The sequence below is a fragment of the Polyodon spathula genome, chromosome 16 (genome assembly GCF_017654505.1).
Source record: "Polyodon spathula isolate WHYD16114869_AA chromosome 16, ASM1765450v1, whole genome shotgun sequence".
NCBI classification, from domain to species: Eukaryota; Metazoa; Chordata; class Actinopteri; order Acipenseriformes; family Polyodontidae; genus Polyodon; species Polyodon spathula.
The window spans coordinates 18,525,930-18,598,018 of NC_054549.1; the positions used below are offsets into that span (position 1 = coordinate 18,525,930).

Here is a 72,089-nt window from a genome sequence, read left to right on the forward strand (position 1 = left end):
CACATGTGGATCTTTTTAATAGACTGTTTAGGATATTCTTGCAGCTCACCGCCACATCGAACATCTGCAGGCTGTCTGCGATGGAGATGACTTTGGTAAAGTTGTGCTTGCCAGGGGGCAGCTTGCCTGTGTAGATCATCTCTAGCAGGTTAGCAAACTCATCTGAGGTGGCAACAGAAGGATCTATGGAAATCGTCTCCGAGTTCTCAAGTAGTGATTTGAAGAGTAAGCTGGAGGCAGCCAGGACTAGCTTGTGGGCTCTGTAGGGGGTGACTCCTAGGAGAATGGTGCAGTCACAGAACTGGCCTTCCTTCCTTAAAGTGTAAAGCTGCTGCATCAGCTGCCTGCTGTAGTTGGGAAGCTCCATGAGTTCCTATAAGAAAAAAAATACAATTTAGTACAAAGACATGAAACAATAGCAACAGTGAAAAGGAGGCTAGGAGTGAATGAAAGGTGAAAACTGGTGCAGTTGTCATGTTCACAGATGGACCGAAGGACATGATCAGTACAAATGTTTCAGAACAAAAGAATAACATTAGCTGGTTTTTACTACACTGCACTGGAGTATGTATCCTGTGGGGTCCATTGTTTTTAAGTGCAAAATGGTTCTTCACTTATGTAAACACCTGCTGTTTACTTTTCTATTATAAAAATCATCAAAGATTAATCTTAAATGTCACATATAGGCAGACAACTTCAATATCCCCCATATTCAGATAGCATCAGTAGCAAGTTTCATCATAATTGGATAAGTGGTTCTCTAAATATAAATATGTAAGTGTGACAAACAACCAGTCGAACTATCAGACAGGCAACTCCCATACCCACCCACCCAGATTATGATCCCCCAAATAACGTTCATTATAACAGACAGATAGACAGACTGTACATGCAGATCCTGAAAATGTGTAGCGAGGCACTTCCACAGTACGTACTCCCGAATCCACAATGTATACCCAGCGGTGAGGGATAACAAGCACATCTGTTGATGTCAAATTATTTTCCTATTTTAAAAAAAAATCTTTACTCGCAATATCATCTCTCACAAGAATGTCATGAATGTAATTCCAATCTAATTTTCATGAAATAACAGTTGGAAATCGGAATTCACGACACACTCTCTAGCCTATATGGCAATACAATGCGACCATCAGTGAAGTAAAACATTCCTGTTTTTTAAAATGAAAATGTAAAATCAAGTAATGTGGAGGGAAAGTTGATCTCAATATTATTGCCCTGTGTTATGAAGGTCCATTTTGATTATGAATAAACACTGCTGTGACTTAACTATTGGCCATATGTTACCTCAACATTAATCGTGACAATTTCTTCATGAACGGTCATTTTTATGTATAAAAAAATACAAACGTCTTTTCTTCTTGTGAATATGTAACAGCAAGTTGGAAGTGTTGTGTTTAAACCTGGGTGACTAATACAATGTATAGACTATACATACACCGGTAATTGCTATTGTTGGACTACACTGTTCTCTAGGAAAATAATAAAACGAAATGCAAATATTGTTGTCAAAAGCATAACGCATATTTCAATAATCATATGCGCTATGATTCCGACCGCAATGGAAAAACAGAAAGATGTTGTATTTTGCACTGCACAAATCTAAACTACACAAACACCAGCTCAAAGAACTACTGCTTTGACAAATTAATATCGGTTATTTTACCTGACTCTGATTCAAATACTCCAGCGCTTTATTTAAATTGAGTACACGAACAAAATTAAACAGGAACAATAAAGATATTTTTCAAAATGCAACTTAAGCAAACGCAACAAATCCGCCATCTTAAACCCCGCGACACACGACCACCCTCTGTCACGTGACACGGGAGCCTCAGAGACATGACGGGCAATGGAACTGCCCTCGTCACATGATGAGGGAGCGAGCAGTGTTGCTGCAGTACTTGGGTGTTTTGGGTGATTACTTGCTCGAGACATGTTGTGATACTGCTTTGAATGAAGACTTTTCTGTGTGAAGCTTGACTGAAGTTGTCAGCCGTTGAACGCGTTTCTACAGCACTAGTACTCCACATTAACAATCATTGCTGATGGGAAAACTGAACTGTAAATCATTGAGCCCTTTGAACCTCTGGTTAGCAAAAAGATTCACTGATCCGAATCACATGCTCTTTAGTGCCATCTAATGGTAGATCTGCACACGCCAATGAGTCAAGACAAGGTAGTAATTAAATGTAAAATTGATATACCTATACATTATAAAAAGAGTGTTTTTTTTTTATTATTATTATTATTTTTTGACACACATCAACGGTTTTGAAGCGGCGATAAAAAAAAAAAAAGAAAGACAGCCCACCACCTTGCAGCACTGTACAACAATCCAAAAAACGTATATCATTCTTGAACTTTTACTGCTTGAACCCAGAGTGAACGACCATGTCCATCTCCAGAAATTTTTATCAGGCTCTAACTTTATAAGTTACCATATAGAACACCACTCAGAAATATTTGCCTTTTGTTTACCTAAGGAATTGTATTTAAAATATGATATTTATTTTGGGACACAATGTGAAAGCCTTTTTCTACAAAGAAACTGTTATATATCCAGCAGCACACTTAACAAGGCTGGACTGTGGTACTGGATCTGTAGTTATACATTGTGTAGGGGCTTCTATTATTAAGGAAAAAAAGGATCACTTTCTTCGCAATTGTATACACAATAATCAGTCGGATGGCAGCTGGTTAATTTTGAGTCAAGTTTGCGCTAACATGCAATGCGCTACCACGTTTCCTTATTTCATAATTTAGTGTAAATATTAAAATATTACAAAAACTGTTCTTTCCAGCTTGCCTGTAACCATGCACTGTGCTAGAAATTTGAATGCAAGTAGAATAAGTACATTTTGTTACCATCAATGATTCCTAAAGGAAGACTCACAGGTCATGTGTAACGGTTCTCCATGACGGTTCATCTCATTTGGTTCATGTAGCTTTATGTAACACTGGTGTATAAATAGGGTGATTATGGGTGTCAGTGGATGATTGTTAAAGTAAATGTTGGTGACGGTGAAGCTGTGTGTTCTGTGTTCTGTGCTGTGCTGTATTTACGTCGGTGTCCGTGTTTGTTTAAGTTGGTATGTTTTGTTAAACCTGTTTATTTTGGCCACTGTGCCTTTTGTTTTGTTCCAGTGCTTGTGTAGTGTTATTTGTATTTATTATTAAATTTGCACATTAGTGTGTTTAAACCGCTTCCTTGTCTTGTTTCCTTCCTGGTAATGACATCCTTGCCAGTGTATAAAACACAGGCTCCCTTGAGAAAGATATGTACAACATATCGAAACGTTGGGCAGCTGGCTCATTGAGCTAAAATATATTATTGTGTTTTATACATAATATTATCCTACAAAGGAAATGAATGGAGGAAGTGAGAGGTGGACTGGAGTATTACACCAATCCAGGAGGGCAAGACAAGCGGATAACAAACTTAAGAGACTAACGGCACAGAGAGCTAAGTATAGCTCTCATCAAAACGTTATAGATAATTGTATAGTGCATTCAATAGTTCCAACTGGTTTTAAGATAAAACTAAGCGTAAACATGAAGACTAATGAAGCAGAAAGATTAAGTGTAAGTCAGATATTGAAAGAGACTTCGTTTAAGGTAATACAGGAAGCTAAATTGACAGCGAGAAGACGCATAAGACAAATAAATAATGAAATAGAGATAGTCATAAATGATATAAATAGCATGGTTCCTCCATCACAAATTAGACAGTTACTTTGTAAAGTAGAAAACCTTGAGAACAAAAAACTAGAACATTTGAACAACAAAAAGTTAATGAAATTACACAAATTAATAAGGAAAACACTGCTGAAACACTTTCGATTAGATTGCTTGAGCAATGTGAGTATAATAGTTACAACGGTTACAGCATAGTTCAAATAGAGAAGGATGGAAACTGTTTCTTTAGATGTTTAGGTGTGGTTTTATATGGTTCATAAAATGATCATTGAACAATTAGACATAATGTAATAGGACTAATGGAAAACAATATAAAACAATATGAAATGTACATCGACTCAGTGACCCATATTGAAAAAATGAAATTAAGTGACGGCAGTATAGATTCTTGGGCTACAGAGGCAGAAGTTCTGGCAGCTGCAGACCTACTAAATAGGCCCATACACATATACACAGCCTTAAAGAATAAGGATTGTTTTAAATATAAAGGCACAATAGAAACTATAAAAAATAAGAACGATCCAATTAATCTTTTATACAACAATAACCATTTCTCAGTTACTGTATTTAAAGACACTGAAACCAGAGGAACGTCTGAAAACTGTGCCATCATTAAGAAAGACAATCAAAATACATCTAAAACAGTACAAATAAGCCAGTTTAAAGTAAACAATAAGATGCAAAATAGAGAATTAAACAGGACTAGGACAGAGAATTTAAAAACAGAAAGATAGGAGACCCAGAAATGGAAATGGTAACAAATACACTAAAGATAAGACAGAAGACACAGTATTTAATTTATCAAGGAAAACTTTAACCACATCCCAGAAAGCAGTATTGAGTAAAGGACTTAAGTTTACACCGACTAAAAAAAACATTGATAAAGATAAACTGTCCACCGAATTAAAGGAGTGGGAGAGACGCAAGAGATTAGCAGAATATTTTTTCAATGAAGAGATCTCCAATTCAGAGGGTAATTATGAGCATGGGATTAAGCTTAATAGTACAAGCACGTGGACTCCTCCATATGGAAAAGACAAGTGGTTAGACATGTATATTGAAGTAGTTAAACAAGAAATTATAGTAGGACTAAAGAAAAAATGTAAACTTAATTTAACCAATATTGAAGAACAAGCTTTGACTGAGTTGTTAAATGATGATGATATAAGTATAAGATAAAGGATCGGGAATAGTGATAATGAACACAGAGAACTATATGAAAGGTGTAGAATGTGAATTAAAGAATACGTATACATATGAAGACGTTAAAAGCAATAGGATCAATAAATCGGTAAAAGAGGTTAAGGACATTGCAGAGAGATTATACAATAAAGGCATTATATCAAAAGAATTTAAAAAAATACATGCAGCCACATAATGCAAGAATAGGCCTAGCAAGAGGAAATCCTAAAATGCACAAAGAAAATCACCCTATGCGAATGATAGTCAGCACGATTGTAATCCAACACACGTAATAGCTGAAATAGCAGAAAAACAACTTGTCACACGTTGAGAAATTACCAAACTATGTTAAGGATACAACACAATTTTTAAAAAGACTTGAATCACTAAAGCACAACCTTCCAGATAATACAATTTTATTTTGCATGGATGTAAAATCCTTGTATCCAAGTGTCCCTCATAAATATAATAATATAGATAAAAGACTAGATAAATCAATACCCACAGCAGAGGTGCTGAACACAATCAATGTGGTTTTAGAAAACAGTTATTTTACATTTGTTGATAAAAAATTACAAACAAAAGAACATAAGAACATAAGAAAGTTTACAAACGAGAGGAAGCCATTCGGCCCATCTTGCTCGTTTGGTTGTTAGCAGCTTATTGATCCCAGAATCTCACCAAGCAGCTTCTTGAAGGATCCCAGGGTGTCAGCTTCAACAACATTACTGGGGAGTTGATTCCAGACCCTCACAATTCTCTGTGTAAAAAAGTGCCTCCTATTTTCTGTTCTGAATGCCCCTTTGTCTAATCTCCATTTGTGACCTCTGGTCCTTGTTTCTTTTTCAGGACAAAAAAGTCCCTTGGGTCGACATTGTCAATACCTTTTAGAATTTTGAATGCTTGAATTAGGTCGCCACGTAGTCTTCTTTGTTCAAGACTGAATAGATTCAATTCTTTTAGCCTGTCTGCATATGACATGCCTTTTAAGCCCGGAATAATTCTGGTCGCTCTTCTTTGCACTCTTTCTAGAGCAGCAATATCTTTTTTATAGCGAGGTGACCAGAACTGAACACAATATTCAAGATGAGGTCTTACTAGTGCATTGTACAGTTTTAACATTACTTCCCTTGATTTAAATTCAACACTTTTCACAATGTATCCGAGCATCTTTTTTATAGCTTCCCCACATTGTCTAGATGAAGACATTTCTGAGTCAACAAAAACTCCTAGGTCTTTTTCATAGATTCCTTCTCCAATTTCAGTATCTCCCATATGATATTTATAATGTACATTTTTATTTCCTGCGTGCAGTACCTTACACTTTTCTCTATTAAATGTCATTTGCCATGTGTCTGCCCAGTTCTGAATCTTGTCTAGATCATTTTGAATGACCTTTGCTGCTGCAACAGTGTTTGCCACTCCTCCTACTTTTGTGTCGTCTGCAAATTTAACAAGTTTGCTTACTATACCAGAATCTAAATCATTAATGTAGATTAGGAATAGCAGAGGACCTAATACTGATCCCTGTGGTACACCGCTGGTTACCACACTCCATTCTGAGGTTTTTCCTCTAATCAGTACTTTCTGTTTTCTACATGTTAACCACTCCCTAATCCATGTACATGTGTTTCCTTGAATCCCAACTGCGTTCAGTTTGAGAATTAATCTTTTGTGCGGGACTTTGTCAAAAGCTTTCTGGAAATCTAAATAAACCATGTCATATGCTTTGCAATTATCCATTATCGATGTTGCATCCTCAAAAAAATCAAGCAAGTTAGTTAGACACGATCTCCCTTTCCTAAAACCATGTTGACTGTCTCCCAGGACCCTGTTACCATATAGGTAATTTTCCATTTTGGATCTTATTATAGTTTCCATAAGTTTGCATATAATAGAAGTCAGGCTTACTGGTCTGTAGTTACCTGGTTCAGTTTTGTTTCCCTTTTTGTGGATCGGTATTACGTTTGCAATTTTCCAGTCTGTCGGTACCACCCCTGTGTCAAGAGACTGCTGCATGATCTTGGTTAGCGGTTTGTAAATTACTTCTTTCATTTCTTTGAGTACTATTGGGAGGATCTCATCCGGCCCAGGGGATTTGTTTATTTTAAGAGCTCCTAGTCCCTTTAACACTTCTGCCTCGGTTATGCTAAAGTTATTTAAAACTGGATAGGAACTGGATGACATGTGGGGCATGTTGTCAGTATCTTCCTTTGTAAAAACTTGTGAAAAGTAATCATTTAATATATTTGCTATTTTTTTCTTCATCTACGATTTTGCTATTTGTATCTCTTAAACATTTAATCTCCTCTTTGAATGTTCTCTTGCTGTTGTAATATTGGAAAAAAAATTTGGAATTAGTTTTAGCCCCCTTAGCAATGTTCATTTCTATTTCTCCTTGGCCTTTCTAACTTCCTTTTTGACTTGCGTTTGCAGTTCCGAGTACTCTTTCTGTGTACTTTCTTTTTGGTCCTTTTTAATGCTCTGTAAAGTGTCTTTTTTCGCTGAATATTTTTTTAATTGATCTATTAAACCATTTTGGCAATTTAGTTTTACATTTAGATTTGTCTACTTTAGGGATGTAATTGTTTTGCGCCTCTAGTACTACATTTTTGAAGAAAAACCATCCTTTTTCTGTGGGTGTTTTCTCTATTTTACTCCAATCTACTTCTGTTAGTCTCTGTTTCATACCTTCATAGTTTGCTTTTCTAAAATTGTAAACCTTAGCTTTAGTCTTTACTTTTGGGGTTTTAAAAAACACTTCAAATGAGACCATGTTGTGGTCTGAGTTTGCTAGTGGGTCTCTGACCTCTGTTTTAGTTATTCTGTCTTCGTTATTTGAAAAGACTAAATCAAGGCATGCCTCCCCTCTAGTCGGTGCCTTGACAAATTGTGTTAGGAAGCAGTCATTTGTCATTTCCACCATTTCTAATAGATTTTGCAGGTATATTTTCAGCACTGTACATCACCTTATTAAGTAGCTCCCCAATATTACTGACTTGCACAGAACAGTAAAATTATATGGAAATCACGTTCCCTATTCACAGCAAAATGAGTTACTTTTCATAATCAGGAAACAATTCACACTTCTGTATGCTTTTTCTCAAATAAAACATTCTTTAAATAACTGATCATTTTGTGAATAGGGCTCTGTAACAGGGAGAGATCTGTGCTGACTCTGCTGGCGTGTTCACGGGCCGCAGGAAGAGGGCGGCAGTCGTCTAATAACCGCCTGTGAGTCATGGCAGTGACATGGGGAGGTGGGAAAGTGGGTGTGTGGACTTTCGCCCTCTCTGAATGGCTGAAAGGCGTGTCTTGGGAGATTGTTAGCCCTATAAATTAACGCTCTGTTGTTTCCTCAGATCTGCCCTGTTAAACGCGCTGAGAGTGCGGAAGCGCTGGTCAACGACCGAGAACCAGTGGGAGAGAAAGAAACGGAGGTTCAGAGTGAGACGTTGAGGGCGGGGAACCCTTGGGCAGACCCCTGATTAGTATATCAGAGCAGGCTAGTGAGCCGGCAGTGTAGGACAGTTATCGACGGGATGTCGTTGCAAAGTGCAGGACCTTTTCTTTGTAGTTTTTGTTACTGTTTTATTTTCCCTGTTTCTTTGTGTCTTCTGTTTTGAATTATTGTTTCGAAGCACCTGTAAGGGCGCCGGTATTGTGTACCATCGCTTGGTATGCCCGTGGTTCTGTTTACCATCGTTGGTAAATCAGACCACGGACCCACACCGCCATCTGGGGGATTAAAGAAAAGACAGCACCCTGAAATAAAACTGGCCACCTGTGCGGTGTTGCCAAATTCACCTGTCTGTCTCCTGTGTCAGTGAATTACCCACCACCCTTCCACAGGCTCTTTAAGAGGAAGTTAGCCTTTGAAATCTATTATATATTGTTAATAATCAACTCCAGTCTTTCGAAAGTAAACTGCATCTCTTTAGCAATTATCTTTGTTTGATATGATATACTGGGCAATAAAGCAGGTTCCCAAACATTATTGTCTGTATTTTAGAGGATATAACCTTGATTGATCTCACTTGAATTGCAGCTACTACCTTTAGTATTCTGATTAACCACATTCTCTGTTAGCTTTGCATTTGTGTATTATGTATTGGCACCCATTGAGAGATATCAAAAAAAGAAACAGTTGAAACACCACCCGACTCATCTGTCTTTGGAGGGGCTGATGCAGTGACAATGATGCAGAACTTTATATGTAAACCAGTATTATGCAAAATAGAGATTTATTGAAGAAAAATATAAAAATGCAAAAAGCATCTCTCTTACAGTGTGGTTTGTTTTTATTCATACAGTAATTGAAAACGATGGAGATTTGACAGTTCTGTTTTTGAAACTTGTTATAAAATCATTAAATGCAACTGCAGTAAAACACTGTCTAAATTAGCCCAATCATGTTTGAGAACCGACTTCGAAACTGGGGTACCTGAAACCATGTTTGAGAACTGACTTCAAAACCAGGGTACATGAAACCAGAATATTGGCAAAAAATTAGCTGACCAAAGGAGATTCTATGTCCTTGGAATGAGACTTTCTGGTCAATAGAAACAACATCTTGCTTTTCTCATTAATTTTAGGACTTGATTTTCTCAACTGGACTGGAACGCTAATCAATCTGGAGGATTACACATATGGAATGAGGCAAGAAGAAGGATTGCATTTTTTTCCTTTTCTCAAACAGGGGCCAAGAGAATTCACATGGCTGCTACATCAGCCAACTATACCAACCAATCCATTTGGTCAGCTTTGCATGGCAATTACAAATCCAGTGGTTAAAATTCCTAGTAGTCCAGTGGGGGGACGGGGATGGGGGGACATCATTGACACTGCGGAAAATCCAGAATCGTCCATGCTGCTTAATTCCTGGCCCACAGTTTGTGGTTCCAGTCTGTGGAAAACCAAGGTAATTGAATACAGGATACATACCTGTGATGAAATAGCAGTTCGAAGCAAGGCTCAAAAAATCACTCATTAAGCAACATTTAAAACAAAAGACTGCAGATGGAATTGTTGAGCCATCCTATTCAGCTTCAGTGGTTCTAACTAAGAAGTCAGACAGATCCTATCACTTTTGCATAGATTATCGAGGGATTCATGCCAAAACACAACTCGATGGTATTCGATGCCCCATGTTCATGACATCTTGGAATCACTGCAGGGAGCCAGCATTTTCAGCACACTTGATCTAAATTTGGCAGGAGCCATGGACATTTTTTTTTAGAAAACTACATTCAGCACACCATTTGGATTATTTCAGTTTAAAGTAATGTCTTTGGTCTTAAAAATGCAGCAGCCACTTTTCAGAGAATAATGCAAAGGTTTTGGCTGAACTGAGAGGGGTAAAGTGTTTTATCTTCATAGATGATATTATCTTATATTCTCCTAATAAGAGAACACGTCTCCAAGATCTAAAAGACATCTTCAAAAAACTCTCAGAGGCACACCTGACTCAACCTCAAGAAATGTCAATTATTCAAAAGCAATTTAAAGTTCCAAAGTCGTCTTATCTCTGGCAGATGGGTGGAGATTGATCCTGACAAGGCTAAGGCCAAGTAATGAAAGCTGTATGTCAGATGTGGGGGTAATACAAAAATTAACCACTAGCTATCATCCCCAGACCAATCTAATGGAGAGAGTAAAAAGGACGTTAAAGACCATGATCGCTTTGTTTGTAGGAATGAGTCACCGGCTATGGGATCGGTGGTTACCTGAGTTCTGATTTGCCATCAAAACTGCCCAGCAGGAAACCACATAGTTTAGTCTGGCAGAACTGGCAGAGTAGCCCAAACCAGAAAAGTGAAATATTATTATGCCCACCGGAGAAATGCACAGTTCCTGGTGGGAGATTTGGTCTAGGTGCGAGCTCAACCAATTTCTGATGACTTAATCAATTTCACAGCCAAGCTAGCATCGGACAGGTCCTGCAATTGTCCTAAAAAAGTTAAGACCTGTTAATTACCTTGTGCAGTGGGTGAATCAACCAGACAAGGTTGATACCGTCCATGTAGTGAATTTGAAGCCCTATTTCAGTTCTAAAACCTCAGTACCTCCAGTGGGGGTGGTTAGTATATGTAGCACAATTTTAATTCTATTCAGGTGTTTCATTAATTACCTTTTCAAATCAGTATGATTATTGCAGTAAGGTACCTTAATTATTTTTTCTTTAAATAAGAGGTGGTTTTTGAAGGGGAAGTTTGCTTGACTGAAGGGAGAATTAATTCAAGCATTAAACCTTTGGTTTGTTAGAAAAATAACTACTCTAATCTGCCATTCGCCACCATTAATGTATCCGGTTAGCTTACTACATTCCAGGAACAAACTACAAATTACAATTACCTGTTATCCTGAGAGCGGCATCAAGGGCAAGGCCAGTTGTTTACAAAAACTTCACCTCTGTTTTTCTCTCTGGCTGGAAAATTCAAGAAGCGGCAGGTCCAAGGATGAGCTGGGTGAGATTCCCCAATTGGTTGATATTTTTTATTTTCGCTGGATTGATTGGTCTGTCACTGACTTTGTTTAGGATTATTATTACTATTTTTTACCGGGGTTAAACGAGCACCCCATACAAAAGTCTCAGGGGGTTTCTTTTTGTTGTTGCTGATGGGGTGCATATGTGTAATCTGCAATACTAATTGTGTGAATCTCTGCAGTATTAAATGCTTTAACTTCTGTAAGATTACAGACTTTAAACTCTGCTTATACTGATTGTACTATTCATTGCAGATACATTTCCTTCTGCTGTGTGAATTCTTGTGTTGGTATTTGATTTGATTTCCTTTATATTTGAGCTAAACGAACCTGATTTATTCAGCAATTTTCTTGGATCTCTCGTACAATCCTACTGCCTTGTGTATTTGTATTTGCCAGGATTGTGATTGCTACAAGGTATTGTTGTGTGTTTATTATGTTATCGTTTTGCAGCATGGATGGGGTTAAAATCCACCATCCAGCTAAAACTCGTGCGTGACATGGCCATCTCCCAAATGTTAAGTAATTACGAATTGGGAGATGTCCATGTATATAAAAGCAAACCAGCTACTCAGAGATTGGTTGATAATGGAATGGAGGAAATTGAGAGTAAGAAAGAGATCTAAAAAGAAATAACAGTTGCTACAAATACTGGAGTTGAACTAGCACAGTATTTGTTTTATTTTACTGTGTTCAATTTTGTTTTTTTTGCCACTGTGCCATTTTGTTTTGTCGAGAATTTCTGTGTTTCATGATTGTTTTGATTAAATCTTTATAATTTTGTTATTTAATAAAGAATTAAGAGTGCAGTGGCAACTCACCCTTAGTACCGTGCCTGCCTGTGGTTACTTCCTGGTCTGTGACACCCCCTCTTCAGGTGGACTCAGTTCGTTTCGTAACAAACTGTACTGAGTCCGGAGCCAAACCCCTAAGGGACTAAGTGAACACAGCCCTAGTCCTGCCCCATTGAATCATGTCAAGGCTGTTTGGTGTGCTTTGAAATGTAAAATAAGCAATTGATCAGCATTTTATTACCCACTTTTGGACATACCATTCATCACCATCATGCAGGTAAGAATGTCTTGATAAGTGTGTGATAACATTGTATTACATGTACATGTAAAAATAGTCTCTGTGAATAGTCTCTCTGTGAATAGTCTCTGTGAACATACCTGACAAGAGGAAGTTGATAAAAACACACTATTCATAATGTTATAATCTAGCACAGCACCTACAGCAAATGTAATACTTTTAAATAGCTTTTGAGTGGTTTTGAAGATATTTGTTAACCTGATGTATTGAATAAATATGGATAATCTCCTTCTGTAGACCCAACACTGGTTTCCATTGACCTTAAATGTTCCTTTTTTCTACCTATAATATTTAATTCCCAGTATAGTATTTTGTTAGCTGAAGTGTACAGATCCAAATGAGAAGCAACTGCTAGTCTGTGGAATACAGAAACTGGCAGGGCTGCATTTCCAGCCACTCTGTCCCTGGAAACACTTCACATCATTGATAGAGATTCACTTTGATAATCGTGATACCAGAGCCAACCTACATGAAAAGAGACACATTAGCTGCTGTCAGGGAAGTGTGGGAAACATGGGTAGAAATTATGCCTTTGCTCTACAACCCAGGACAAATGTTACAGTGGATGAACATCTTGTCCCTTTCAGAAGACTGTCCTTTTAGGCTAAGCATGGAATCAAAATAGGGGCAACCTGCAATGCTAAATCCAGCTATGCATGGAATATGGGAAACTGCCTGGAGAAGCACCTGGAAGAAATCAAGGGATGTGAGTAGTGTTGGGAATGACAAGGACTCCAAGGTCATAATGTCACAAGTGTCAACTTCCCATCCTACAGATTCGGTGCTGAGCTACTCAAAATTAAGTTGACCATGCCTGGAACAATGAGAACAAGCCTGAGCTTCCAAATGAGACTGTAAACATGTAGAACCAAATTGTGCACTCTTCAGAATTTCCTTTTATGAAAGCACAGCATTTGTTTCATACTGTACGAAAAAAGCCAGAATGTTATTGTGATGAGCAGCACGCATGTGGATGCAACAGTGTACACCAGGGATGACAAGTAGCCAGAGAGGATATTGGACTACAATTCCAGGTAAACTGACAGTAACCTACATCTGTCAATACATGACCGCCCGCTGACAACTGGTCATCTTCTACCATATAATTGATGATTTTGTCTTTTGGAATGCTGTCAAGCTGTATCAATGCAGAATTATCCTGGAAATGTTATGCAAGCCGCAAGTGACACTGCTCTTATACACAATGTTCAGGCAGAAGGAGCTGATGCCTGTCAGCCTGCAGCAACTGGCTTTTGCAAAAAACAGAAAAAGAAAAAGAAAGTATCTGTGCAAACATCGTATGTCTACCGTCTGTCCGGCACGTGCAATGTGATCTCACAATTCTGTCCTGCATTTACAAAGGAACCTGACCGTACATATTGTGCATCCTGGACAGAAATTATGTTTTGTTTTTTCAATATCTACAACCCTTGATGTCCTACTTTTGTATAAATCCACATTTATTGGGACACTGGCAGGGCAAAATCCCTGCATATAAATAATGTGTTGTATTTAAACAAAGATTAATTATTTAGAATTTAAGCTTGGCTCTGGAGATGGTGGCAGCTCCTCCCCCTTTGGCACTGGAGACGGCAATGACTCCTCCCCTTTGGCTCTGGATATGACAGTGGCTCCTCCTCCTTTGGCTTTGGAGATGGTAGTGGCTCCTTTCTATAGAGTGTTTTGACATAGAAAAACCTCCCACACAGGGGAAATCCCTCACTATGTCAGAAACAAGTCTCAGAATCAAGTAGTGGCAAAATTTATATACAAAGATATTAGATATTCCAGAATCTAACTTGATGTTACTTCAGCAATGTAGACTGGACTTCCTCTGATGTGTGTTATACTAGTACAGTATATATTACCAGATAGGGCAGTGCCAAATAGCTTAACTTGGGGCAGCGGTGCTGTTAAAACCATTGGTGTGAACACCAAACTTCTGAGGTATAAAGCCTCTGCTGATGACTGAATCTTCACAGGCACCATAAAGCACCTTACTCTCCCTCACGAGTGCTGCTTATTGCTGATCATTTATGTAACTATTTACATACCGAGGCATCTATTCATACCTGTGATTATTAAAATATGTTATTTACATCAACATTATTTCCATTTCTATAATACATCAGTATGTATATTGGTTGAAAGGAAGAAAACTTTTTACCTATAATTTAACTTTTTTTATATACATAAAGATGATATTATATGACAGCAAACTATTAGACTATCAAAAATGAACAGTTTGTTTTATATTGGTATTTTCTGTTTTCAATAATAAACGTCACATCAATAAAAACACAATTTGCAAATTATATCTTTAAATAACCTCTTCAATTTTGTGAAGATTATAACACCATAATTTATTGAAGGGCTGCAGAAGGTGTCAAGTGTAACCCTACTGTATTGTCTTTTCCTCTTCTATATAAATTCCAGTGTCTTGTTTAGTGGTGGATTGCATTGTGATCAATGCCCAAGAGCTTGTTTAGTGGTGTGCATTGTGATCAATGCCCAAGTGCTTGTTTAGTGGTGTGCATTGTGAGCAATGTCCTAGTGCTTGTTTAGTGGTGTGCATTGTGAGCAATGTCCTAGTGCTTGTTTAGTGGTGTGCATTGTGATCATGTCCTAGTGCTTGTTTAGTGGTGTGCATTGTGATCAATGTCCTAGTGCTTGTTTAGTGGTGTGCATTGTGATCAATGTCCTAGTGCTTGTTTAGTGGTGTGCATTGTGATCAATGTCCTAGTGCTTGTTTAGTGGTGTGCATTGTGATCAATGTCCTAGTGCTTGTTTAGTGGTGGTTTGCATTGTGAGTCAGTGGTGTGCCAATGTCCTAGTGCTTGTTTAGTGGTGTGCATTGTGATCAATGTCCTAGTGCTTGTTTAGTGGTGTGCATTGTGGTCAATGTCTAAGTGCTTGTTCATAGTAAGACCCAGCAGAGATGCAGAGCCTGAGTGCCCAGGCAGGAGCTCACTACTGAGCTACCTGCATTCATACTAAGATAGCTTTCCCTCCCTCCTACACTTGCTTAGTTTCACATCATCACACTTCCTAAATGGTCCTCTCAATACAAAACCCATATGCCATGCTGACTGTGTAATTCAGGGCTTACTGAAATTGCACACTGTAGGGAAAGTGGGGTGTCATCCATAACTGTTTCTGCCAGCTGTAGCATTAGGAAACGAACAAAGACTCCATAAAATAACTTGTATGTATCCCTAGCGTGACCCTTTGTTTGGGTGGGGCAATATGGACACTTGAAAGCAGGCATCTGAGCTTCATTATAAACTGGATTTCTGAATTTCGGTTTTAATTGATAAACAATGATAAAATGCTCTCCCATTTATTCCATAAACATTCAAAGAACCTCATACAGTTACTTATTACTAACACCTTAGATCAGTAGATTTCAACCTTTTTTTCAGACTGTACCCCTTCTGTCTGGAGGCTTCAGCTCAAGTACCCCTTTACAATTTTCGCTCTACTGAATGGTACCACAGTTACAATAAAAAGCAGAATAATCTGATTAACAACATGTTTTATTTAATATATAATGTATGTCACAACAGTTTGGGTCTGGCAAACTGCTGGTTTAGGACAGAGTAGCAAACACTAGGCTTAACCTATAAAACTTAATTGAGAGTCTTTGGATGCATAGAATCAAAAGACAATATTTGGGAATCTTTTCGGAAGCACACATTTGCTTTCTATTGGGCAAAGTTATAAATAATCCAAAATAATCTGCACTGTAAATGTTTATCACGTTACCATTTATTTTCCATATCAGTAAAATTATGTGCCATTTAAAATGTTTTACAATATTTTAAAACATTAACCTCAAAACTATAATAACTAAGAATGATCGACTTTTTATTAAAGTCAACAACATAAAAATGATCCAAAGGGACTCAGTATAACTTTCTGTCGCTTTGCACTTTCTGTAGATGTGTTATCACACCATTAAAGTAAGAGTATTGTGATTATTACATTATGTATGTTTAACGGATCATTTATACTTCTGAAAAATACAGAAAGAGTTGAAAACAGCAAAGTTCATGAGCAGCACAGAGCGCTCTCCATAGGCAGAATCACCAGACATCTGCTTCACCCACTCTAATAATATATATCAGAGTGGAAATCCACTCAATCAAAATCACGCATGCGTACAGCTGGATGAATTTGAAACTATACTATACTAAACAAAAATGAAACACTTACGCACAGTAGTTTAGAGATTATATAATACCATTAAAAAAATCCATTCAATTTCTTTTTTTTGACTTAATTTTTATTTTTGCTTTTCTGAGCATGGCTTTTTGACCATTTACAAATAAAACCTAACATTTCTAAAAGTAACTCCTAAACTGGGATCAAATTATAAACACCAAAAAACAGAAACCATTTTTATAATGTTAACATGATAGAGTTCACAGCAGTAGCTGTATCTAAAAAAACAATGTTGGGTGTCCAAAGATATCCTCTACATTTAATAGCATCCAAATACATTGTCCCTATTGGCAGTATCATGGATAATGGAGCACCTGAGTGTGCAAAATCTGTAGTCTAAACCAGGGTCCACTGAGGAGTGATTTCACTAGTTTATAGTGTGAGGCTGGATCATGCGGCTGTCAGTAGCTATGTTTCCATCAAACTGTTTTTATGAGCTAAAAATCATGCGTGTATAAAAAAAAAAAAAAAAAGCTCAGCAAATGTGATGGAAACAGGAGAACAACAACAATAAATTCAATAGGGCTAGATAAAAAAAAGGACCATGAATGATAATGATGCGCACAAATGCAATGGAAATACTTTCTGAACAAATTTTATGAGTTAGCGCATACTTTTTTTTTTTTTTTTTATTCATAGGGTGTTATTTATGTTGTCAACGCAGCACATCTCTACCCAGACAGGGCACTTAATTCAAACTTAATGACACATATCACATGTTAATCAAATCTACAGCTATGGCCAAAAGTTTTACATCACCTAGAATTTTAGAATTGAGACACAATTGAAAAAAAAAAGAAACTTCATGAACAGAATTTAGATATTTTATTTAACACCATTTAATCAAAGAAACTGCAATTTGTTTTTTATATATATATAGTTTTTTGTTAAGTATATGGAAAACTACAAAGCGGTATGTAATTCAATATGTTAACGTAACACTATTCAGCAGGTTTCATTCGACATTGTCAAGCAAAACTGGTTAATTCTGAAGGGTGCTGCAAAATTTTTTCCACAGCTGTAATTGACCCCCATGATTATCAAAAAGATTCTTTAATCTGTGTTTTTTTGTAACATCAAAAAAACTTGCTTGGGGAGCACCGGACAAAGCAGTTACAGTAATTCAACTTAAATAACACATCATTGCAGGGATCATGACACAAGACAGACACCTTACAAAATACTAACCTCACTAACGGACATGATCATATAAAATGTACCAGCTTCATGATGCTGGGCTAGCATTACCTAAACACTGTCCAATTTAAACCCCACCACTTTCTTGACTGGATAATTATTTTGTTAATTTTCCAAACAACTGAATATGGCTGCACTTACGATTTTCTGCATTACAGCATCCAGGTATTTCAGTTCAAAAACTCAGAGCGAACCTGCTTCAACATTTACAAAACGATGCAACATTTCAACATTTACACCATTTCTCTGCTGACCTCTGGCCACTGTAGATTTTAATTCCTTCATTACATTGCACCGTTTAAAAATAAAATACTCACTTTCCCAAGCAGGATTATACTGTCATCTTTTAAGTTTTGGTACAGCTATCTCCGGAGGGTATCTCATACGGGGCTGCCATATGTCTGCTTTATTATTATTATTATTATTATTATTATTATTATTATTATTATTATTATTATTATTATTACAACAACGATTACTTAAAATTACATATGAGGGAAACAGTACAGCTTCAAAACTACTTTTAAATTTAGAGGCTATATTAGCGTCTATCTGTGTGTATATATAAAATCAACGTTTGTCCAATTTCAGTCAATTCTTGAAAATACATTGTTCCTTCTTGGTCCATTTTCAGCAACACGTTATATAACCAGAATGCTCAGCAAGGCTGGTTATTCACTTGAGTTTACACACTAGTCTAGCAAGTGAATAGGAAAAAAATGGATGGCAATGCAAACTTTTTTTTTTGTTCAGATCAAAAACATTTATGGAGTAACCAACTTGTGATGTCATTACGTACAGCTGTCTGTTCGCTAGAATCCAGTTTTTGTACGATAAGATTTGCATATATTGTGTGAAATTGTGCAAGTTTGCTAGAAATGTGTTTGTCTTGTTGATGAAAACATAGCTACCGAGACGATTTCTAGTCTCTATAGTGGAGTTGAACTTTAGCCGATCATGTTACGTCTCCCAGTAGTCCCAATACAGGTACACCTTCCTAAATCTCATTCACAGTGGGCACAGCCTATACATTATATCACATAATTATACATTTTAACAAAGCCTTCAACTGTTTAAAAAAAATATACATATCTTACATATCGGGGAAAAATTATCTTCTGTCCTGCTTCTGCAACGACAGTGAAAAACAGCACAGCCCCTTATCAAGAACAAATGCACAGAGATACACAGATGAGAAGCAGCACTTTCTGGACAGACACCTGAATGTGCCTCCTCATACCGGGGGGCAGTGACTGGCTTTGGAAAGTTTGCATGCTGTGGACATGCCTGATAATGACATATTCAGGGCTCTGCTGATACACAAGGACACACGTTGTCAATACAATGTAAAAAAGGTTCCAGTTTTCCCATGCTTTTCACATGTTTTGTTTTTTAATCCTTTCCCATGTTTTTTTGCTATTTGTGATTATGCTTTTATGGTAAAGTTGTACAAGGGTCACCATAGGTATTTAAGCAGCTGCTATACATTTGTATGTTCAGTTTATTACAAAATAATGAAAAAGTCCAAGTATGAAGGCTGCATCCCATTGTTACATACTATTAAAAGGCCTCTGCCACTAAGGCCGGTGTGAGGGGTGTCAGATTAGTAAACTGTGACCATCTCTCCAACTTCTCAGCTGTAGCTCAGCAAATCACCAACTGCCTTAAATATCCAACCAATTATATCAATTATACCTCCTTCAAGAATCCACAAGCAATATACAATCCGTTTAACACAAAGAAGACTTTTAAAAATGCAGTTTTGTATGGATACATATTCCATTAGACCACCAAATTAACATACATATACAATCGTTTATACAGAAGAGTTTTTAAAACACCAAAATTCTAAAATCAGCACTTCAATAAAAAGAGACTGAGGATGCAGCCTATTCAGGTCGAAGGTTAATGTGTCTTTAGTTGTCATGGTGACATGCTGCCTCATGATGCAGTCTATCCAACACTGGTTCAGCTTCCTTAGCCAAAGCTTTTGCTGGAAAGGTTAGAATGAGGAGGAGCCTAGCTGGGGTTTGTGTTACACTTTACAACTCCAGAGAGCTGCTGGGAAGAGAATGTAGGAGACTGACCATATTAGGTAGTAAACACAAGCAGAGGGAAATGAAGAACACAGCACCATGACAACGCCTGCAAGAAAAGAGAAACCAGAGAAACCCTGGATTAGTATCAGCTTTAAGGGACAGGCACAGCGACCACATACCGATATATTCATTCTACCAGTTTGAGCCTTTTTTTACAAAAATGCAAACCACTGTGTGGCTTATTTTTTAATGTTAGTAACATTACATTTGTGGGATTTACTTCTCATGAAAATATGTTGCAGTAGGGATGCAATGTACTGGTGTTAAAGTGATTCAGGACAGCAAGTGGTATCGAATTGGTATATGGTATATTCTAAGCCACAGTTTAACAGGGTTTGTTGATGAAAGGCTTGTACAAAAGCAGTACAAAGTGTCAAGCTAAAAAACAAGCGAAAGGGATGCTGTGGACACATATCTGGAAGCTTCTTTAAATTAGACGCTGCTGTGAGCAGGGCAGGCTATTATAAATTAAAGGAGCTTCATTTACTGTGCAAGTATTGACATGAGTTTGTTGCTGTAATCTATTGGTATAGTGATCACATTCAAGTGCATGGGCCTTATCCATAGTCATATGTATTATAGTAACCGGCTATAATAAATAGCACAGTATTATATATATATATATATATATATATATATATATATATATATATATATATATATATATATATATAAAAAATAAAGTTTTTTGCTGACATCAATCTAGGTCACATTTTTAATTAGAAGTGTCTCCTCATCAGAAGCTATTTTAAAAGACTGCCAGGCTTCTCTGTCACTTTGAAGCCAGCATGTTGATTAAATAATTGCAATTTCAAAAACCATGAGCTGCAGTTCCACTTATAACCGGCTACAGCAACAACAGGGTCTCCAGGTTAAAGGAACTCTCTCTTGATACATTATTTTATTCTTTCTACACTGTGTCTTATTCTAAAGACATTGGCATGAGTGAGAAAACACAGTTAAAACAACATGTATAATAATGACATGCCCTGTTCCCTTGGCAGCACAAATGTAGTTTAGTTTTTTGGTTTTAAACTTTCGGTTTCGGTTTTAAAAATAGCTGAAAGAGTTGATAAAAAACTGAACCAATACCAACTGATTTGCATCTCTATATTGTGTGTATCTGAAGAGACTATTTTTTTCAGAAACACCAAAATATTTATTAGTGCTGGGACAAATATTCAAATATTTGAATGAACATTTCCTGGCATGTATTCATGTAATGCACGTAAGGCAAAAATCCATGTCTGTTTTAGCTTTATGCCTTATGTACTGTTTTTGCCTGAAATACAAAAACAAACATGAATTAGTAGTTCAACTCAGTAGTTCAAAGTAGTCAGATAAAGTAAAGCCTTGAAAAACTATTCTTACTAATGAAATATTTTTCTGTTATTAATACAGTGTTACATATAAAGGCTTTGATTACGTTTTGCAAATGAATGCATATTGAAATACTTGTCTGAATTTTGAACGGAAGTACCATGTGTATCCCAGCACTAATATTTAGTAAGAGCTCTGATGTAGGCCCATGGTATACAGCTCACCCCATAGTGGGTTCAAGTTATGCAAAAAGGCATATTTTGCTGTATCATGCGTGTACAATCCAGGCAATGGTTTGAAACTCACCACCTGCATAGACAATCTTCTTCCAGGCCTGGGACTCCAGCACCTTGTCGTGGGGGTAGAATCCATGGTCCACCATGAAGAGGATCATCAGCACCGCAGTGATGCGCAGCACCAGCACATTGGCTCCTGTCAGCAGGCTGGTGCAGGCCAGGATAGCGGAGGCATAGGGGCAGGGCAGCCCTCGGTACATGAAGGGGATGCCTGAGGAAGGCAGTCTGTGATGAGTGAACCGCCTCCCTTACAGAAATAACTACTATAGGAATAGCATGCTTATATATTACAATGACCAGGAGGAAACCACACCAGAAAGAACAGATAATACCATTACCAGTAATGGCAAGACAAAGGACTTGGAACAATTATTGAAAACTTGTATGTTAACCAGTGTGTATTATCCGTGTAAATTCGAGTGCTCCTGGTGTTCTCTAGAATATCTAATTACACTGCAGCTACAGCAATCACCAAAAGCACTCAGGAGAACTACACACTGATCAAAACACCCAGGAGCTCTGGAAGACAAAGGTCAGCCCTGCAGCTGTCTGCATGAGCTCACTGGGTGCTTAGCCAGTAGGGTCCTCTGTTGCACAATGAGGAGAAACAGTCCCTGACAATTTTGCCTCCCTAACCCGTGCTTTTACCAGGCGAGCCACTCAGGAATTCATACGACAGCCGTATTTACAAGTGAAGGTGAAAGGTAACATTCCATTTCTCAGGACAGCTAAAACACATTTTTGGTGGGTCACTTGGAATGCAAGCAGCAGGAACACTTTGAATTTAAAACCTTTTGAGCAGAGACTGAAGAGCATCCTCCGATTCCATGATCAAGCCAAATGCCTCTTTACACCCAAGAGCTCTGCAGTGCATGTCTGCGAGCTACAGGACTCTTGAGAACAACAGGCAGTCCTGAAGGTGTCTGATTTGAACTCACTGGAGACCTGGCCAGTCAGGTCCACTGTAGCATAGTGAACAGTAAGTCAGTGTTACCTGCATAACCCTTAAGAACACCAGAGGCAATGCAGCGCTTCCTGTGAAATCACCAGCAAAGACTGGCGACTTCGCACAGCCAGGCTGGCTGTATAACTCCAGTGTCCTGAAGAAGCGTAGCGTTTGTCTACTTGTCTAAGTGTGTTATACTTTAACTTAGAATTTGGATTGAGCCTTCTGAAGTAGTGATGTTTAATATGTTTCAAATATTAAGATTTTAGTCATTAAAACGTCATTACAAAACAAGTAGGACAATTACAACTCTCTGTTTAGCTAGTGAGCATTCTAAGAAGTCTGGGTGTCTCAGCAAAGATCTTCTGCTTTTTTTCTTACCACTAGAGTAAAAGCAGAGACGAGTGAAAACAGCCAGAACGTAGAAGATCACCAGAACCCCATCCAGTAAACCATGTGCCTGCAGCAGCAGCGCCGTGGCGATGCCAAACGTGGTGAAATCTGCAAAATCATCCAGTTGAGCTCCTGCAAAAACAGAAGTCACACCATTAACACTGGCGTTTCACAGTGAACTGCACTGTACCCAACATGAGGTGGGTTGTTTTCTGCTTGTTTTCAGCATTTCAAGCAATTGTAGCTAACAAAGTAATTCCATAACCCTCCTTAGCCATTTTGCAATTCCATTAGCTGCTGAGGTCTCAAGTGTGCACTTGTAAAAGAAACGCATGTTACAGCACTTTAATTTAAAAACATATCTGGTACAACTTTAGTTTAAAGGAAGTTCTCACTTTATATGGTTTGTTCTTGGGTTATCTGTTCACACTTGAACGAGCTGCAAGCGAGATAAAGCAGGGTTTGGAATACCAGAAAACAGAGCAATAATCAATCCTAGATGACACAAAGTCATGAACGTCTTTCAGCATCGGGTACATAAGGTAAGGATAGATATATAGATAAGGTCTGAGTTTTTCAATATTTCTCAGATGAGAAAAATATTTAGTAATGTTGAGTGTCAAAGGAATGACAAGGGTCAAATATTTCTCGTTTCTAGTTTTAATTCTGAAGGGAGACCGGTAATGCACAGTGATCAGCATTGTTTAGATGGTTCTGTAAGCCCAGTAGCATAACGTCAGTTTTATCTGAATCCAGCATTATGAAATTGGGAATGTACTCCATATCTGCGTATAATATCTCCCAAAGGAAACATTATATGGAAAATAAAGGGCCTAAAACAGCCGTGGGACATCACAGACTCCTTCAGACAATGGGGATTTCTCCTCTCCATTTGAGACAAACTTTCCCTGTTAGAAAGATAAGGCCTGAACCAAGATAAAACAACTCCAAACAATCCTAGCGTACTTTGGAGGCGATTCAGTAAAACAGAGTGCTCCAAAGACAGCAAATACAATAGAATTAAAACTGACGGACAGCCAGAGTCAGAGCTAATCAACAAATCCTTTCATACTTTGACAAGGACTGTCTCAGTGCTGTGTGCACAGCGAAATCCAGGCTGAAATTATTCAGAAATACTGTTCAGTGCTAGAAATTTGCAACTGATTAGCCACATATCTTTCTAGGACCTTAGCTAGAAATGGAACATTGGAAATTGGCCTATAGTTATTAAGGACAGCTGGGTCCAAGTTAATTTTCTTAAGCAGTGGCTTTACCACAACTACCTTAAAGACTAAGTAGAGGGGTTTCGAAAAACATAGTGTTATACATCCCCATGTGTTGCTACAACAAAATAACGTACCTGTAGCTTTAATTTAATTGTTAACATCCAGACAACTTTTTACACTTATAACTTTAAACTGCTTCAAAACGCTTTTCAAAATGGCCACTCTAGTGCACTGGGGTTTGAGATATGTCCTTTAAATCACTGGTCACGAACCCAAAATGTGACGAGCCAAAAGGTGCACAGTCAAAAGTATTCTAACATAACTGAACAAAAAAAATTATTCAACAATTATTCAACAGTAACAGCACTTTATTTAAACAGATTTGCACATTATGAAAAACAAAACATTTCCAGTGTCTGGGAAATGAAGTACTGGAAAACACGTTCTGTGCGATCAATGCGAAATCTGAGAGTCCATATTCTGCACCAGGAGCTGGAAACAGGGGTTCAGCAAGTTGCTCCCTGCACAGTTCAGATGTACTTATATGGTTACCTCTGTAAGCCTGCTCCTAAACTTTGATTTGAGTTGAAAATGTGACTTCGCAGAGGTAAGTTGGCACAAACATAGACAACAGCCTGGCGCCAACAGATTTGACTTCAGCATAATCCTCAATGGGTCTGTATCTGATTAGACTGTTGCTAGACTTGTGTTCTAAAAATGTGTAAATGGTAGAATAATTTCCCTACATACTCCTTTCATAAAGGCAACTTTTGAAGCAACTAGCTATAGATTACATTTTCAAGCAATTTTCCCATATAAGAGTTAAGCAATAATCTTAAAACAGCCTTCATTCAAGCAATGTGGTGAAGACTATTTAAAAACATCACAATCAGCTGGTTGCTTCAGCTGTTGCCAGATAAAGTTGCTTGGTTATCATTAACTAATGAATTAGTCATTTAGCAGACACTTTTATCAAAAGTGACTTACAGAGACTAGTGGGTGAACTATGCATCACACGTGCTGCTGCAGAGTCACTTCCAATAGGACCTTGTTTGTTTAATGTCTCATCTGAAGGACAGAGCACAAGGAGGTTAAGTGACTTGCTCAGAGTCACACACAGTGAGTCAGTACCTGCTAGGATTGAACTAGGAACCTGCTGGTAACATGCCCCTTACTTTAACCACTGGACCTGCAAGCCTCCTATCATGAGGTTTAAATATGGAGACCCTGGTTAGCTCTAATCTTGGGACTACATTAACTAAAGTAACAGACACCAGTGGATAAGGAAGGACACACATTCTTGCTTAGCCCTAATTATCTATACTAGGTCTATTTGTAAATGCTACGTTTTGGGCTTCTCAGGCAAGATCCATGGTGAGTCACATAGTAAAAAGTACAATTGTACTTTCTGAATGATTTTAGTCTCTCCGGTGAACTAGCTTGCCTTCAGAAAGCAGTTTTCCTTTTCTCTCTGCAGAATCACCAGCAGAGGCAGTGAACGCACTAGGGTTAGCAGGGCTGCATGGTGCGTGCTACCTTTCTGGTAAACAGCACTCCCCCTGCTGTATACAACTGGCCAGCTTATAGCAGTTTCCTGTTGGGGAGGAGGGGATGAATTCATTATACTGCTATGGGTCAAAGATTTAAGCAATTTCAGATATGCTGAACACTGTAAGCACCAGTATTACTCGCACAATCAGAGTAATCCCACTGGATTTACTGTGGTTAGTTTAAAAGTGATTGTGCAATTGACAAAAAACACAAATTAAGCCACGCATCAAATGACATTTATGCACAATAGCTGTGAAATGTGGAGCTGGTGAGAGTTTTGGAAAAAAATAACTTTCAATATACTCTGAAAGAAACACATCAAGAAAGCCACTATATTTACTTATTTTTTCATTTTAATATTAATACACTGCACCTATCCGATACAAGAAAATACTATAGTACTGTCCAAAAACAGCAGTTTGCTATAGCACGCACTGTAGCATACTAGTGCAAACTATAATGTTTTTGGATGGTACTGTAGTATTGCTATATGGGCTTAAGCCACAAACACTGTGCAGTAACCAACAACAAATTCTTTAAAATGAGTTATACCTAGGGCTTCTGTTTTTCGGTTTTTATTTTTTTTTTTTTTTTTTTTTTTTATGTTTTTTGTGGCTTTTGCTTTTTACATACTGTATGAAATTATTGTTTGCTAACTTTCCAAAATGCAGTTTTCTTTCTGTCACAATTGTAGTAACTCGACATTATTTGCACATTTAGTTGTAACTTTTCCTTTGCTGTCTTCCACAACAAAATCCTTATGGTCATGGGTTTTTGTTGTGGGTCTAGGCATTTTTTTACAAGCCTTCTACTGTAACTGTAATCTCGTTTGAAATCTCGTAACTGAAGTCTCCAATAGAAATGTAGAGTTTGCTGCCTCTCATTAGTTGGGGCGGGTTTAAAGTATTCAGAACAAATCAATGATAGTTACGTGTCAGGAAGGCGGGACATTGCCCAGCTGCTTGGAAGGGTAGCTTGTTTTTGTTTTTTCTTTAATGGGAAAGCGGTGAAGTCAGCATAAATTGAGTCACCATTTCCAGTGTTTTTCAGGTGTTCTCCTGTGTTTGTTCACTATACAACGATTACATTTTTGTATTGGGGGTGTTTTATCGGTTTTTATCAGTTAAAGCTGAAAATCAGAAGCCCTAGTTATACCTCAAACTCCTCTGCACAAACATACATTAATGAGGCTATTTACTAGCCTTTGCTAAAGGAGTAACAACACTTAAAACTAGACAAAAATCATTACACAACAACAATTATGGAAAGCAAATCCTGCTAAAACACTATACAATCTAGGCTCTTAAAACATTCGCAGATGCACTGCCAGGCAGCAAGCAGATTAAAGTCTACTGAGGGTTGAGCTTTCAATGCATTGCAGAGACAGCTCAAGGGACGCATGTTTGGGCATGTACTTTGGGCTCAGAGAACATTACTAAGAAAACAGTAACATTGACATTACACTTAAAGAAATAGTGATAATGTTTGTACAACTTCCAAACATCAGTTTTGCATTATTATTCATAATGGCAGTCAGATCTTGCAGTTGGCATCCCTGTGCAATGTTAAAAGTTTTTGAAATATCACAAAATGGTCAAGTTGTATTGGACAACACTCAACAATGACGGAGAAAACCATGGGACTTGACTGATCGAATATACCATAGAATGCATCTGTGAAAATGTGAAGGTGTTGAGCCATGCTCACAGAACAGTATTCACACCAGTGGTGGAGGACTAGCAGGGGCAGCCAGTGCAAATGCACAGGGGCCCACACATTCAGAGGGCACAGGAGGAGCCTGTTTGGGAAAAAATATTTAACATTGATAATACCCTTCACATTTAGATTTGCATATGTTACAACCTTCATGTTTGTATCATTCTAGGTACCAGTGCCATTAATTTGCTTATCCTCCCTTGTTCCAACACTGCTATTCTCTTTACTAAAAAAAAAAGACTGATTGGAGATTTCCTTTAACATAATTGGTCAATACGAAGACTTAAATCTCTGACACAGGAGCTCGAATGTCATCTTTCAAACTATGTTTAATCACTGTTCCAAATCAATCCGCCCAAACATATGTAAATACAGTGTTTGTGTATTTTCTCTGCTTGTCCTCTGAATGTTGTCCATCAGTGTAGACTATTCTGCTTCCTCACTAACCACAATACTATAGCAACTAGTCTCTGGATTGAATGATGAGTTGAAAAAAAAAAAAAAAAACGCACGCAGTCCGATTACTTTCAGCAACTTTAAGTACAGTGCCGAGAAAAAGTCTGTGAACCTCTTAGGATTTTCACATATTTAAAACCTAAAATGTTATTAGAGCTTAATCTAAACAATTGACAAAAACATAATACTTTTTCAACATTTATATATCCACAAATGATTTAACATTCAATATCCATGTGTGAAAAAGTATGTGAACCTTTAGCTCCAGTAACTGGTGGCACCCCCTTGAGCATCCTTGACTTCAATTAAGCGTTTCCTGTAACTGTTGGTCAGTCTCCCACATTGGTTTTGAGGAATTTTGGCCCATTCCTCCTTACAGAACTGCTTCAACTCTGTGACAACTGAGGGCTTACTTGCATGGACAGCTCACTACAGGTCCTGCCACAACATTTCAATAGGGTTTAGGTCCGGACTTTGACTAAGCCATTCTAAAACGCAGAATTTCTTCTTCTGCTGCCATTCTTTTGTAGATCTGCTTGTATGTTCAGGATCATTGTCTTGCTACATGACCAACTTTCGGTTCAGCTTCAGCTCACGGACGGCCTGACATTCTCCACTAGAATCCTGATATAATGCGGCATTCATGGTTGTGTCAATGATGGCAAGCCATCCAGGTCCTGATGCACCAAAGCAGCCCCAAACCATCACACTCCCATCACCATGCTTGATGGTTGGGATGAGGTTCTTCTGTTCAAACACAGTGTTTGGTTTTCGCCAAACATAACGTTTCTCATTGAGACCAAAAAGTTCTACCTTTGACTCGTCTGTCCAGAGAACATGGTTCCAGAAGTCTTGTGGATCATCTATGTGCTCTTTGGCGAACTTCAGATGGGCAGCAATGTTCTTTTTCTGATGATTGAGTCACGAACACACACAGCCAAGACAAGAGTGGCCTGCAGATCCTTGGATGTTACTTTTGGTTTCTTTTTGACTTCCTTGATGATTTTCCGGTTTGTTCTTGTATAGATTTTGGTAGGAAGACCGTTCCTGGGTAGAGGGACTGTGGTCTTGAAATTTCTCTATTTGTAGACTGTCTGACAGTGGATTGGTGGAGCCCCAAATCCTCAGAAATGGTTTTGTAACCCTTTCTAGACTGATGAGCATTAATAACTGTTTTTCTGAGGTCCTCAGTGATTTCTTTTGATCGTGGCATGAGGTGTTTCCACACACCTGTATAGTGAAGACCAAACTCACAAAGTTTCTGATCTTTATATAGGGTGGGTCCTCCCAAACTCACCCCTGAAGAGCGACCTAATTATTTAAACACCTGATTCTAATTATCCCCTTAATTGAGCTGATAAAACCAGGGATTCACTTACTTTTTCACATACTCTGAATCTTAATTACTCAGTGTTTGTCTAATTCATACATCTCTTTGTTTCAAAAGACATGGAATTGGTTAATATAAACCCTATTGGGTATTTAAGAAAAGGTTTTGATTCAAGAAGGCTATCATGGTAAAACTATGGAATTTCCATAATTATCATTGGGGTTCACAAACTTTTTCTCGGCACTGTATATCACAGGCACGTCACATCTCTTCTCTAAAGCTAGGAGAAGGAGGCTTCGACTTTATGAACACACACTGTGAACAAGTTACTGAACAAACAGCATGATCAGGACGAACACATACTGCAGATAACTACATATTTTAATTACTAAAACCTTTTATTTTATTTATTTAGCTAATAAATGTTAGGACCTAAAGGTAACTTAAATACTGAAATTCACACAAATACACAAACCTGCACTCAAATCCAAAAATAATAAGCTAGCTGTACTTTTGTTCTTTACATGTTTTACAAACAGTTCACAGACCAGGTTTGCTTTTCTGCAGGAGGTACTTGAACTGAAGAACAGGTCCATGTAAGCTGAAGATTTTTTTTAAATTATCTGGCAACCGGAAATACCCACCAAGCCCAAGTGAAGGCTATGAGACCTCAGATGGAATTCTGAGCATACCGCATTACTCACAGAATTATAAGAAAAATCGTTAGCAACAAAAACCTGTACTGCATAAAATCACAAAAACAATTAACAGAAAAACTGTAAAAAGTATTTTTTTTTTAAACATATCAATTTTCTAACAGCAACAGAACCCTCATAAGAGGGCTTTACCATATGGTAAGCCCCTTCTCGTTATGTTACATGCCTGCGCTCTCCTTCAGCTCAGGGCATTTAAACGGCCTTACCAGACGATAAAGCCCTCTTCTTTGGGTTCTACTGCTTAATTGAATTGAAACGAGTTTCCTTGAAGGGACTGGTGATTACACTTGTTAGCTTGCGATTAAAAACAATGTAGTGTTGGGTATAAAATACACGCAAAATACAATGCAAGTAGATGACCTCTCCTATTACATGTAGGCCTATACTGTGTCATGCATGCTGACATTCTGAGAATTCAATATTGTTACATGCTGAACACGTGACTTGGCATGTTGTTTTATGATTTTTTAAGGTCCTGCACCGGGGCCTGTCTTTCTCTTCCTCTGCCACTGATTCACACCACCATTAACACTGCAGTCGAATAAATGACCTACAAAAAAATCATTTCCCCAAAAAACTGCTTCTCGCTTTTACAGTTACTGTTAAAAAACTATAAACTCTAATCATCAATAAAAACATATTGTAATGTTCTTGAAGTAGCACCACACCTGGAACAGTAATCATACCTCATTGTTAATTAGTTTGTTATATATACCTGTATAGATACAAGCAGTGCCTGGGAAACGACACAGATGGTACACCATGGATTAAGCATGGCTTCCATGCCTCGTACCGTCAGCCCTTAACATTGAGAAAATGTTTTGTAGGGAAGAAAAAGAAAAATCAACCCCTTCAGCAAAGGAGATGGAGCTCGCGTTATAACACAAGCCTCTCTGGTCTGCATATTCATTTATCAGGTTCAGTAGCAGGCACTGACACAACACATAAATCTTAACTTGTAGTGACTGGCCAATGTGTTGTGTCATGATTACTGAGAACAGTGTCTCGGGTCTGATGCTGAAACAACATTTAACTAGGATTGGGAGTTTCTGTGATCACAAACAAAGGGCCCCTGGGGAATATCATGTCAGATTGATTGGTTTGCAAGCGTCACAGCAATTCCAGTCAGTCTAAAACTGTAAAAAATGGTAACATAATAGGTTACATACACTGTTAGCGAAGGTTTGTTCATGGTTAAACTGGTTGATTTAGCATAAAACTAGAGAAACATGACTGTTTAACTAGAGAAACGTTACTAACTAGAGAAACGTTACTAACTAGAGAAACATGACTGTTTAACGAGAAACGTTACTGTTTAACTACAGAAACGTTACCAACTAGAGAAACATGACTGTTTAACTAGAGAAACGTTACTGTCTAACTAAGGAAACGTCACTGTTTAACTAGAGAAACGTTACTGTCTAACTAAGGAAACGTCACTGTTTAACTAGAGAAACGTCACTGTTTAACTAGAGAAACGTTACTAACTAGAGAAATATGACTGCTTAACTAGAGAAATGTTACTAACTAGAGAAACATGACTGTTTTAGAAAAAACATTACTGTATAATTAGAGAAATGATACTGTATAACTAGAGAAATGTTACTGTTTAACTAGAGAAATGTTACTAACTAGAGAAACATGATTGTTTAACTAGAGAAACATTATTAAACTAAAGAAAAGTTACTGTTTAACTATTGATACGTTACTGTTTAACTAGAGAAACATTGCTGTTTAGAGAAATGCTACTGTTTATCTAGAGAAACGTCATGTTAAATTTTGTGTCAAAAAGGTAGGCTTCATTCCAGTTCCTTTTCGTTCATCTAGTAGGCTTGCAGGTTGGCTGAGGTCATAAGTACACTGGAAAAAATTCTTGTTAGTTGTGTGTTGAGTGCAGCCTTTTTGGTTAAAAGTGAAAGTAAGGTTTTACTGTAAGGATATGGACAGTCTGAACAATCTGTTGTGTCATGATTACTAAGAGCAACATCTCAGGTCTGATGCTGAAACAACGTTTAACTCACCAAGAGCTGAACAGGCATTGAGTTGCCTAGCAACGGCTCCATCAGCCAAGTCCAGGAGGTATCCCACCAGAAGTAGCCAGCATGCAGCGTAATGATGCCTGCAGACAGTGAACACACTTGTAAACATGAGAGCAACACATAGATAACATGTTACAATTAGTGCCAGTGCATATGAATAAGAGCAGGAATCATGCGGATTGCCTGAATATTAACATTGTGGTTAACATTTATTACGTTTTATTTCTGACAAATGTTTATATTAGGCTGAAAAAAACACCCACTTAAACTGCCTTCAATGAAGCACTTGCTGTGTATTTTATATATATATATATATATATATATATATATATATATATATATATATATATATATATATATATATATATATATATATATAACATTTGTATTTTTCTCTTTTTTTAAATAAACAAAATTGTAATTTAAGTTTAAAAGTTTAAACACTGGTCTGGAAATAATATCCTTAAGAAATCAGAAACCTAGGTACAAAACAAAGAGCTCCGAGGAATGTCACGTGAGATTAAATGGTTTGTAAGCGTCACAGCGTTTCCAGTCAGTCTGCATTTCCATATTGATAGCCTAATAGGTTAAATGCACTGTTAACTAGATTAACTAGAGAAACATTACTGTGTAACTAGATAAATCTTACTGTATAACTGAGAAACGTCAGTTCAACTAGTGACCTGATCTTCTGCGTGTGACACCTGCTGGTGAAACATTGTATTTCAGTAGTTATCTGTGACAAACCAGTTACTAGTCAGCTACTGCCCTACAGCGTGCAGAAGATGCAGGTCAGGTTAACTAAACTGCATATCGCATTGACCACAGTTTTATCGCGCTGCTTACTGCAACATACTTTGACATGTGTATAGCTGGCTATTGCTGCCACTCTTAGGGAGGGAAGTGATTCTACCATTTACTGTCTCACAATATCCGAGAGCACTCAGATACTCACCCATTTAAAAGTCAAGTCTAACAGTCTAATCAGATACCCACCCATTGAGGCTGCAGAGGATAGAGCACAGTCCCATCACCATGTTTGCCATTGAAAGTGCATTGGCCACATTTTTTCGCGCAAACTCCTGGAGCTGGCCTGCTTGCTCACTCAGAAACAATTTTTTGGCATGCTGGAAGACACCTGAGACCAACAGGAGAGTTATTTAGAGGGATGGCTGTGGGTGGTGAAAGCCTGTCTGACAAGCAGGCTGCTAGGAGGAACAACGAGAGCCCGGTGCACAGCAGCAAGCTGCTTTATTAAATCAGGGGTTCTCAAACTGGGGTCCACACAAAAGTCTCATAAAACAACATGTATATTTAACATACATGTGTTTTCAATCTCTGCGATCACCGTTTCCCTCAGTTTTCATTTGGTCCCTAATCAAAATATTTTTCACATAGGGGATTCCCCAACACAAAGTCTGAGAACCTCTGAATTAAACATAGGGGTTCCTGACCAGGTTTAAGTAAAATCAAATTTAAAAAAAAAAATAATAAAACAATGGCATCAGGACTAGTTGACAGGTCTGAATGAAACATTACCACCAGTTGTTTGTGTTCAATTGATTCATGAAGGTTTTCCAGTTGACACTGGATGACTGGCTCTCAACAAGTAAATGTCTGTGAATCCCGCAGGGGTCACTGTATATGATGTCTTGGTTTATATATAATGGCTGTCTACAGTGCATTTAACGCCAATGAAATGTGAAGTACCTACCATGGCCATTTTTACTATGTGTTTCTGAGTAAACAGGGCTATGAGGCCAATTTAAAGCAGCCTATTTATATTATCTACATTTTGTTTCTTTATTTCTCCACAATGCAATGGCTTAATTCAAAGCCAGCATTTCTCAAAATATGGAATATATAACAAAACAAGGATTAGTTGTACAAGACAATTCACTTATGTGGCAGCTAACCAATCTCGTTTTCTGTTAGGACCTGCATCCATAATGTGTACTACTAATGCACATACCAATGTCTGTTTAGTTTAAAAAAAAAAATGAACAGTGCTGTGTTGAGGCATAGCACATACTTGGCAAAGTGACAGAGTGCATGTTAAAAAAAGCAGGTCACCTCTTCGTATGTCTGAAAGCAAAAAAGAAAAACTTTTGATGGCCATAATGCGTCACCATAAATGAGTAAATGATTGAAGAAGTGTCTCTAGCAATTTGAATGCATTTCTCAAGATGATGACACCTGGGCTGTGAGATGTGCAGTCATGGGAGGTCTGTGCCCTGCTCTGAGCCCTGATGCTGATTGTAGACTCCTGAGATGGAACCTGGGCTGTGAGGCGTGCAGTCATGGGAGGTCTGTGCCCTGCTGCTCACTGTAAAGAATACTGCTTGTAACTGAACCGCCCCCCTTGCTGGTAACGTGCCTGTCTGGCCACTTGGCATTGAGGTACTCATAGGAAAGGTTGGGCATCATGCTTTAAATGTGTGAATAAAGTGTGCAGAAAACAGCAGAGTCCCATCCAGTAATACAATGCCCTCTACCATTTCCAAGCTTAAAGCCATGGGAAATTACAGTAAGTCAGTATTGTGGTTAATAGTGGTTATGGTTTGCTATAACAGATGTATAGGAGATCTATTAGGAGGATTTTCTTGATCAATCAAAATCAATCGCATGCATACTTTAAAAACCAATACGTTGATACCCCTTAACAAGATGTATTAACACAACCAACATATACAGTTTACTGCAAATACAAGGTTTCCAGGTGGCAATAAAGCACGTTGTGCCGTTGTGCTACTGGTTTTATTTTATATGTAGTGACATTAGGTTAAGAGGTCCTGTTCCCCCCTCTGTCTAATTCATATAGGTGTAAAATACAACTATAGGCTGATTAGTTCTTTATTTCTATCAGCATTGATATTAGTGTATATAAAACAAAACATGATGCCCAATTGATTATATTGTATGTTTGTAGGTGTTCGGTGGCTACCTCTAATCAAGTATTTCTCACACACTCTTTGCTGTATCAAGCCTATCATACAAAGAATGCAAGAGAAGATACTGTACACGCAACTTGAATAGACATCTTAAGGCATCTGGTTTCACAGGCCCCGATTAGCTGTAATCTTGGATTACTTTACCTAAATTAAGATTGAGTTGTCCGAGATTAGTGCTAATCAGAGTTAGTGAAACCAGCCTTTAAACATATTACAAGTCATTCAATCTAAATAAAATACAGGTGAAACACTGATATTAACTATAGTTTATGTGGTTTAAACATTTAGAATGCTTGGTCACTGACATTCTGAGTGTGAGATCTATGAAATTCTAAGTGTATTTGGCATTGTAATTTATGATAAAATACTTTAAGTACATGTAAAAAAATGTTTTAGCTTTATGCAGTGTGTTATAATAACAATATTACACGGCAAACATTAATAATAATGAAAATTAATAATAATAATAATAATAATATATAATAATAATAATAATAATAATAATAATAATAATACATTTTCTCAATAACCATGCATTACATTTCTGTAAGGGGCATGTTAATGGGAGCTAGAAGACCCAGGTCCACTGTGATCAAAGTAAGATAGGTGGAGTTTCAGTGTATGTTTTATGCTTTGTTTCCGTAAGAGAAAAACCATGAAAATGGAGACTTACAAGAGTATATTTCAAAAGAAAGCAGGATTAAAAGGGTTGATAACCATGGCTTTAGAAACAGCTATTTCTTTAGCAGAACAAATTTCTGTCAAAGCCCTCATCATTCTGCTGTACGCTGGTAAAGCCAGTTTACTGCTACTCAGTGCTTGTATTTATTCTTTAATCTGCTCAATTATTTGACCCCTGTTTCTCCCTAACTTAGAACGCCCAATCATGTTCTCACACAGCTCAGCAGAACTGAAGGTCAGTGGAGGCCCTCCCATCCCACAACCAAGCCAATTGCCTCTTTACAGCAGATGTCAGAGAACTACTGGCCATGAAGTCCAGCCTCTGCTTTGAGCACATTGGATACCTAGCTAGTAGGGTCTGTTGTACCACAGCGAGGAGAAGCAGTCATTTTGCTTCCTGTAGGAGCACCAAAACTAATGCAATGCTTTTTGTGGTATCTTCAGTGAAGACTTCTCACAGTGAGGAACATGCACTCCCCTGACTGTATGAACGACCCTACACACCACGTAACTATGCCTTTGTCAGGTAAGCCAATCAGGGAACCGAAGAGCCTGGCTTTTTAATGTAGCGGTTAAAACTGCCCATGCATGGTCGCCAGTTCATGCCTAGACTCCGCATGTCTCCGTGCATCCACAGTATGTAGATATAAAAACAAGTGAACACGTGTTTATGATGATCATTTAATAATCTGGAAACCTTGTATTTGCAGAATTAAATCCAATCAACCACATGCTCCTGCATGTGTACATACAGTTTTGCTGGGGTATCATAAAAGACTGATCTGTCTAGTTGCTCTGTCACAATAGTACAGAACTGTACTTTTTCTCTTGCATTCTTGTTCTGAATGCAAAGAGGGTAAAACATTTTCTTCAACTTCTTCAAGTCACCTCTCTAAATGAATACTGTAAAATTCCCATCCCCATATCTAACAACCAAACCACATGCTTAGCTGTTCCCCAGACTAGGTCAAGGATCTGACGTATCTAACAGCTCTGCTGTAAGAAGGGTTAAGTTCAAGTTCCTACTATTTTGTTTTGCACCCTGAACTTCACGTGTTTCCAAAGCCAGCCGAGTTCAAGAGACTCTTCATCTGAAAGAAAACAGCAGGTCAGATCACAGACAAGCCAACAGTTTTCAAAACGATCTCGTCTTGGTTTCTTAAATATGAGAACGCAAAACTAATTTCAAATGTTACAAAATATTTGTCAACAGCAAGAACCTTGTTGCTCAAACATTTAATTTTGTAAGGGATTGTATATATTTAGATTTAAGTAAAAGCTGAGTTTTTATGGCTTTTAGTAAAGTTTAGTAGTGGTCTTGTGGTCCTTCGTGCCAATGTGCTGGTTCTGAAAGCTGCTTGTTAACTGTCTGTCAATCTCAAAGGGTGGCAATATTCCAACATGAATGCTTCCATGCTTCTCAAGTGAAAGCACGCACAGCCAACATGTCACGGGAGACTGTGCCAGACGTCTGTGTCACTTCAGCAGGTCAAATACCAGAGAAAGTCACACATTGACACGTTTGTGCCATAATAAAGTATAACAGATGTGAGAGGAATGCATCTGATTCAAAACACATCATCATGATAAAGGATGGGTTGAATTAGACAACTAGTGTAGAACACAACCCAACTCGTACAGTAACTGATTCATGAATTCCATTTTCTCATAAGATGAAGTTGAAAGTGCCAAATCAGGTTTACTTAAATCTAAACTCTGCCCCTATGAAAGGCAAACACAAGTTCTTTAAAACAAACCTTTTTTCCACTAAGGGACCCACAACATCCCTGGAGGTTTGGTTAAAGGAATAAAAGCTAATTCAGTAAACCTACCTCGAAATGCATTGCTGTCCGCTATGCTTGATCAAAGCTTTTAGATTTTTCAAAGTAAACTGTATTTATATTTTAAGAGGAGTATTTGAACATCTTAGGTACCCGTGTTGTTTCTATTATACAGAAACCTAAAAAAAAAGTCACATGACCTCAAGGAAACCATTTTTGTACAGAGGTCAATGTTACAGTTGCTGACTTATTATTCTTTGCCTCAAAGTCACTACCTAAAGAGTCACTGGAATAAGAATACTATTTGTGGTGGCAGCTTTATAAAATTACTGCCAAAGGGTTAATCCACAGAATCCTAGAACAAAAGATGTGTACCAAATATGAAGCCAATATCTCAAAGAGTTTAGACTATCATCTGGAAAACAAAATGCCACATGACCATAATGTGCTCTTGTTAATATATAATGATTGAAATGTTAACCAACATACATTTTAAAACATAAATGAAGCATTCAGACGAAGAACCATTCACAGTGTGTGCACTCCAAGCACTTGAGATATTCAATCTATTCATATCTCAAGTGCTTGATCTCTTCTGAGGGAGTAACAGCAGCCAATATCTACCATACTGGTGACAGACAGAAGGAGCTCTCTGACAACCACATTCACGGCTTAACAAGATCTCTGCTAAAACTGCACATGGTTTTCTGTGGAATAAATCGCCCTTTAAAAATATATTAGAGCAAACCACAGGTTTACCTTGAAGTGTAGTTGTTACTTAACCAAAACTTTGTGACAAGCATATTGGATAGTACTGCATTTCAGTGTAAGATTTACTACAATGAATTATAGTTTTTAGTCATTTAAGAAAGAAGAAGTGTTTGAACTATTAAATGGACACTTAACAGGTAAATCTGTTCTCTCCTCTCAATCTCTGTGTCATTTTTCAGAGCATCCCTGAAATAAGTAATTCAAATTATTTTATTTTTTGCAATGGAGTCTCTGGTCTGAGTTGCATCAATCTCAAAAAGACATCAGCATTTGGTGTTCAATTATATGACCTCCTTTTTTCGAACCAATTTCAAAATGTCACCTCACTGTTGTAACCCACTTACCGATTCAGGAAGACCGTGAGTTTTGACATGCTGAATTTCAAGCCCTCAAAAACACAAAGGATAGAGTCTCAAAGCTATTTAAGTTTAAAGTATAATAAATCAATAAAACTTACATTTTATGCACTATTACCCATGGTTTGGGATCATATTTTTGTTTTGAATAACTGGGAAACAATACAAGAAGCCTATATTGAGACCCTAAAAGTCACATTCTGTACTTGTTGATGTACCAAAATAAATTATGAGAAACCAATACTATATATATTTAGAGAGCAACATGAGCAGTCTTTTTTTTCTAATTTATTGTACAGATGGCTGCAAACTAAAAATACTTGAATTCCTATACTAAGAACAGCAGCACACCTTTCCAGGGGCAGGGTGGGGTTCACATACCTGAACACCACAACACCTTTCCAGCACAGCATCAGAGACAAAGTGACATTCACATACCTGATCACCACAACCTTTCTAGCACAGCATCAGAGACAGAGGGTGGAGTTCAAATACCTGAACACCACAACACCTTTCCAGCACAGCATCAGAGAGACAGGGCGCGAGTCACATACCTTATCACCATAACACCTTTCCAGGATACTTTGACCTTCAGGATATACTTTTTGGGTTTTCCTGTCCACTTCTCATAATATATTTTGGTATATCAGCACATCTAAAATGTAACTTTCAGGACCTAAAAACAGACTTCTTGTATCGTTTCCACATTCTTCTAAATCAAACCATGCATAATAACGTATAAAAGGTATGCTTTATTGATTTATTTCAATGTCTTTAAAACCCTCAAGGATATTTCTTGCTTAAGAGATGCTTGGCATTCCCCACTCCCCGGTCCCAATGCCTGAAAAGGAAGACAGCTGCGTTGGCCAATTAACACACACATTTCCTGAGGTGAACCCCTGACATTACTTGAGAGTTTACGGCAGTAGCAGGAACAACATGACATGGAAGTCCAAGTGCAAAACAATATATTTGAAAGTCAGACCGACCTGGTTAAGTTGAATTTCAAAATATTTTAGACAACTTCCAACTTTATATCTTTAAATATATCTACCCCTTGACCAACCATCCTGCAGTTTGTTGGTACAAGTATGTGTAACCCAGTACCGTTATTCATTATTGCTACACATGAGCACTGCAAAAATACCCCAGAAGCACCTTGTTATTGTAACTGGATCTCAACTGTCCTGAAAACATGAACAAACAATTTCAAGCACAGTTTAGTGCACACTCGGGATACACCTCTCCTCTGCGCAGACGATCCTGCATCATCGCATTCTCTTGGGCTACACTGGCTAGGGTTCTAGGATTCCATTCATAAAACAAACAAGCCAGAGATGTTTTCAAACCCATGTTTGAACATGACAACACAAACTAGGGTAGAAGACATTCAATTAAAGCCTTCAACAACATATTACATTCAAGTCATTTTTTTTTTTTTAATAAAGACTAGTTCCTCCAGGCAAAAATATGTTAATTCAGCATGTCATGGAAGACTGCTACTCATCATTTGCAGAAGACAATTATCATGAAAAAAAACTCTTGGATGGTTTCACAGCCCCCCGATTTGCATTAAGCTTGTATAATCCAAGTTCAGTATGTGAAACTATGTGAAATGTGAAACCAGCCTGTTTGTTGTTTCCTTTTAATTGATTAATCTGAGCATGTAGTAAATCATAATAAGTCTATCCCCCAAAATATTGCAAAATAAGAACTTCATAGTTCATAGTGTATTTGTAATAAAGAATGACCTTACCAGCTGTAATCAGTTCTCTAAATATTAAGCATTTTAGTGTGGCTTACATACATAAGCACAGATAGTCAATAAGACAGGAGCCTCTATATATACTCTGATACTCTCAATATCCATAACAAGTTTCACCACAAGTAGATAAGCAGGGGATGACTCGAGCTCAACCCATAACAGGGTTTCCATGGCTACAAACATCCTGCAGCAAAAAGACAGAGAGAGTGATTAGTTCCGATGTTAGGTCACTGACAATTTCCTGAACACTACCGGAGCAACTGAGAATCTGTTTTCATGGGAATACTTGTGTACCCTAAATTAAGAGCATTATACAATTACAATGGACATGCGTTATAATTTCTGTAAAAAAATAAACATTTTAAATTACTAGAAAATCATTTTCTGGCACACACAATTAAAACTGGCCTAGCTTGTATGAGGTGAAACATGGATAACCCTAACCCTAGCCCTGCTGTATCTGACAACACTTTAGGTAGAATATACTGACGGTTGCACAAACAAACAGACCACCGGTCACAACACAGTCAATGGGTTACTAGGGGCAACCAGGGCAGCTCTAATTTAACACAACGAATCACCTGGGTGTTAAAATTGTTCTGAATGATAACAGCCTTTAGTTAGGGAGGAAATCTGTAGCAAACTATATTCTCCACCCTAAAATGATTTACTAATGTGTGCAGTTTTGGAAATTATAGCATGTCTTCAAATGTGTGTTAGATGTGTTGGCTTGCCCACCTTCAATAAAGCGAAGTCTTTTCTATACGTATATTTGGGCCCGTTCATACCTAGTTGGTTGGGAGGGGATCATTCGCACTGGAGTTCACTCAACACCCAAGTTCAGTTCGTTTTGGCAGTTGTGAAACGTCAAAAATATTTGTTAGCATCACAGTGCACACCAGATGTGGGTTCTAGGATTCACCTGAAAAGGTGATCTTCACTCGATTGAGGGGGAACTCTAATTCCCCCCCTCAAAGTCAGGCAGTGTGACTTTGCAAGGGATTCAAATCACTTATCCACTAGTTTGCAAGAGATTCGAATCACTTATCCACTAGTTTGCAAGTGATTCAAATCACTTATCCACTAATTTGCAAGGGATTCGAATCACTTATCCACTAGTTTGCAAGTGATTCGAGTCATGGTTTACTTGCAAACAAAATTAGTTTGCTTCGGTTCGTTTCACACCATAAACATTAAAGCGAACTTGAGCTTCTTTTAGAATGAATTCAAATGTGTTTGTTTGGTTCACTTGCAGCTTCAGCCAAACCACAGTTCTACTGGTTTCACATTGCACTTTTCCAAACGCACTGTTCTCTTGCTGATTACTATAATGGAAGTTCTCTCTGGAGACTTTTTCCATCGTGCCCACCATGGAAAATAACTTACATGCTGTGGCCGTGATGTTGTCCATGTCCTTTTGGTTTATTTGGTGCTTACAACATCAAATCATAGTCGAAGAAATGGAACATGCTGAAAGAGCGTCCAGTATTTATCGGGAAAACACTGTTCTTTTGGAGGAAATGTGTGAACGACATCTGGTGTTTAGAAGCAAAAGCAAATATTACTGCGGCGTGCCTTTCATCATCGTTATTATTATTATTATTATAGCTTGTTGTGAATGTTATAAGGGAGATAGTTTATTGAACTCAGGTGGAGCAGCGCAAATGCAGCACGAATATCTGTAGTGCTTTGCCTTGTGGAGTGTATATGGCACAATTATAATGAAACCAGATGCAGTACATGTGCTAAAATCATTATTCAACTGTCATTTCATATTCTTCCTAGGACATTTCTTTGCCTTGTGATAGTTTTGCTATTATGCTTAAAGAACGCGCATGCTGCAATAGTAAATCTCAAACACTGGTATTAGTGTCATTTCATTGAGTAGCCCAGGTTGCGGGTTAGAAAATCAGCCCCATAATGTTTCTGTGATGTGCTGTTGTGTACATGTGACATTACTGTGTTCTTGTCTGGTGTATGTGCGTGTTTTTTTACAAGCGGTGTTGTGTGTGAGACAAAAGACACTTTCCTTGGTGCTTGAAGTACGGCACTTCCACGAGTTGCTTCACTGTCTGGAGCAGTTCATTTCCAAGTGAACTGGAATACGTTTTGTTTCACATTGCAAAAAGTTGAAATGCACAAAAGTGGCAAACATACCGAGTCCCCTTCCAAGCGAACTGAGACCATCATGTCTCAAGTGATCTCGCTTCACTTGGTTTGATGCACATTCTGGTGCGATTACGTGCTTCTCAGAGGTTTCACAGGTGATGCGAACTGAACCGCACTTTAACAGGTGCAAATGTGTCCTTAGAATCCACAATGCAGCAGAAACCGAACCAACTGGTGGTGTTTTAACGCATAACGCGCAGTCCACAGGAGCCAAGCCGTTAAAGGAAAGCAGGCTTCAATTTACCTTTCCTCATCTGAGGAGCAGTTTCAGACAAGTGTGTCAATGCAGAGCCAAGTGATGCACAACAGACCAAAGCCATTTCTATACGTAACATCTAAAAAATAATCATAAAATATGTAGACAGACTGTACACATATAAAGCCTTAACAGTTTTACTGAGACAGGAATTAAAATAATTTCATATGCATGTTGATTTTTTGCTATATAAATAGGGCATGTAGTTTTCAGGTTTTATTTTTGAACATGTGACGCCCCTTTAAACTTACTTTGAGCTGATTCTGCTTCTTAATTAAACTCCTGAAGCAAAGTGGCAACATTTTACTTAGTTTTTAGGTGAATTCTAATTTGGATCTTTATAAACAAACTAGGTATGAAAGGGCCCTTTAAGGGTTAACCGAGGATGATTCCAAGTGAAGCAGCACCAAGACCAGGTCACAGAACACTTCAGATCAAGCTGCAATACGAGAATATTTTGGGGACATTGTGCCTTTACAACAGGAATGTACAGAAATATATTTGCAAGTAGCAACCTCCTCCCACTGCTACCATGACAACCCATGACCTACAGCTTTTATCATTACTTTTTACTTGTTTAACAGGTAATATTTTCAATTCTTCACTTTTTAATTTGTCATTGTGTAGTGTGTTGTGCATAAATACATCACTACAGAATTAAGCAGCCCTGTATTACCTTTCTAGTATGCCTGTGACTACTGTAAAACTTATGACAAATAAAATGACGTTATGAAGAAAAAGTGTTTTATAGTTGGCAAGACTACATGCTCTCCCTATCTCTATTTCATCTTTTAACAAAATATCGCATTGCGACCTGCGTGTTAGCTTATGGTGACATTAGTGTATCGTTACACCCTGAATTTTGAAATAAGTTGAAAATAAAGAAAACTTACCTTTACATCGCTCTGACCCATGAATTATTAGCAAGTTTGATTATTCTAGATCTATTCAACCCTCTGTTTTTGTTTATTTGTTTAGGCTGTGCTGTGCTGGGTTCTAACAGCACGTATCAATTTCTCAGAGGGTACATCAATGTAATATTTATAGAAGTGGGGCATTTATATTCTCTGTTGCATATTACAGAATCCATTAAAAAAATGAATCAGTCATGTGATGAACGGCCCATTTGCACCACAGTGTTGGCCAGTGGCGACAAAATCGCTAAGTTGGCAACAATGCAACTCGCTCGCAACACAGGGCCAATCGTATTATGCGTTGCGTGGTCGCCCATAGCAACCTGAGTCAGCGCAGTGGGAGTGATTTTTGACTGTGAAGGAAAATGTTAACGCAAATAAACAAACACACACACACAAAACTGTGCTGTACTAAAACTTATACATGTAAAGAACAGAAGGGAGCGCCTATCAGTGGATCAGGACCTAAGCGTTGCCCTATCTTCAGTTCCACCCCAGATCAAGCAACTCTGCTCACTCAAGCAGGCCCAGCTTTCATACTTATGGTGATTTGTCACACATTATTACTCTCTTGTGTTTTGCTCTGCCGTCTCTGCTTTTACAAGCAAATCCTCAAAATGAACCTTACTGTTTTCGCCAGTTAACTTTTTTTTAATGAATACTGAACTTTTGGCAGTTTTTACTTCCCTTCTTTTTTACTTAATGAATAACAAACAGCTGAAACTTTAAAATGGCAATAATACCAACTTCTACACTTAGAAATGCAAGACTTACCCAATTAGCTTTTTTGCGGTCTGCAATTTAATTCAAAAACTGAAAGGCTGGGCCTTTGGATTTCCAAACATTTACAATCTTGCATGTGGGATAAATCTAAAAATTTCATTATATGGGTATCTATGCAAATTATTACCTGTTTCTCTGACTCGTAGCCTGTGTCACTGAACGGCTTTCACTGTAAATGGCTTAAAAACTGATAAGACAGTATTTTGAGGGTGGCTTGAATTGTTTTTAGGAGGTTTAAACGAGGCTTTTATTAGAGGGTGAGTTCAGTTGGAGAACATAGGGTGCTGTGCCTCAGAAAATGATATCAAGGTGTGCTGCAGCAGAGAGGTGGTTGGGAAGCACTGGTGCAGGCTACACTATTATTGTCAGTTTCTGTCCACCTCCTTTAGTGCAGTCCAAGATGATCTTTTCCAAATATTTTTTTACAAGAAGTGTTTAAAAAAGTTACAGAACCCCCTGTAGTGTTTACAAGAAACACATGACTTCACTTCTGCTGTATCCTGTGTTCTCCACATCGCAGCCTAGATCAACTAGGTAATTACGTTTGATCGGAAACATTTGGCAGAAGAATTTCTCTTCTACACATGGCAGTGTATCCAGTTCATTCTCCTCCTGCAACAATGCTGGTGCTGTTATTGAAATACGTGCTGTATTGTGGTAACAGGAAACCAGCATTGTTGCAGGAGGGATTGTGACCTGGATACAATGCAATCCTTAAGATTTTGTTTTTTCTTCTCCTGGCAAATGCTCCTGAATAAATGTTGAGTAATGCATTGTCCAGTTGACTTATGACCCATGATGTGCGAAACGTCAAAAAATGTGTAATATGTACAGCAATATGTATAAAACACTGCGACATGGACAACACTGGACACAGCAAATATACAGCAATGCGTTTCTTGTAACACTGCAGGGGATTCTGCAGCATTTTTATATTCTGTGGGAAACACCAATGATGTTAACTCTGTACAATACCATTCAACAGTTTGGATCATTCAAGATGCAGAACCCTTTTGTAGGCTGTTGTTTGAAGGGGAAATCTCATAAAAACCGTATGTCTCTTACCTCAGTTCTGCACTCTTGTTCTCAGTGTTCCCCTCACACTGTGTGAAAGCAAGTGCACAGCCCCTTCAGGGTCCTTGCTCACTGTCATGAGTAAGAGACACCTGTTTCTCCTTTCAAGAATCCTCTAAATATGTGCATCACACAACCTGTACCCAAGCCAGGACCACGCACTGGCCGACACCGGGGGATGGACACAAAACAACACAGCCTGTTTGAGATCTGTCTCAGAGCCCCTGCAGTTGCGAGATGTCAAAATAGAGGCTCGCCCTATAGGCTGGACACCTGCTGAACTCGTGAGAACGGAACTACATTAGACGAAACAAGCTGGTTTGGTCATAGTTCAAGTGTCCATACGGGTTTTAGGAATTCAATCAAAAATCTTGCTGCTGACAGTTTTTATCGCACTGCAGCGTGACAGCACTCAGCTGCAGTAAGGCAGTTAGATGATGTGGATCGACGTGACGAGTAAAGGGAAGCAGGCATTTCAGATTTTACTTGTGACTGCAATTGGGTATGTTGTACATTTATAATGAATCTGACAAATTTCCAATGCGCCTTCCCTTTTAAGAAGCTACAACAGTGGAAGTTTCATGAATAGCAATCATAATATAATACAAATATCACATCGTTAATTATGGTTCAGTTAAGTAGAATGCATTTGAGGCCAAATATTTAGTTATTCATGTTATTGCTTAACCATTTTCTGAATTTGATTTTCAAATCCTCTTTGTACTGTGCCACCTGTTGCAACATTGATGGTCGAGTCACACAGTACCAGACTTGCATTCAGTTAATCTCTCAAGCAAAGCCAAGGCTTCAAAACACATTGCATCAGCCCTGGCAGATTCCCATGTCACTGTAAGGCAATGAAATCAAGGTTAAACAAAAACATGGATTGAAATTGTAACTATGGGGCATGCAAGCATTAATAGAGTGTATGCAATGCTGTCTGTGGGGGTGCAGTGGTCAGGCTGTGTCAGGAAGCACTCCACAACGGCAGGGTATTAAAGCTCTTGTGAGCACTTTTATTACAAAAAAGTAAGAAAGCAAACACTTTCCAACAAGAAAATAGAACAAAAGCCTAGCTGCCACTGACTAACACAAAAACATCTACTGTGTCACAGTCATATGGATACTGGTGACTGTCTCTCCCAGCTGACACCCCCTCTCCTGCCTGTCCACACTGACTGCCTGGCTTCTCTAGCCAGGTACTTTAATAGCTTGTGACCCAGTTAACTGCTCACCAGTGAAACAATGAACTCGGCCACCGGTCTCTTAACAGGATGCCCATTTTCGGCTTCCTATGTTGGTCAGATGTTGGAACCTTCTGGTTTGTTAGAGCGCCCCTCTGGCCAACACAGGTATGACACTGCAGTATATAGACTAAGGCTTCTGTTTTTCAGTGTTTATTAATATCATTTTCCTGTGGATTTTTTTTTTTTTTTTTTAAAACAGTTTTATGTAGATACCCCAAAATTGAGTTTTTTGTTTTGTTTTTTCATGGATTAGCTTTTTATATACTCTATGAAATTAGTCCCCCCCCCCCCCCCCCCCTTCTAATATGTATATAACTTGACAGACTTCATTCTTTTGCTGTCTTCTATAACCAAATAATTATGGTCATGGGCATATTATTCAGTTTTTTTGTTAGTTTTTAAGCTTTTTTTTTTTTTTTTTTTTTTTTTTTTTTTTTTTTAAATTGTCAAAATTTGCAATTCTATTTTAAATTCCACGAGCGTGTATATCCTCCCTATCGAACTGCAATATAGCTTAAAATCCCACGGGCAAGAACAATCCTCCGTTTCTAATTGTAATCTTACAAGTGTGTACAATCCAATAGAAATGTAGGAATTTGCTGCCACTCAGTAACTGGGATAGGTTTAAAGTATTCAGAACGAATCAATGCAGATACAAGTCAGGAAGGCAGGACACTGCCCAATTACACTGGAAAAGTTTTTTGGTTTTTCATAGGTTATTTTATTTTATTTTTTCACTAGGAATGGGGTAAAGCCAATATGAATTGAGTAACCATTTCCAGTGTTTTTCCTGTTTATTGGATATGCACCATTTTATTTATTTATTTATTGTAGCGGGAGTGTTTTATTACTGTTAAAACTGAAAATCAGAAGCACCAACTATATTTCAAGTCCAGTGTTTTCGCAGTGCCACACTGTCACAGCTTCAGTGACAGCTTGTACTGTTACAAGGGGAGTGGGTCTGTGTTAACAAAGCCAATGTTAAAAGTAACCATTTCCCATTGTATCCCACTCTGCAGTTAGTGAAACTGATCAGAACACTGAAATATGTAAGAGGTCACATTCACTGAAAATTTTCTCCAGTGTAGCAATAAAAAATAAATATAAAAAAGTGAACACTTGACTGTAGTGTGTTAATTTATGACATTTTACAAATGTACAGTAATTGTATCAGTTCTGTAGCAATACTGGTGCTAGCTTACAATATTGTAATGTGCCAATAAAATTGCAAACTGACAAACAGCTTAAATAAGCATAATTTACGGTACTATTATTTTACATGCAACAAAATACTTTTTTGTAATAAGATAGCTGTTAGCAAATGAAAACTTTCATAACACTTGGATAACAAATGTCTAACACATCAGTTTTTTTTTTTTTGAAGGTTGATGCAGTATACTGTTTGTATAACCTGCAGACTCTCCCAAGTTCTGTCGCAGCCTCCAAGCTGCCACATGATTAAAGAAACCTCATCTCTTTTAGCTTTACTTTTCCTAAAAAAAAGCAAGAGAACATGACCACAAACAAACCAGCAACGAAACCTGGCGGGTGCATTTGCTGTCTACTGGCAAGATTCCATCGTACTCCTTCCTTCATTTCTACATCAATATCCTGTACATTCACATAACATCTATCTTTTATCGGCTGGTACATTTAAAGAACAGCTTAAGACCTAAACAATCAGGCCTTATAGAGATGATTCAAGTATTCATTTATTTTAAAATCTACACACTTCTTCCTGTTTCTGCTCCAATCACAGCCCATGAGAAATATTTTGCAGGTTATTTCAGATGTTGCTGTTTATCTGAAAGGACACCTTTGTTTCAGTAGGGTCTTTGATTAAAAAAATCAAAATGAAGGAATAAACATCCTTGCAAATGAGCTCTGCTATGAAAGTAATGCCTCGTTTCCATCTGGTACTGGTTCCAGTGAATTCCCGGTTTCCATAAGCCTCTCAGAAGTGCCAACTTAGGGTTGAGTTGGATCCGTTTCAATGTCATAGTACTTGTGCTACATTTATATACTATATTGTCAATTTTAAATGACTTTGTCAAACCCCCCCCAAATTTAAACAAATATGAGAAAACAAGCATGCCAGTGACATTACCATAATCAGCTTTCTCGTGCAAAACATTAGTTTATTAGAAGGACATATGTTACATTAAATATCCAGAGACTCAGCCTCAGTAACGTTTGCTAAAACTTGTTGTGGACATTGTTTATTACAGCTAAATAAGCACTTCTCTAGCAGAATCGTAAGCATGTATTGTAATAGAACGTCCAAATTGAATACTGGGGGGCACAATCTAGACAGGTCATTCCAAAAACATGCAAGTGTGAAACCTGGACAGACAGAAAGGTTGGACACCTCCCTCAGACTCCTTCACAAGTAGGCAAGGGGCCTCCAGATGAACCATGCAACCCCATATTATGAGAAATGTAATAGCGTGCGATAAAAGGTCCTTCTAAAACTGGGATTTACAGATGGAAATGAGGTATTTTTTTGCATTCTCCACAGATCTCCTGGGTTTCTAGTACTAGTCTACAGCAGTGCTAAATATAACCAAGTAACAATCTGAATTTGTAGTCCAGCTTCCAGTCTAGAATGTTTTGAAAGCTACTGTCCAGGATTACTCACCAGTAGGGGGCGTCAGCATGAACATCGTGGCTGGAGTTTGTAGAAGCTCAACACTGCTGATAGAAACAAGCAGGAATACTGGGTTAGCTGCTGGTGTACTTTACTGTGGCTTCTTACTAATGTTTAAAACTGGGCAAAACATCTTGTTTTGAGTAAAGAGCTCGGACATGTAAACAAGTGCAATTCCCTTTGACATTTCTTTTTTTTTCTGTAAACAAGGGTAACGTCATATCAGAACATAAGGTTCGTAAACATCAAGTACAAGGGATATGTGAAAAACATCAATATTGTTAATAGCGGTAATTTCCAGAGGTTAAAACAGTGTGGCAGGGAGTGGCAGTTTCCACTGGACACCACCTGTAACTTTACTGAGATATTTCAAGAATACAGTGTGCGTCTTTTAGAGTAATGCCTATATTAAAGTCAGTAGAAGGCCTGGATTGGTAACATGTTAAAACAGTCAGCTCTCATTAATATGAATTTCAAATTTGTCTTACCAGAAAGCTTATCAGGAGTCTATGCCAACTGCATACTGTCAGTTTTTATTGGTTAGAGTAACACTGAAATTACTTAATTACAGTACAATGAAAATTATTTAAAAAAGTGCCATGCATTTTATCAATAATACAGTTGTAAGTGACCTTTTAAAAAGCGTTCACTGCAAATGAACTGCACTTGAAATCTGCATGTCCCATTCTGATCACGGGCAGCCAGGTTTTTCACAATGATTGTTTGCAGGAATGTTGAAATCTCTCTTGTAAGGTTGTGCATTACCCACAGCTTTCAATAAGTTTCCTGCACTGCTCCATGGAAGTGGCACTGATGCATTAAACAGTTCACTTGATTTCTTTTTCAATATATGGCCATTTTATTTCATAATAAAAATTATTTCAAACAAGCTAAAAATGTTAATCTAATGAAATGTGTTCCGTATTTTAAAAGGGTTAACTTTTTTTGTAAACTATGAATTGGATTTTAGCTATAACAAAGACCCAATGTTTAGAAATTAAACTATCTTATGCGGCAGATTGTTTGAGAAACACTGCTCAAATAACGTTCTTATTACCTCGACATCTGTCCAGCAATGGCGTTATCCCTTAACTAACCCACATACAAAATAACACTAACAAATTTATTTATTTTTTTGGTTCCTGGGTAGTAAGTGTTATTTCCTAATTGCTTATGCCTCAAAAGTATAGAAAATGGCTATTATTCCCCACAAACTTTGCTTTTGTGACCAGGACAGTGATATTTTGAAATTTACCTATTTTCCAGAACATTCCAGATAGATTCAGTGCTGAGTAAACTTGGACTAACTTCTAGAACTTTCCAGTAATATAAATAGTAGTATAAATACAGGGACCTCAAGCCCACCAGTTCAGTTTAGTTCCAGCTGCCTAAGTGGATACATATCTGCATTTTTCTGAGATGGCATCAAGAGGCTGCAAGCATCCGGCAGACACATTTTGCTATGTCTGCGGCCAATTTATCAAGACAAGAGCGAAAAAGTACTCCGTGGAAGCATCTGCTAAGATGTGTGAGGCCTACAAGGCATATTTCGGCATGCCTGTCGGGGATCAAGACAAACCCTGGGCACCTCATTTCACCTGCGAGCACTGCAAAAAAAACTCTGGAAGGTAAGATGGATAATTGTTGCTCGGAATTTTGTTATAAAATTTGTTAATTTTTAAAATTGTAAAAGTTTTTAATTTTAAAATGTTTTACAATTTTTCAATGTTATTGAAAAAAATGTTGCGAGAATCTCTTACACATTAGTCATGGGTGAAAAATGTATTTTTGTAGGATGGTACAGAGGGGAAAAGAGAGCCATGACGTTCGCTATCCCAAGTATTTGGCGGGAACCCACTGACCACTCAAGCAACTGCTACTTCTGCATGGTGGACCCTTCCAAACGTCGGACTGGCAAGAATGCACCTGCTATCACGTATCCGGACCTTCCTTCATCCATCGCCCCGGTGCCACACTGACATGAGCTCCCCGTACCCACTCCTCCGAAGAGAGAGCAGCCGTCTTTAGAAGAGAGCAGCAAGTCAGAGAGTGAGGAAGACGTTGTAGATCCAGATGACAATTTCAGAGGTGGAGCTGAGGAGAGAAACCCATACTACCCCAACCAAAAAGACCTCAACGACTTGATTAGAGATCTTGGTCTCACCAAGTCCAATGCCGAGCTTTTGACGTCTAGGCTCAAGCAGTGGAACTTGTTGGATGAAAGTGTGCAAGTCGCAGATCAGAGGAAGCGTCACCAACCTTTTTCCAGCTTCTTCACCCATCAAGATGGGCTCTGCTTCTGCCACAATGTGACCAGTCTGTTCGAGGCAATCGGAATCGCCTGTAACCAGAATGAGTGGTGCCTCTTCATTGACAGCTCATCCAGGAGCCTCAAAGCCGTGCTGCTCCGTAATGGTAACAAGTACCTGTCTCTTCCCCTGGCTCACTCGGTGCACCTCAAAGAGGATTACAACAGCATCGAGACCTTGCTGGACGCCTTGAAGTATGAGGAGTACGGCTGGGAGGTCAAGGAGACTTCAAAATGGTGGCATTCCTGATGGGTCTCCAAGGCGGTTTTACGAAGTTTCTCTGTTATCTTTGCCTTTGGGACAGCAGGGACACCAAGGCGCACTACCACAGGTGGGACTGGCCACAACGGACCGAGTTCTCTGTGGGGAGGAACAACGTCAAGTGGGAGCCACCGGTGGACCCCCGAAGGTGCTGATGCCACCACTGCACATCAAATTGTCAGAGCTCTAGATAAGGAGTTGGCAGCCTTCAAGTACCTTCAAGACTTCTTCCCTAAGCTGTCTGAGGCAAAGGTCAAAGCCGGTGTCTTCGTCAGACCACAGATAAAGAAGATCCTGTAGTGCAATGAATTCCCCAAGAAGCTCACTAGTAAGGAGAACAGCTTTATCGCAGTGGTTCTGGGCTTCCTGGGCAATCACAAGGCCGAAAACTATGTGGAGCTGGTTGACACTCTGGTAAAGAACTACGGCACAATGGGCTGTAGGATGTCCCTCGAAGTCCATATCCTTGATGCTCATCTTGATAAATTCAAGGAGAACATGGGAGTGTACTTGAAGGAGCAAGGCGAGCGCTTCCACCAGGATATACTGGACTTTGAACGCCGCTACCAAGCACAGTATAACGAGAACATGACGAGAGACTACATTTGGGGGCTGATTCGTGAAAGTGATTTACAGTATAATTGTAAATCTCGAAAAACTACTCACTTCTAAATCTTTTGTAGTCATTTTTGTATTACTTTAGTATAAATACATGTTAATTTGGATTCATATGTTGTTTTTTTATGACTTTATGGGAACGAAGACACAAATTCGCCCGTTTTCTCATTGGAAATGGGTAAATTTCAAAATATCACTGACCTGGTCACAAAAGCAAAGTTTGTGGGGAATAATAACCATGTTCTGTACTTTTGAGGCATAAGCAATTAGGAAATAACACTTACTACCCAGGAACAAAAATTATGTTACATAGTGCAATTAAAGAGTGCATTTCAATCTATTCTCCAGAGGCACCTGACATTTAATCCAGGACGGACAGTCCATCTGAAAGCACTTCACTTTAATAGGCAATGCTCGCTCAGTGTTCATTTAGATTGTACATGAATGGTAAAATGTAGAGTTGGAAATTTTACTTGTAAATCATAATTGGTTTGTTTTTCCATTTCCATTGTTGAGTTGTGTTAAATTTCACAAATATTTATTAGTGTGCATAAATGTGGCATATATTACATACACTCGAGCGGTAATGTTTGTCAATTTGATATGTGTTGTTTTAATTGCAATGCTCAATGCTGCCGCTGTTTGCTGCAGTGGCAGCCACAATGGAATTCATGTGTTGCAAAAACCATCACATGATGAACCAAGCCTAGAACTTAACCCCGCCTCCCGAAGAAGCAACTAGAAATGATTTGAGGTAGCCGGGATACAGCTTGTGTGCGTTTCAGACGTATATTATTTTAAGACAGAAGTTCGTGCTAACATGCACGGAAGAACTAGTTACGATAATGCAATACACGTTCAATTTGTATTTTTAATTATTAAACATCGCAATGTGCCGTGTGTATAACATATTAGAAATACGAAAAATCACTTTAATAATGGTCGACACTTTAGTTGCTGAATTTAAAGTTTCTTGTAATATTTCTAAATTCAGCACTATTGTGTTTAATAGTTAATGTATACAATCTCAGACTTCAGAAAAATGATGGTGTACACGAAAAAAGACGGTAATAAAATGTCATTCATATATATATATATATATATATATATATATATATATATATATATATATATATATATATATATATATATATATATATATATAAACATCAGACCTGAAAATAAACAGAATGCTGTATATCACTAATATTATCATTGCCAACAAAACGGCGCTCTTAGGAAAGCATAGTTTTTATTTACCAGCAGTAATTCACTGCAGTCTAACTGCTAATTTACTGCACTTGACGACTATCCAGGCATGCGCAGTCACGAGAAAGTGAGAATGCAGTTAAAGAATGAAAGTTCTAGAATACACAGATGAGGTTACTGCAGGTGAACATCTTTGTGATAAACTCCCAGGTAGTGCTCCGCATGTAACAAAAATGGTCTCCGTGATGCAGCAGTATTTGTTTTTGCTGGTGGAAAGGTGCAATGGCTGCACTGAAATAATAATGTGCATTCAATGTCTCCATCATTACAACAATGTGTTTTTTGTATTACGTAAAATCAGTATTATTATATTAAATAATCAACCACAGTGATACTATTATTATCAATACTATTATTATTATTATTATTAATAATAATAATTTATTAGTTATTAACTGGTCGAATAACAATGAGTGGTCTGATTAAGGTGGACTATTCTGCGACTATTTATTTTGCAGATCTCTTAAAGTAATTACATTGAAAAAATAACCTTTCAAATAGATCCAGCTGTGCAACTGCTGCTGTATTAATATCAGGAAATACATAGTCCACCTTAAACTGTGCCTAAATGAAGAATGAATGAACTTACCTGCACAAACGAAATTATTGTCTCTTTAGAAATATAAGTGTTCTTCCACTCTCGTTGTACGCTTTAAACTGCAAATATTTATATGTTATTTTTATTTGTATTTTTTTTTTTTTTAAGCACTGGTAACGGTATACAGTTTAAATCTGTTGTCCTCTATGCTAGCACAGCTCTACGTTAGTCGCTGCCTGTATAATACTCTGAGGTGCAAGCGCTTCAGCGCTTCTCTTTTAAAGGGCACGGATTGATCTTCGTTGGAAATTTCCACCGGAAATGACGCTACAACGTCGAGATACTTCTATTGTACACACTGATGTAAGAAGCTGTCCGATACTACAACAGTACTCGTTATAGTGGAGGCAGACAAAGAGCCTCATTGTATTTAAATGGACTTGACAATGAAGTCACCTCTGGTATCAACAGATGGAAAATAAACGCGTTTGTGTTTGCCAAATGCAGCCTGTCTTTGGTGATCACGCTCTGTGTTCTGAATTGCATCACTGGTGTCACGGCTGGTGCGACAGGGGCTGTTACAATCACAGAATACAGCCAGCGCGTGCACTTTTTTTGCAACACCACCAAATTTTGTAAGAAACCAGCCAGAAAGTAGCCAAATTGTGTTTTTTAAACCAGCCACAAATCTGTACTTTCATTTAGGATAAATTTATATATAATGCATACATAAGTGTAAGTAATGAATTACATTGATTTATCTGCATTGCTTTAAAAAAAAAAAAAAAAAATTCAATTCCATTTGTATTGATACAGTTCTTAAATTAGTGATGAATAAAAAAAAAAAAAAAGGTTTTACTTTGCAATTAAATGTCCTATTGCAAGTGACGCTGCATATAATGCTCAGTACACAGCCTATCTCTGTAAAGCACTTTGAGATGGTGGTCCACTATGAAAGGCACTATATATAAATAAAGATTAACGCATGGCTTGATTAACGCATAGGGAAACTAGGCACTTGCTGGGAGTCATTGTAAATATTTACAAATCTGTGCCCCTGGAGAAAGAGCATTTTTTTTAAATGAAGCCTGTCAAAAAAACACCTCCGATCAACAGTAAAGCAAGACAAGCTTACTGCAGTTGCTGTATTGGCGATTGAGAAAGTAAACTGCATTTGGCTTAAGATTGCCAACTTTAACCAAGTAAACAAAGCATAGTGAGCTCGGGAGATATCGTTCAACTTGCAATGCTTTGTTATATTGGAAATATGCTGGATAGCCTAGAATTTATGCCATAACTGACTGACTTGACGGATCTTGGATGTGATCTGGCAGCTGATGAACACTAGCACACAACTGCGCTCTTATATATACCTACCGGAGCGCCTCGTTTCCTATACTTTCCAAGGATGCCAATAATATGTTGATTTTGCCGCACAGTACTGCAGAATTAGAACAAGTTGTTTTTTTTTTATCCCTCAGATGAAGCTGTAAAAATAGACGCAAGACATAAATTGTCTACAGACATTCTGAATGGACTTCTGATGCCAGCAACAAGGGCATATGGGCAGTCCTGTCCAAGCAGTGGCCAGATGGGGGGGGGGGGGGGGGGGGGGGGGGGGGGGGGACGAGTGCTGGCATACTTCAGCCGGTCCCTGAACAAAGCTGAGAGATAGTACTGCATGACCTGACAGGAGCTATTCACAATGGTGGCTGCTACTACACCATTTACATGGACTACACTGCATTACAGTGGTTGCTGATGTTCCTGGAGCCAGAGGGGCAGGTTGGGTTGAACAGCTTCAGTCTTTGACTAACAAATCCAACACAGGACGGGGGCACCCCACACCAATGCCGACTTACTTTGCCGTCGCTCGTGCACTGAAGACTGCAGCCATCACCACAGACGGGAGGTCCAGGAACAGGAGCTGGTCACGGCGGATCATACAGGGGCACAGAGTGGCCAGGGATGGAGGGCTGGGCAGCTACCGTAACTTGCAGCAAGCTATCAACCATGACCATAGCGGAATGGAGACGGAAACAGGAGTGGACTAGTTAAAAGCAGCTCCAGCCCTGCAGGGTGCCGAGCTCCTGTGTACACAAAGCAGAAAAGCAGTATTTTTTTTTTTTTATTAGTACAACAACTCATAGTAATTTAAAAGAGCAGTGGTCACTCCAGATACAACTCACAATCCTAATCACCTTTCTCTTCTTTACTGCTTCTTTGCACCTTCCCACTCTATCTAAAGGTGCCTCCACTGTGACAATGTCCAGTTAAACATTACAAAAACCATTCACAGAAATAACTCTTACAATATTGTTAAAGGGTATATGAAGGACCTTTTTATTTTATTGGGTTACGTGTTCCCATGTGTTGCTACAACTGTTTACATAAGGTGCGTGTATTGGTTTTTTTACATTTTGACCACTTTTTAAAATTTCTAAATTGCATTCCCTGCCTCAAGATGGCTTTACATGTACCTGCATGGACCTCTCAGAACTACATTTCCCATCATCCTCCTGCTCATTGGTAAATCTCTGTTACATGTGAGCAGGATGATGATGGAAAATGCAGTTCTGAGAGTACATATGAAGCCATCTTGAGGCAGGGAATGCAATTTAAAAGTTAAAAAAAAAAAGTGCTCAAAATGTAAAAAAAAAATAACATACACCTTATGTAAACAGTTGAAGCAACACATGGGAACATGTAACAATAAAATAAAAAGGTCCCTATGTACCCTTTAAGCTTTTACCACAGTTAACTTTATAAGGGAAGGAGATACCTCAACATGCATTTAAAACAATGGTCTTTTACTTCCGAAGTACCCTGTATGATATTATTTCCTAAAAAAGTCACAAGAGGAGAAATAGTAAAGTGCCTTCCTCGCATAGCTGCATATTGCCTCTGGCAACCAGCAGTGTTTGCTTGCTACATGTAACAGAAGCTGAACAAACAGTTAGCCAACAGACTGCTTGGCTTGCTGTGCAAGTGAGGGTTTCCAGCCCTGGAATCCCGGCACAGTGCAGGACACACTATAACATGACAAATAAATAATAAAGTACTTTTAATATGAATAATGTTCGGTTATTACATGTGTGTCTCACTCTATATCTGGGTTTACTGCAGAGATGGTTTTGCACTTAAGCCTGGAATAACAAGGGCGTTACTGGAAGCCGTATTGTCAGCTGCATAGTTCTCCAATGACAAACTGTTATTGGCAGGGCCTTTTTGTCCAAGAGCCAGAGACTGTTCCACGCCCTCTCTGGGGGTAACACGATCCTCAAGAGTAATTAAAAGGTTATCGCCGAGGAAAAAAGTATTCCATTCCACACACATCACAAGAGCTCCTAACTTTAGTGGCAGTATTATTTGGTTCTCATGATCACATTCAGCACTCCATCTGATATATCAATATATTATAGACTGCTTAGGATCTTTCAGCCATTCAGAACATACGTTTCCCCTTATGTATTCCATAACACACAGAAACTCTATTCATCCACCATCACTTGCTGCTTCATGTGCTAAATAAAGTTCAGCTGGGATTAACTTGTATATTAACAGTATTTAGTATAGTTACCGGACTGAAAGTGCCTGTGTATGGGTTATATTGATGCTCTTAGATTATAAACAGACCTCAGCTTTCGGTCCACTCACTTCTACTTTTGCCGATACCCTTATGCAAGTTTCCTATAGTAAAAGCACGGCAAAGTGTAATAAAGCATAGTGAAAGCATCAGTAAGCATTATAAAAGTACAGAGAAGTATGGTAAAGCATGCTAGAAGTGCAAAAATACTGTGGTGTGCTTTTATAAGCGTGTGCCCTCAAACATAACTGTTCTGCTTCCAGGAAAGTGACAATAATATCCCCCACACCAGGGTCCACTGTCACTGCATCCTCCACGCCAGGGTCCACTGTAACTGCATCCCCCACACCAGGGTCCACTGTCACTGCACCCTCCACACCAGGGTCCACTGTCACTGCTCCCTCCACACCAGGCTCTACTGTCACTGCATCCTCCTCCCCAGGGTCCACTGACACTGCATCCTCCACACCAGGATCCACTGTCACTGCCTGCCAGGTTTCATTGCTGTGTAGCTTGTTTATTTTCCACTGTGCTGGAAAGCAGGTAGTGGTACTTTGTATAGCTGTTCCATACAGGCATGCTCACTACCTCCATTCAGTGCTATTGTGTGTATTAACCAACATAACCATAATGGTTAAGAGCAAGATTTCGTCATCAGCAGTTTGTTATGAAAGAGTAGTGCATTCATAGGTACCGAGTTATATGGGTCCATGGAGCCCGAGCTCCACCAATATTCTAGAAAGTGGACCCAGCCCCATCAGTTTTTCAGCTCATATATAATTCCATGTGCCTTGTGATGAGAACAATATCTTTATACACGGTACGTTTTTAAAATTCCACCTCATAATGGTAAAATACATATGAAACAGCGAGCCTGTCGAATAACATTTCACATCAGACTAGTTAAAAAGGGAAATCAGTGTTACGTATCAAGGTTCTGAGCCCGAGTCACTTTCGTGTCTCACAGACCACCGGCTCTCACACAAAATGACGAACCAGAAGGGGTCAGATTATCAGGGACCACTTTCTTTTGTCATTTCTGTATTCAATATACTTTGTATTTTATTTTTGTAATCAGTATTATGGTAGTGTGGTAGCCTGCTTACTAAGACTACAACATTACTTGTGAACCACTGTGTATGAGACAAGAACGACCGAATCTCTTGGCAGTTCTGCACATTCAAGAGAGAAAGACAAAATCTCCTTAACAACTTAATTTTGCAAACAGAACAGCGTCAAAGTTTTTGCTGTCTAAGCGGTAAGTCGTCTATGCATTAATCACTAATCTTTGTATAAACATTGATGTATAATTAAGTGGACTAGTACAATTGAGTATGCCCCTATTTTGTAGTTTTTCTCCTGGTTTACTGGGTTCATTATTTTGGTGTAGAAGTTCAGTTGTACGCACCATGTCCTGTCCGTATGAAATACACAATAACAATAGGGTATGAAATGGTAGTGTGTATGATTTTCAAATATCCTTTAAAATTTGGGAAGCCATTTCAGTTTTAATCCAAGTTACAAAGCATGACTGAAAGTCTTACTTCAGCTGTGTAGTGAATATGCAGTCAATCGTTATTATGTAATGTATGCATATTTTAGTTATTTATTGATTTTATACTTGTTTTATTTACGGTAATTGAGATTTATTACGGTGTACCTTATTATTGTATTCTGAGTTATTCTGTCTCGGCTCATGCTTTAAAAACGACTCCTGAGTTATTGTTTATACTCTGTTAGACTGTAAGTGACTTGACTCTCCCGGCTCAGAAATGAAAGCTGGTTTCATTTAAACGCACAGTGCTTGTGTGTTCACAGCCAGCGGCCAGAGCAGCAACACAGAACACTTTCACAGTTTACCTGGAAACCATTCAGGGCCTTGCATAAGAAGCACAGCATATGTGTTTGTTTTAATAGCCTAAACTGTATGAATATAGAATTAAATCTGCTGTGTATCTTCATGTTATTATTATTAAATGTTAGTCTTGTTGTAAAAAAAGAATACATGACAAATTCCCATTCAATACAGATTTATAATACAAACAGTGTGTCACAGACAAGCAAGATATACTGTAGACGCAAAAATGATATCTTTGTAAACTTGGTTGCTTTTCTGGAAGGAGAATCCGCCCATAACCAATGCGTCATCAGCAAGGCAATAAAAGCTCTGTGTACTATTCATTGTTGTCGCTTCTTTTTGTTTCGGCTGCTCAGTCAAGTGTTGGATTCAAACGGGAGTTGACCGCTTAGAGCCTGGAGGAAGGGCTGCCCTCAGGGGTTTTTCCTTACCCGAGTGCTGAGTGGTTCGTACCTAGTAGTTCTGCGGTGTGCATGGTCAGGTTGGAGAGGCTGGGCTCTCTCCCTCAGTGCAGTCATGCTCTGGGGGACGGGCCATGTCTCAGCTGCTGATTTTCATTAAATTCTATATTTGTGGGGTTAGGTGGCAGAGTGCCACTGTGGACAGCATTAAATATTTTTCATTATTCATTCATAGTTTGGCGGGCTCGCCTTTTGGGGGGAGGTGGCTTGTAGCCACGTCCTATCTACGGCATTGGGATGCATGTATCTGTTCATGTATTGCCAGCCGGCCTAGTGCAGGTAGCTGTCGGGCACCCGCGGACAAGACCTCCGGCCAAATTTATATTTCACTCGGGCCCTGAGCACCCTTCAGAGTCATAAATCATCTGCAATTGCAATCGCTATCATCATTCATTCACTGCCATTCATTTAAGCGGATTCTCCGTGCTGAATGTAAGTACACAATGATAATCATTTTACATAAGGTAGCATTCTGTCTAATAGATATTGGGTTTACTGAAAAAGTTACATTTTGTCATTCAAAAACAAGGCTTTTAAAGAGATTATTTTCATGTTTTCTAACCCCCAAATATAAGGGAATCTGCCCCCTGAGTACCACCAGTGTTACAAACCCGGAGGCGGAACGTGACTGAATAAACTTTACTGCTGGTGTGGTACTCAGTAAAAGCCTTGTTATACTAGTCTCTTAACTGCTGATTGACCTCTGCAGGTACTGTATGTAAAAACTACAAACAATCTAAATGCAGAAGAAAAACAGAGCGGGTATCTTTTTTCTATTTAATAAAGTACTACAGTGCACTCCATTTATAAGAATCACATCTGCCCCGGGTGTTTTGATTCTTATAAGCAGTTGATTTTTAAAAGCGGACCGATGTGATTACTGTGGTGCAGAATCAAATTTAGTATGAGAATTATAAGAGCTTGTTCCCTGGCTGCAGTGTAATAGGTTGCCCACTAGAAGTCACGAGTTCCTGCATGTATGCACGCCCAAGAAAAATTCACAGCTGCTTTATCTTAACGAATTATTGATAATAGTTAACTGCTTGTTAACCCTCTGCGGTCCAATGTCGGACAATTTTCCGTTTACGGTTCGATGTCGGAGATCATCAAAAAAAAGTCAAGCACAGGTCTATAATCGTTTTTTCTCCGTAGTGAGGCAGATAGGAGCCGAGAGAAGCCCAAAAAGGGGCAGATCTGAGCATTACACAATACACCTAACATGGACATTAAAAAAAAAGATAGCTGGTCACATGGCTGGCTGACTGACTGGCCTGGCTGATTGGAGGGGACTGACTCATAGCTGGCCTGTGGATTTAAATCCAATAAATACACCATATAGACAAGAACAATAGAAAGAATCAATGTACTGTACACATCATTTCCCATGGGAAGGGGCTTTACCCTGCGACATATATTTACAATGGAACATTTACAATGGAAATATCTGCAAACTGAAATCTGACATGTAAACAGATTGATGACAGAAACACAACTCTTTTGATCTTTGTGCTTCTCACTGATTACTTGTAAAAGATGCATTTTCTGCTTTCTGTGGGCTGCCATAAAGAACTGCACAATTAACACTTGAACTGCCGGGCGTACATACATTCCAGAACTACCGCAGCGGTCTCTTTACCTTCTATTAAAATGCATATAAAACTACTGCAGCGTCTCAAGCTACGAAACTGTTCTGTGTTAAATGCAGTCAAAACAGTGTGTTTACTTTAACATACCAAACATAGTGCTTACCTTTAATTCCCATTTCCTCACTTGTATTTTCCCATCATTTATTTGTAAATCAGATGTTTTGCAGCCTGCATGTTACACGTGAGGGAAACCTGTTACAACACGAGCACTGACACAAGACTTGGGGGTAGTGTTGGAAGGGGACTTCTGATTGCAAATGCTGGGCTATAAAACAAAGTGGATTTAGCAGCTCAGAGTCGACTTTTGACATGCAGCGGGAGCTTACAACACTCTGTGAAGCAATAGAGAATAGTGCCGGAGATTTGTTTGTTTGTCTGTTTTATACAAGTGTTTTCTCTTTACCCTTTTATTTTGTGCTTGAGTTTGACTGTTAGCTATTCAATGGTAATTTCTGTCTCCAGTTCAGCTCTCAAGTTCAGCAGCACTAAGCCAAACCCACTGTTTTTACTATGACATTCAAAATGACAGCTGCAGTAGTTCTAGGTATAACATATTGTATCTCCAAAAGTTTCTGCAACCCTGGGTCTACTGATGGTTTGATATGTTTAATATATATATTTAGGAAAAGTAAAAAAAACACAGGTGTCTAGCTGCCAAATCAGTGGAGAAAAATGCATTTAAAAAATATGATGCGCTCAAAAGACCGCTCCAGTAGTTCTAGTGTTAATGTTTATGTAAGGTAGCCTGTGAATATTTGTGTGAAGGAGTGGGGAGAAAAAGAAATATCCAGCCCCAGAAAATGCATGTATCTGCTGTGCAATCACACAGAAGCTACCCTGTGTTTATCCGACAACAAAAATAACCTCATTCCAGAGCTGACGTGTCATGCACAATCACGCGTGCTGTTAAGCAGCACATGCATTATAAATACAAGCACTCCAGTATTATGATCAACAATATTATATTTAGTGTGTCAATAATACACACACACATACACCCTTTGTAATATCAGTATGACAAAATGACAATCAGTATGTTGATGACAATGACTAGGGCAGATAACTTATCTGCTTACCTGTAAATTTAATTCTATGCAAAGATATGTCATTTTAGACTCAATCAAGTAATTTGCATTAATGAAAGAACAAAAAAAAATCCCAATAAAGTCTCCATTTAGTGAAGTGGTCATCTCTTTACTACACACTATTGATTAGCAGCTCTTTAAACAGAACGCTTTAGATGGCTTCTGGTATTTAACTATCACTTTCTTTCCATCACTGTCTATACAGATTGTTTTCACAGACACCAATCAGATCGGTCACAGACCATTACAAGCCTGTGGTTCTGAGAAAGGTATCTCCGCACAGACAGGCAGCAGCAGTGGTTCAACCAGTAGCCAGGTTAATATAGCGCATTGGCTAGTATACCAAGCCCCTTACACTTGGAAGATGTTCCCCGTTTGTGAGGCTGGGATTCCGGAGAGGGTCACAGCCTCGATCCCCCACAGATCAGAGCAGATCTCTCCTGGGTATTCCTCCTGGAGCTGCAGCAAAGTCTCGTAGTCCCCCTTGCCGCTGGGACTGTCCCGATTAAACCATCTGGTCCTGCAGCCTGACACAAATATGAAATTCATCATTAGTGTGGGGAGCCAATACTGGATCCCCGCGATAGCTTACAATAAAAATAACTGGCAAGACACTTTATATATATATATATAAAAAAAAAAAACACTAGCTTCAGATTCATGAAAAATTCCACAGTGCATTGCATGAAAACAGAAACAAGTCTGGGCTGCTACTATACATTCTTTTTTAAATGTAGTTTTTCCACAATTTAGAATGTTCAATTGTGTCCCCTCACCACAGCAATTCCCCACAACAGCACAGGAGAACTCCGATCCCAAGTCAATTGCACCCATTTATACCCAGGAGCTCTACCGTGGATGTCAATGAGCTGCTGGCCACCGGAGGACAAAGGCCAGCCCTGCAGCGGTCCACTATGAGCTCATGGGTTCCTGGCCAGTACGGGCCATTGTTGCATGATGAGGAGAAAAGGTCCCTAACTTGCAGCAGCGCCAGAGGCAATGCGATGCTCCCTGTGGAATCCCCAGCAAACACGGTGGCCGCTCGTCCCTAAATGTAAAGATCAAGTCTCGGTCCTGGGCTAAATACCTTCGGGACGGAATTTGTCCTGGATTCCTAACTCCATGTGTCAAAACATAGCATATCTGATTGGAGCAAAGCCCCATCTCAGAATGACTGATAGACTGGATAGCCAATCTAAGACATAAAACTATATAATTCCACTATCGTGATTTTTTACATTCACAGCACATGTTTCCCAATAGCCTGACACTGATATGCTTTGGCAACAGCAAACAAAATCCAATTCGTAGAATAGTTTAATTTCAGTGTTTTCCTTCTAGGGTACTTCTTCATTTACTGACGTATCACTATGTGTCACTTCAACTTTCAGTCAGCCATTTCGCAATACTTTTTTTCTTTGGTGGAGTAGGCCTTATGACCTACTTCACCAAATAAAAAAAATAAGTAACTATGCAAATTCAGAGAGGAATGGGTTAGAACGGTCATACACATGAATTAGAAAAGTGCAAATCATTCAACAATAATTTTTTATACATAACGAAGAAATGATTTTAGAATTGGATACTGAGGTGAAAATATTGTTAAGAAGCATTCAGAGTTGGTAAGGTGGTCACCCTACCAGCAGTCAGCTGACTACACATCCAGAATGCAAACCTGTGCTCACCTGACTGTATCACACCTAACATGAACACCACGCTGTCATGCCTTTACCAGATGAGAATCTTGTAAATATTGGTACAGTAATTTGGATTAATCAGAACTGTCTTTAAAAGAGGCTAGAAGTCCTTGATAAAAGTTTTGAGAACATTTAACACATTTATTGTGTTCACCATGAACTGCAGAGTGCACAGACAAACGGACACAAAAACAGCTCATGGATAAATTATTCAGACTTGTCTACAAGTTTTTAAACAAACTAAAAATGTTGGTTTGAATGGTTAAGCAGCAGAAACGGAAGAGGTTAAGAGATACATTTTTATGTGCCGATGACCCCTTTTCACCATCCAAACCCAAGTAACAAATGTTGCCAAGCTGCGGTGGGTGCTTGACCAGCAGAGGTTGCTGCATGCTGAGGGGATATTTGTTATAGGAAATTATTTACATTGCAAGGCCTGTCCTTACCTGAGCAGAATTCAGCTGGGCAGGTAAATCTCACTTGATAGTCTTCACAGACCCTGTTCTTTTGTGCTGAATTGATGCATGCAAATCCATAGGTGGTGTCATAGCTAAAACCACAAGAAACCCACATACTGTAAGGCACTGTAACATTAATGTCTATCCAGTTGAACTACTTCCCACTATTTGTAAAACAATTATTTTTCCCACCTGCAACACTGCCCCTAGTGGATGTGAGAAATACATCAATAATAATTACCACCTATAACAAATACAATATTTCTTACATCCACTGGGGGAAGGGTTAATGGGTATATTCTGGGGTACCACGGGTAAGAGTAGACATGCTTGAGAGCTGTACTGACACTTCTGGGGTTTCTGAGTTTTAAAAAGTGCCCAGGATGTGAGGACTGAAACAGAAACCGGTTTACAAAGTGAATCTAAACAAGAGGAATACATGAGTTAAGATGCCTCTGTTTTATACTCCTGCCAGCTGCTCGCTCAGGAGACAACACATCCTGCACAAAGTGACTTCTAATTGTGGCAGGGGCTGTGGCCCACCGCTGGGTCTGTTTGCTTTTACTTGTGTTTTGTAAGTAAAGGTTGCTAGAATTTGAATAGTTTGGAAATTTGGTACAGATGGTGTTAAAAGCCCACCCCTGCAAAAACATTTGGAATGTGGCCAATCCCAAATTGATTCATGGATTGCCAATTTGGGGCTGGCTGTATATGGGCCACCAATTCTGTAATGATTACTCTGCACAATTGAGAGGCAGTTGCACTGTCCTACCTAAGGAGATACTACTGGCCCTATTCAACTAAATAATTCAGAGGTGTCAATTTCACAACAATAAACATGAAATTGACACCTTTGACGTCCCTGCTTTTACTGTCTGTCAAGCAATCATATTTATGCCCACCCACGCCGTTTCTTTCTTTTGGGTGTAAAAATTTGGGATGGTATATTTGCTCATGTTTATAGTTTTGATTAACTTATTGTTATTTCAGAATCTCTCCTTTAACATGTTTGAAGGGAACAGACATTACTTATAACAGAAAGGAACCTGTTAACACGTTAACTGTCATACTTCCTGCCGCTATGATTATATTCAATCCACGCATTTTCAGTACCAACCAATGAAATGAGTTTATTTTACGTATGGTCATTTTTTTGTTAGTAAGTGCCGTTTATTTGCATTTTCTTATAAATTAATTTCTTGCTTGTTGTCTATCCTATCATAATGTTTTTTATTTACCTTTATTACGTAGGTGCTTAAAACGTGTTATGAAACGTGCCTTTACATTTCATTACGTTTATAGTAGTGCTGGTCCTGAAGGCTGCAGGAGTGAATAAATAAATAAGCAACGCACACTGCAGGGTAAGTGAACGACACAGATATGCCATAATAATAATAACAAACTGACGTTGGTTGGGTTGTGTAGAACCCGTGGTCGTTAAGACCGTTGCTAAGGAAGTGACAAATTCCTTTTTCTAGTGCAGATGCAATCTTCAGACTATGCTGAGGGGGGGGGGGACAGCTGACAGCTGACAAGTGAAAACACTGAGAACTGCAGAACAAAATTATTACTGAAGTGACAATGCACTTAAGTCATTTTTCTGCCCCCCACAGCTTTGTGTCCGGGTGGCTGACCCGCTTGTCCACCTCTAGTTACGGCTCTGCTGTCCAATGACAGTTCATTTTAGTAATGATTGAGGGAATTGACTGTTCTTTTAGCAGCAGTACTAGACTGCTCGAAGCTCTAGTAGGTAATGTGCCAGCACTTTTACAACCTTTCTGACTGGACTGTAGAAGTGAAGAGAGACCAACTCCATGAAATTAGAAATTACAAATTAAAGCAAAAAAAATAAATAAAAAAAAAGAAGTAGTTAACATCAAGTTAGCTTACAAACTGAAAGGCATAAATCACAAGCCCTGTTAACTCTGAAGCATGCAAATAGTCACTGAATTCAAAGAAAGAATGTTGAACAGCTGCCTGAACTATCACAGTCTTGCAGCAGGGGGCAGCTCTAGCTCTAATTGAATACCTGGCTTTATTTTTACAGGGAGTCAGACCTGACTTTGCTACGTTTACTGTAAAGTGCTACCCCCCTTATACATGCCTCACCCCTGGTCTAACGAACTGACCAAAAGATCGAAGAATGTCTTTATATTAATATCCTACCACAGAAGAACCACATTAGGGAAATAAAAAGCACAGCGAAAACCCTTACGCCTGGAAGATGTTTTTCGTGTTCAGGGCTGAGATCCCTATCTGGGCTTCCACTGAGAGGGGAGTCTTGCAGATCTGCCCGGGGTATTTCTGCTGGAGTTGCACGAGGCTCTCGATATCTCCTGTACCAGAGGGCTCATCACTGCTGAACCACCCGGTCCTACATTTCGCTGTTACTGGAAGTAAAGAAAACAGCAGATATTAGGACTTCTAAACACTACTATTGTCAAACCATTACATTATTCTTATAATGTGCTGCAATTGCCCTTAGAAAGGTTTCCCAAAGCATAGGAAAGTGCAATAAAGCATCGTGAACACATGGTAAAGCCTAGGTAACCATTGTAAAGCCATAGGGAGGTATGGTAAACCACATTATAAAATGGCTTGGATAAATTAAATGCTGTGATTGGCTTAAGATCACATGACTGTGCGGTAAGAACTGTCTTACCGCACGGCTATGACATCATAGACTAACTTACTTTCCTGATCTAGTAATATTACTATACCTTAATAGTAACAATTATCTAAACAGTGTTTCTGTTGGTACAAATGTCAACATACAATTGAAACAGCATTTAAATCACCCAACAAACAATGTTTTTCATCTCCTTCACTTACAATCACAGAAACAATGGCAAATATATTGTGGTATTTAGTCAGAAAACAGAACAAAGAAAACTGAGGTAATCAGGAGCAGCAACACTTTATTCAAAAACCATCTGAGAAATACCACACGAGTCTCTCTCGGCATGTAATATATATGCAGCAGTGGTATCTACTTATTAAACTAAATATCACCTTATAAAACTGACTAGTGAGTATGCGATGTTTAAATTAGACACAACAGATACATCTCACCACTACCCTGCGATTTCAGAAACATTTACAACAAAATTAAAATCTATCCTTTTAAACAAGGTCGGGTTCGACATAAAATTCTGTTGTGCTCGCCGCGGACGGGAAGGACTGCGGCACTGCACAAACTGACATGGAAGTTGTTTAGTCCACATATCATCTAATGCTGGTTTACAATCTAAGGAAATTATGCCGTTTACTGGCCATCGATGTGAAAACAGCCTCTAAAATTATTGGTCAGCTTCTTCTTCTTGGAAGCTCCACCCTCGATGTCAAGTGCAGAGATGGCTGTAGCATGAATCCTCCCTAAGTCTGCTTTCAATTCCCAAATGCCATTTCATCTCAAAAATTTTACTATAAAAGGGAATGTTCAATGTAATGTTTATGGCAAATAAAAAAAAGAACAAAATATATATATTCAGTGTAAGGATACATAATAGATTTCAAATTTTTTCCTTAAAAAAGTTAAGGTGTAATTTTTTTTTTTTTTTTTTTTTTTTTTTTTTTTTAAATTAGCCATTTTATAAGCGAAATAACCCACTCCAGGGTGTGCACTAAGACAATTCTTACTGTACTTCCTGGGTGGTTGAAGGCACTTGGTCTGCGGCCTCATGCCTCACAACAGCACCCCAGGGTGTGCGGTAAGAATTGTCTTACCACACATCCTGTTGTGGGTTATTTCTTACTTAAATAACATGGCATACTATGGTAAATGCATAATATAACCTATAGCACCTTTCATAGTGGACCACCATCACAAAGCATTTTACAAGATCTGAGACTAGGGTGTATGAACTATGCATCAGCTGCAGAGTCACACATCTCACCCCAAAGACAGAGCACAGGGAGGTTAAGTGACTTGCTTAGGGTCACACAGAGTGAGTCATTGGATGAGTTGGGATTTGAATTAGGTACCTGCTGGTTATAAGATTGTTTCTTTAACCACTGGACCACACAGCCTCCTATAGGGGAATTTACAATGCTAACTTTTTCTAAGGTGTGTGCTACATTCACAGTATGTAAATAACTTCTTGTAGTACAGTTATACTCAAACTTGGGCTAGCAGTTTTGAAAGTATAGGCCTGAACTTGACCTAGATAACACTGTGTGACATCAAAAAGTGTGACACACTGAACAGGATGGCTTGTGAGTGCACTGTTGCACCAGTTTATTATGAATCAAATGGTTTAGCAAGACAAAACACTTCAAAACGGCACAGTGGCGAAAACAAACACGGAACAAAACAAGTATCGTGCTAGTCTAAAACTAACAGGCATAGCAATTGTTCTCTCTTTTAGATTCTAAATTTTTACTTCCCGACTCTCGTTCTGCCTCTGAACACCAACCTCGAGTGAGTGATTCGTGCCTCTACATATACAGCTATGCCGGGACTCAATTGTTAATTAATCATACACTTGAATCCCGCCACGTGAACTATTTTGCGCAATCCCCGTGCCCACATACTAATACACATTTTATCTGCAAGTGAAGTGATTGTGCAATCCCTGTGCCCATATATAAATATACATTTTTAATCACCCATGTTACATAGCCCAATGTATACCCCGTGCACCAATATGTACACACCAACAATAACACACCACACAATATAAAACACAAAATACGCACAGGGGCGGGGCGCTCCGGCACACACACATCTGAACCTTTCCACTACAGATGATGCTGTTTGCTTTAAAGTAAACAATGCTAATGTAAGGATGATACCTCAATTACCTGAGCAGAACTCTCTAGGGCAGGTGAATCTCACTCTGTCCTCACAGCGGCTTCCCCCCTTCTGCTCTGCATTGACACAGGCAAACTCATACGTGCCATCATAGCTGTGAAATACATTGAAAAACATCAAGACATCTGGACACTGTACTGGCCTTGACATGAGCAAAAAATAAAAAAATGACAGCCTTCTTATTGCCACCCTACATTTTTGTGACCCTTAAACTGATATGTGATTCTGCTGGCTGTAACTGTGCTACTGTTTTTAAAGAAGTTATATTTCCTATAACAATAATGTGGACCTATATTACTGCTCAGCATTCACCAAGTAACTCTAGCAGCATTATTGTGCAGCTTTTGAGAGATTCTCAGGAAGTTAAAAAATTGAGGGAACTTGATTGAAGTCATTAAAGTCTTTAAAACGATTTGACAAAGTTGTTAACTCTAACCAATACTTCACGTGCAACACAGAAACCAGCACTAGAAGACACAGAAAAGTGGAGATAGGGGGCACCCTGATGGTGCATCTGGTAAAGGCGCTCCACGTGGAGTGCAGGATGCGCCCTATAGCCTGTACGTCACCGATTTGAGTCCAGGCCATTCCACTGCCGACCATGGACCGGAGCTCCAGGAGGCAGCGTACAACTAGCACCGAGCACCATCTGGAGGGGGGGGGGGGGGGGGGGGGGGAGCCTAGGTCAGCCAGGGTGTCCTCAGCTCACCACGCACCATGTGTTCTGATATAACCCTACCAGCCTTCTCCTCCTTGTACTCTGTCATTACTGTTATTACTGATACCCGTACTTATCTTTTGCATCACATGTTTTCATTTTATTTAAACAACCTGATTACATTGTTTAATGAAGTGTATTACTGTATTTTTATTAAATGCATATGTTGATTTGCTTTTCAGAGGTTAGAGTCAACAACAAGAATTGCCTTTTCGACCTCTTGCAAGATCATCTCCAGGTACACCTGGGACCACCACATCGAAGGTGTGCAGTGCATGGGTGTTTGCAAGTCGGCAGTCAGAAACAGGATCATCAAGGTGACAGCATTAGTGGGAAAAGCCCACCTTGTAATAATATATTTGCTTTTATAAGAAACTGTGAAAGCTTTGTATTTCTGAAATTTTGTGTCAGTATTTCTACAGGACAAGGTCCCATTGACACACAAGTTTGCATAATAAATAACTGGGTCTTGAACAGCCTGCTACAATGCTTTAGACCGCTAGGCCATGCTGACTTCCTGCATTTCTGCTATATTTTATCCAAACTTGGCTTGATAACCCACTTTGTTGCCCAGCCATGGTAGTTCAATTTAAAAAGTCAATAAAACACATTTACTGTATAAAAAGGCTGCCCGAGTTTTTACTTGTTAAAGGCCCTTGTATATTAATACCCTGGTACAGTACAGCACGTGTTTCCAGTGCTCAGGGCTGGGGTGCCAGACAGAGTCTGGACCTCAATGGCCAACGGCTGGGAGCAGATCTCTTTGGGATACATTGTCAGAAGTTGGCTCAGGACTTCATAATCTCCCATTCCTGTGGGATTATCGTAATCAAACCACAGTGTTTGACAACCTGCTTGAGAAAACAGAAAAAAGACACTCAGTTTCTGTCTTGCATTGACTACCTGCCTGGCCTGTTCACATGCTGCTCTTTTGTCTTCCTCTCTCTGCATCTCAAAATCTATTTGTTTTTAATAAATCTTTTCAATATAGATGTAGTCACTGTGTGTTTTATTATTTAAACATCTACACTGTTAAAGCATATAATCTGTATTGTACAGTAATTTACAAGAGTAAGAGGAGACCATTCAGTCTATCAGTGCTCGTCTGGTTTCTAGTGGTTGATCCCAGAACTCTGTCAGTGGTTCACCATCTACTAAGCTATTGAATCAATTCCTATAAGCAGGCTGTGTGGTCCAGTGGTTAAAGAAAAGGGCTTGTAATCAGCAAATCTCTGGTTCAAATCCTGGCTCACTTACTGTGTGACCTCCTGCTTTCAGGCAAGATGTTGTTGTTGTTGTAAGTGACTCTTGGATAAAGGTGTCTGCTGAATAAACAAATAATAACTTTTTTTTTATATACAAATAGTAACTTTAAGCTTCAGTTTTAATAT

At 38.7% G+C, this 72,089-nt stretch overlaps 3 protein-coding genes across 9 annotated transcripts in view; all 3 read right to left on the bottom strand.

Moving 5' to 3' along the window:
• The window catches only part of LOC121328908 (zinc finger and BTB domain-containing protein 40-like), a 23,466-nt gene extending 21,650 nt beyond the window's left edge, over positions 1-1,816 (bottom strand). For all 5 annotated transcript variants that reach the window (XM_041274049.1, XM_041274052.1, XM_041274051.1 and 2 more), the window contains exons 1-2: positions 1,685-1,816; positions 1-373 (exon numbers count right to left, since the gene is read on the bottom strand). The exon at positions 1-373 is cut by the window's left edge and continues 345 nt beyond it. In XM_041274049.1, coding sequence (XP_041129983.1) covers positions 1-367 — 367 coding nt within the window. In that variant the 5' untranslated portion in view covers positions 368-373; positions 1,685-1,816. The remainder of the gene's footprint in view (positions 374-1,684) is intronic.
• A 15,777-nt stretch (positions 1,817-17,593) lies between these two features.
• Positions 17,594-54,933, bottom strand: LOC121328367 (transmembrane protein 269-like). Of its 3 annotated transcripts, none has more exons than XM_041272995.1 (7): positions 54,428-54,933; positions 49,373-49,425; positions 32,983-33,124; positions 31,969-32,066; positions 22,941-23,084; positions 21,624-21,824; positions 17,594-20,043 (listed from the first exon to the last, which is right to left on the bottom strand). In XM_041272995.1, the coding sequence occupies exons 2-7, from the start codon at positions 49,395-49,397 to the stop codon at positions 19,934-19,936; spliced, it is 720 nt and encodes a 239-aa protein (XP_041128929.1). In that variant the 5' UTR covers positions 49,398-49,425; positions 54,428-54,933; the 3' UTR covers positions 17,594-19,933. The 3 variants fall into 3 exon arrangements, with proteins under 3 accessions (XP_041128929.1, XP_041128928.1, XP_041128930.1); XM_041272994.1 differs by having other exon boundaries at positions 49,373-49,428; positions 54,428-54,928; XM_041272996.1 differs by lacking the exon at positions 54,428-54,933 and adding an exon at positions 36,645-36,709 and having other exon boundaries at positions 49,373-49,388.
• An 8,412-nt stretch (positions 54,934-63,345) lies between these two features.
• On the bottom strand, positions 63,346-65,282 carry LOC121328958 (cartilage intermediate layer protein 1-like). The gene is made up of 2 exons (XM_041274114.1): positions 65,156-65,282; positions 63,346-63,539 (listed from the first exon to the last, which is right to left on the bottom strand). The coding sequence occupies exons 1-2, from the start codon at positions 65,280-65,282 to the stop codon at positions 63,364-63,366; spliced, it is 303 nt and encodes a 100-aa protein (XP_041130048.1). The 3' UTR covers positions 63,346-63,363.
• Between the last annotated feature and the right edge of the window lie 6,807 nt (positions 65,283-72,089).

Coding starts and splice junctions, on each gene's coding strand:
- LOC121328367 (XM_041272995.1), bottom strand. CDS start 49,397: ATGTTCATGCTGACGCCCCCTACTG. Junction 33,125..49,372: donor CATGCTGACGCCCCCTACTG/GTGAGTAATCCT, acceptor TGTTGGTCTCAG/GTGTCTTCCAGCATGCCAAA. Junction 20,044..21,623: donor GAAGATTGTCTATGCAGGTG/GTGAGTTTCAAA, acceptor CTTTTCTTGCAG/GCGTTGTCATGGTGCTGTGT.
- LOC121328958 (XM_041274114.1), bottom strand. CDS start 65,282: ATGTGGGTTTCTTGTGGTTTTAGCTATGACACCACCTATGGATTTGCA. Junction 63,540..65,155: donor CCCAGCTGAATTCTGCTCAG/GTAAGGACAGGC, acceptor TATTTGTGTCAG/GCTGCAGGACCAGATGGTTT.